Source organism: Carettochelys insculpta, chromosome 30, assembly GCF_033958435.1.
Source record: "Carettochelys insculpta isolate YL-2023 chromosome 30, ASM3395843v1, whole genome shotgun sequence".
Lineage (NCBI taxonomy): Eukaryota > Metazoa > Chordata > Testudines > Carettochelyidae > Carettochelys > Carettochelys insculpta.
Window position 1 is genome coordinate 12,870,931 of NC_134166.1, and position 66,255 is coordinate 12,937,185.

The 66,255-nt window shown below is 58.8% G+C and overlaps 6 protein-coding genes across 14 annotated transcripts; 4 read left to right on the top strand and 2 right to left on the bottom strand.

Moving 5' to 3' along the window:
- Positions 1–3,243: 3,243 nt before the first annotated feature.
- LOC142003550 (single-pass membrane and coiled-coil domain-containing protein 3-like) lies at positions 3,244–10,001 on the bottom strand. Of its 2 annotated transcripts, none has more exons than XM_074980596.1 (3): positions 9,955–10,001; positions 6,366–6,538; positions 3,244–4,005 (listed from the first exon to the last, which is right to left on the bottom strand). In XM_074980596.1, exon 3 carries the CDS (start codon positions 3,992–3,994, stop codon positions 3,329–3,331), a length of 666 nt encoding a protein of 221 aa, XP_074836697.1. In that variant the 5' UTR covers positions 3,995–4,005; positions 6,366–6,538; positions 9,955–10,001; the 3' UTR covers positions 3,244–3,328. The 2 variants fall into 2 exon arrangements, with proteins under 2 accessions (XP_074836697.1, XP_074836696.1); XM_074980595.1 differs by having other exon boundaries at positions 6,327–6,538.
- On the top strand, positions 9,316–14,346 carry LOC142003549 (uncharacterized protein C12orf60-like). Its single transcript, XM_074980593.1, has 2 exons — positions 9,316–9,362; positions 13,467–14,346. The coding sequence occupies exon 2, from the start codon at positions 13,473–13,475 to the stop codon at positions 14,331–14,333; it is 861 nt and encodes a 286-aa protein (XP_074836694.1). The 5' UTR covers positions 9,316–9,362; positions 13,467–13,472; the 3' UTR covers positions 14,334–14,346.
- A 96-nt stretch (positions 14,347–14,442) lies between these two features.
- CTU1 (cytosolic thiouridylase subunit 1) lies at positions 14,443–28,418 on the bottom strand. Of its 5 annotated transcripts, XM_074980589.1 has the most exons (4): positions 28,149–28,418; positions 26,691–27,195; positions 25,162–25,824; positions 14,443–14,573 (listed from the first exon to the last, which is right to left on the bottom strand). In XM_074980589.1, exons 1-3 carry the CDS (start codon positions 28,284–28,286, stop codon positions 25,166–25,168), a joined length of 1,302 nt encoding a protein of 433 aa, XP_074836690.1. In that variant the 5' UTR covers positions 28,287–28,418; the 3' UTR covers positions 14,443–14,573; positions 25,162–25,165. The 5 variants fall into 5 exon arrangements, with proteins under 5 accessions (XP_074836690.1, XP_074836689.1, XP_074836693.1 ...); XM_074980588.1 differs by lacking the exon at positions 14,443–14,573 and having other exon boundaries at positions 23,084–25,824; positions 28,149–28,412; XM_074980592.1 differs by lacking the exons at positions 14,443–14,573; positions 28,149–28,418 and adding an exon at positions 27,921–28,085 and having other exon boundaries at positions 23,084–25,824.
- Positions 15,034–22,940, top strand: LOC142003551 (single-pass membrane and coiled-coil domain-containing protein 3-like). The gene is made up of 2 exons (XM_074980597.1): positions 15,034–18,424; positions 20,236–22,940. Exon 2 carries the CDS (start codon positions 20,247–20,249, stop codon positions 20,910–20,912), a length of 666 nt encoding a protein of 221 aa, XP_074836698.1. The 5' UTR covers positions 15,034–18,424; positions 20,236–20,246; the 3' UTR covers positions 20,913–22,940.
- Positions 28,419–37,052: 8,634 nt separating the features above from the next.
- On the top strand, positions 37,053–46,002 carry LOC142003593 (beta-1,4-galactosyltransferase 3-like). Of its 3 annotated transcripts, XM_074980673.1 has the most exons (8): positions 37,104–37,125; positions 40,716–40,787; positions 42,697–43,045; positions 43,347–43,582; positions 44,069–44,256; positions 44,711–44,833; positions 45,110–45,214; positions 45,665–46,002. In XM_074980673.1, exons 3-8 carry the CDS (start codon positions 42,772–42,774, stop codon positions 45,813–45,815), a joined length of 1,077 nt encoding a protein of 358 aa, XP_074836774.1. In that variant the 5' UTR covers positions 37,104–37,125; positions 40,716–40,787; positions 42,697–42,771; the 3' UTR covers positions 45,816–46,002. The 3 variants fall into 3 exon arrangements, with proteins under 3 accessions (XP_074836773.1, XP_074836774.1, XP_074836775.1); XM_074980672.1 differs by lacking the exon at positions 40,716–40,787 and having other exon boundaries at positions 37,053–37,125; XM_074980674.1 differs by lacking the exons at positions 37,104–37,125; positions 40,716–40,787 and adding an exon at positions 41,446–41,504.
- A 1,595-nt stretch (positions 46,003–47,597) lies between these two features.
- TYROBP (transmembrane immune signaling adaptor TYROBP) lies at positions 47,598–52,661 on the top strand. Of its 2 annotated transcripts, none has more exons than XM_074981144.1 (5): positions 47,598–47,838; positions 50,176–50,196; positions 50,514–50,660; positions 50,999–51,042; positions 52,477–52,661. In XM_074981144.1, the coding sequence occupies exons 1-5, from the start codon at positions 47,778–47,780 to the stop codon at positions 52,501–52,503; spliced, it is 300 nt and encodes a 99-aa protein (XP_074837245.1). In that variant the 5' UTR covers positions 47,598–47,777; the 3' UTR covers positions 52,504–52,661. The 2 variants fall into 2 exon arrangements, with proteins under 2 accessions (XP_074837245.1, XP_074837244.1); XM_074981143.1 differs by lacking the exon at positions 52,477–52,661 and adding an exon at positions 51,589–52,041.
- The last annotated feature ends 13,594 nt before the right edge of the window (positions 52,662–66,255 follow it).

Here is a 66,255-nt window from a genome sequence, read left to right on the forward strand (position 1 = left end):
ACCTCTGCCCTGAACAAAGAGGAGGGAGGAGCTGAGCTGGGTTTGAATTGGAGGCAGCAGTTGGAAGCTGGGGGAAGAGGGAGCTGGAAGGCAGCCAGCCGGTTGAGGGGGAAGCTACACCCCAGAGGGGCCCCCCTCGGGCTGCTCTCCCCAGGACGGGTTGGAATGACTGTCTGTGACTGCTGCACTGACTCTTCTGTGAGAAACTGGGCCTCTGTCGCCTAATAAACTTCCTGTTCTACCTGCTGAGTGAGAGTCACTCCTGCCTGCGGCCGGGGTGCAGCGCACGGGGACCCCTGAACCCCATCACAGCCTCCCTTTTCAACAGAGCTGGCTTGGACTTGCTGCCTCTCCCCTTTCTCCCTCCTCTCCCCAGGTCTGTGATGGAAGAAGTCAGCACCCCGCCCCCTGCACGGCGGCTGGATGCCTCCACAGGGCTGGCCAGGGCTGTGGCAGGGACTCCCAGCCATTCCCAGCCAGGGGTCATTGTTTCTGTGAGTCTTTTGGCCCCTTCTGACTCAGGAGGAAACTGGGAATTAGAAACCAGAGGGACTCAGGTCACTTGAAACCATGCGGGGAACTGGAAACCACGAGTTCCTGCCCAACCCCCACCCCCAGCAGCTGGGGCACTGGCTTTTGCGAATCTTTCTGCCCGTCTTGATGAAGGACAAAGCCGGGACTTGGAAACCCCCCAGACTCCATATCCCAGCACCCGTCGGCATCACCCCCAGCCATCTGCAGCCTGGGTTTCCGCCGTTAGGTGCACCCACAGGCATCTTCGGCAACGTGAGGGGTCCCACGGCGGCTGCACTGCTGTGGAACGCCCGCCTGCCCGAGTGGCTGGAGGCAGCTCCATGGGAGGCGGAGGCTTCCCGGTTGCTGCACCTGCCCATGAAGGTCCTGCTCCAGAGCAGCGAGGAGATCTCCAGGGCCCCATCTGCTCCTCCCACCTGCAGGGGCCGAGCTGGGGAAACAGCTGCAGGGTCCCCTGAGAACAGCCCCTTCTCCAGCACCAGTGTGATGCAGCCTCCGCAGGGCGACCTGCCCAACGTCCTCGCGGAGCGTCACGTTGGGGATGCTCTGGCAGCAGCCACTGGGCAAGCAGAGGAGACGTGCCAGGTACCTGCTCTGGCCTGCAAATGTCTCCAGCTGGCAGCTGCCACGGTGGAGGTCCACAAGGCCCTGCTCGTTGTTGAAGCAAAAGACTTCTCTGAGTTTAGGCGGCTGACATTCAGCTTTATTGAATTCAATAAGGCAACAGATGAGTCAAACCAGACACCAGTAAAACCAGGTCCAGCAAGGCTGCCTGACTGAGCTAACTCTGGTATTTTATACCCTTCCACAAACAAGCCCGGCGTCAGAGGCAATTAGTTAAAGGTAAATCATTTTCAGAGAGAAAACCGTTATCAGCAAGGGGGAGCAGGTACCAGGGAGCACCAACTCCAAACAGTTTATTAACGCGTTCCGCTTACCTCACCCTCCCTGCCATTCCCAAACAGGCCAGGAAAAGTCCAAGCTCTTGTGTACGTGCAGAAATATGAAACAGCTTCTATATAAGATGGCTTCCACATCGTGGAGCAGTAGCCGCGAAGCTAGGCGAGAGCCCTGCCGGAGTTGCCGATTGAGGCGGGCCAGCAAAGCCATGGTAATGCGCTTGGTCACTGCAGTACACGCATGAGGAGGCTGGGCCCCGGGCTCTGCACTGGTTAAGGAGCCTGTCAGGGCCCAGCACCTAGGGCTGGCAGTCAGAGACTGCAGCTCATAAAGGGACTGAGTAAACCCCAGGCCCAAGTCTCATGGGTTTCTCTCAGCTGGTGTGTTGGCTCAACAGCCTTAGAACCAGACCCTCTCCAGGCTCATGGTGTAAATCAGCAGTAAATCCAAAGTGGGAGGGATGGGGCTGGTAAGAGACCCTGAATTTAAATACCTGCCCTCCCCAAGCAAAAGTTAGAAATGTATTGCACCTTTCAGATCTCCTCTAGCTCAACATCCAGATCTGGGCTGAAGGCAGAAAGCCCAGAGGTAGGTTCTCTGGCCTGGGCCATGCCCAACACTGGCTGGAAATCTTGGGATAACACAGTTTCCCATTGGAAAAGGCCGTTTTGTCAAAATCGAAATGTTTGGCTGTGACAGGGTTCAGGGGGTCCCCAAACTCTGCACCCCGTCTGCAGGCAGGAGTGACTCTCACTCAGCACAACAAGAAGTCCTGTGGCACCTTATAGACTAACAGATATTTTGGAGCATGAGCTTTCGTGGGCAAAGACCTGCTTCCTCAGATGCATGAGTGGTGAAGCGGCTCTTTGCCCATGAAAGCTCATGCTCCAAAATATCTGTTAGTCTATAAGGTGCCACAGGACTTCTTGTTGTTCTCGAAGATACAGACTAACACGGCTCCCTCTGTGATACTTCTCACTCAGCAGGAGAACAGCAGGTGTATTAGCCAACAGGACACAGCATCATACAGAGGAGTCAGTACAGCCGGCAGAGACAGTCATTCCACTCCATGTTGGGGAGAGGCCCTAGAGCCAGGGCCTTGCCCCCTCCTTTGTCTCTCTCTCTCTCTCCCAGCCCAGACTCACTGCTTTCCAACTCCCAGTTCCAATTCAAACCCCTCAGGCTCCACCTCCCCCTTTTCCTGCAGTACAGAGGTGTCACCTGGTCGCCTGGATTACCCTCAGCAGGAGCTGCACCCCATCTGTGAGCCACACGTACACACACCTATCCCCCACTCCAGCACATTGGCTGGGAATAGTCTAAATGAATGTTGACATTTTCAGTCCAGGCGCTGTTCCTGGCTCACTGGCTGAGGCCCTTGTGTGACTCAGTTTCCCCATGTACACAATCAGGGTATCGACACCGACCTTTCTGAGGCACACTGAGCGCTGCAGATGAAAATTACCTGCTAAAGGGGAAGGCTGCGAGCGCTTGTTAGGGTGCAGGTGTGTGACTTGGGAAAGTGAGGCAATTCTCTGCTACAATACAGACTTCCTGTACGTGTGGGAGGAAGTCACAGCAGGCACCCAGCTTCCCAGGAAAGCAGGTCTGTTGCCTGAGTCCGCAGAGAGTCTGAGCCCATTGCCCTGAAATCAGTGGAAGCGCTTCAATCCCTTGCAATTTCTGGGCCTCAGTTTTCCCATCTGGAGAATGGGGATGAAAGCCCTTCCCGTCCCCAGCCAGGTGGGAGGAAAAACACATTAATGAGACCTGATGAAAGCGCCATAGAAGAGCTAGATTGCGTTTATTGTGCTGGCTGTAGAGGTGCTGTGCTAAGTCACCCAGCAGGGGACCAGACCCCGAGGCCTTGGCTTTGGAAGTAGTTACTAGCAGATTATTCAAGCAGGAGCGTGACCTTCATGATGGCTTTGCTGTACTCCTTGGAGGCTGGCTTGAACTCGTCCACAATCTCCTGCAGCTCCCGGATCTTCTCCTCCAGGTCTTTTCTCTCGATGGCGCCCAGGATGGCACTGATGATTAAGTCGATACCTACTCCTGCTATTGCACCGAGCACAGCACCGCCCAGAGTGGTACCCACCCTGGCCACGATCATCATCACGTTGCTCAGGACTCTGCTGGCCACGGCCGATAAACCCACCTTGATGATGATCGCAGCAGCTGTGATCCCGATCGCTACGCTCGCCACTTGGGTCGCTGTTCTCAGAATCTTCATCTTGCTTTGGTCCATCTCCTGGAAGTCGTGGAGCTTCCTGTAGAGGTCTGGCTCCAGGCAGCTCCGCAGCTTTTCATCGATGGCTTTCAGCTCACCTTGGATGGAGGTCATCGCTGCCAGGAGTAGGTCGCAGTTCTCCCGGATGGTGTCGCTCGTCTTCATCTTAATGGGGCACAACCCGCAGTGCCAGTGTATGTTTAACATGCCAATCAGCTCGTTAGTGGCATCAAAATTGAGCTCCATGGAGTTCAACAGCTCCTGGTGCAACCGCACCACCTTCTCCCGCCTGGCTGGGTTGCCTGGGTATAGGATATCGCTCCAGGACATTCTGCAGAGAGCTGCAGGAGGGAAGAAGATGGAGGCATTAGCCAGCCTACCCCCACCCCCTGCCAATCAAGGGCTTAGCTTCCATTCACCCCAAATGTCTCCAGGGCCATGGTCCCCAAAGGTCTCCCCTCTCAAGCTGGGGGAGTTCTACACCTTTACTCCTTGAAGGTTCTAGGGCAGAAGCACTCAGCCAGGCCCCTGCCCTGCCAGGCAAACGACCAGGGCAGATTAAGACCAGGTGGGGCCCTGGGACAGTGCAGTCAGTGGGGGCCCCCGAATATATTAAAATATCCATGTCGCGCCATTATTGATGCTTTAAAATCATTCATGCTGCTAATGACTCGCTGCCCCATAGAATGACACTTAGTGAACTTTAAAATCAGAAGGACACAACTCGACATTTCTTTTGTTCCATTAAAGCAAATTCTTTTATCATTATGAAGCCTGGGGGGCCCTCCCCCGGGGTCCCCAAGCAACAGCCCCTTGTCTCCTTATGCTAATCAGCCCCTGCAAACCAGATGGCCTTAAAGCACAGGGAGGAGCTCACCAGAGCCTCCAGCTGGGAGCTGGTGAATGAGCTGGGGAATTCTGGGGAAACTGAGGCAGTTGGGCCTTGCCTGGCTGCTCCCTCAGCTGATTGGCTGTTTGCTTCCCCCTCCCTCTCCACTTCAGCCTCCCTCCATCCCAGCCCCCACACCACCCTGCCCAGCCCCCCCTTAGTTGCCCCTCCAACCCTGCGCCTTGGCACTAACACCGCTTGCTCCTATCTCTGCCATTGCTGCGTAGGTGTGTGCCAGTCCCCCGCCCTCCCTCTTGGCGGGCAGTGGGTCAGCCCCACCGCACTGGGGTCACCTGCTGCTCTGCCTGTGTGCAGGACCCGGCCTGGCTAGGCCCCAGGGAGCACCCTAATGAACTTGATTAATGACTGTCACACTTCCTGGGGGAACCTCAAACATGGGAACTCAGTGGGACTGGCGCAGCCAGGATGGCCGAGTGTGCAGAGAGAAGTCAGGTCCCTGCCTCCTCCAACCCAGCGTTCTCTGGGCTGGGCCCAGCTCCCAGAAACAGCCTAGGCTGCTGGAGTGGTGACCCAGCTGCCACGTGCCCCAGTTCAGCTCCCACACATCCCTCCCCCGATCCCGCCAGTCCTTGATGTGTACAGACCCACCCCCAGCACCTTCCAGCACCCCCCGAGCCATCCACCCCAGAAACACGTCAGCATCCCTCAGCAACCCCAGTGCCACATGGCCCAGCCAGGGAGCTGCCTAGTTCTCTGCCGTTGCCCGACTTCCTCCCTCCCCTCTGTGCCCTGGGGACGCAGGCGTCGGTTATAAGTTGGTTTCTGGCTTTTTGCAAATTGGCCAAGAAGTAATTTGCATAACATGCCAGGCCTGGAGCTGTGCACAGCTGGGCTGAGTCCTGGCTTCTCGGGGCACTGGGAAGAGTTTCGGTTTCTGCCTCCTCCCCAGAGCTGGGCGCAGTCTCCAAGCAGGGTCTCCCCTGTGTTGTAAGCAGAGGGGTTCCCACCTCCCGCCTCCTACTTGCTGATCACCAGTTTTCTCAGCTGAGGGTTCCTCACGCCCACTGAGCCACAGCATCCCTGGGGGGCTCACAGGCAGATGGCTCCCCTAGTACACCTGGATCCTTCCCAGAGTTGCAGCTCAACGGTCTGCCAGGGAAAGCAACATCTCCCCTCCGCCGGTTACAGTCAGGACAGCTGCTTGTGATGGAGTAGGGGGAGTGTGTGTGAGAGAGTCAGGCTGGATGTGTGTGTGTGACAGGCAGAGCAGGTCCCAGCAACTATGGATGACCCCTGGGGCTGTAACCTAAGCTGGCAGGTAACACCTCTGACCTCTGAACACAGAGCAGGGAGGAGCCGAGCGGGGTTTGAATCGGAGGCAGCAGTTAGGAGAGAGCTGGCAAGAGCCAGCCAGGTGAGGGGGGAAGCTACACCCCAGATGGGGCACCCCTTGGGCTCCTCTCCCCAGGATGGGTTGGAATGACTGTCTGCCAGCTGAATGGACAGCTCTGTGATGAGCTGGGCCTCTGTCGCCTAATAAACTCCCCGTTCTACCTGCTGAGTGAGAGTCACTCCTGCCTGCGGACGAGGTGCAGCGCTTGGGGGCCCCTGAGCCCCATCCCACTGCTCCCTTTCACTTCCCCAGACCCCCCAGCCTGGGAGTGGCTGATACTCTTTGTCCCTAGACATGCACTTTGCCAGGGGCTGCCTTATGGCCCCTGTTGTCAGATGGAGCCGGTTCCCCAGGCAATCCTGGAGGCGCTCAGTGCCGTACCCACGCTGTGCCTGGTGCCTTGTCCTGTGACGTGTTACCTGCTCGCTGGGCGTGTGGAAAGCGGAGGCGCCGCTCACCTGGGCAGAGGCCAACCCAGCTGCGTGGTCAGGCAGCGATGGCGAGAAGGGCGGATGGTCTCTGGAGAGGCTCCCTTTGCTGTGGCGCTCTGGCTGCCTGGGGCTCTGTGCAGGCTGGAGCAGGGGCTGTGCTGCCTTTATAGGTTCTCTGCTTTCACTTTCCAGGGGCTGAGCTGCAAGAAGAGGCTTTTGTCACATGGGAAGCCCAGCCCTGGGACACTCATCACCTCGGCACTACAGTGACTGTCACAGGACTACAGCTAACTTGAGGCCCTGGTCTCAACCAGGGGTTCATGTACCCCGGGAACAGGCAGAGCGCTTCTCCTTCAGCTTTGCTCAGCACGGGGTGGGGGTGGGGGTGGGGTGTTAGGGGTGTTGTGGCACGGCCGTAGGAGAGGATCTGGGGGCTCGGACCTGCAGGGCAGGTGCCGGTCAGGTGGTAGCAAGCAGGGCAATTCCCCAGGCCTTGAAGCACAGGATGCCCATGAAGCTGAGTGAGATGCTCTAGCCCTGATGGTGGGGCTCTTGGCTCAGACTCCTGGAAGGGGCACAGCCCTCAGGAACAGCCGAGAACCCCTGTCTTAGTGCCCCATGAACCTGCCAACGCTGCCCCCCGGCCACACCCAGTGCAAAGGGGCCTGTGGGATCTCCGGGCTGGCAGGAGGAGGCAGGCAGATGACAGGTTAAGGATTGCCAAGGTAACAAGAGCTGAGGGCTGGGGAGGATTCCTGGCTTCCCGCTCTCCATGTGATTTCAAGGAGAGAGAGGCTGGCTGGTTTCCAAGTTTCATCTCAGTCACAAGGGAAAGAAAGATCCCTGGATGTGATCCACCCCGGGGCAGTGAGCCCCCTCTGCAAACCCTGCAGCCGGGCCTGAGGGGGGCCAGTGCTCCACCCAGTGCCCTCCTCACCCACATCTGGCCTGCTGTCAGGGAGGCTCTGGGCAGCACAGGGCACGAGGCGGAAGGGGGATGACCAAGAGGGAGAGCTTCTGGGTTCTAGTCCCCCTCAGGGCTGCAGATGCCAGGGGGCAAAGCAGGCAGGAGCCCTGGGGCCCTGTAAGTCTGCCAGTGACTGCAGCCCCAGGTCCTTTATATCCCCCCTGGAGGTGCTGCTGAGGAGAAGCTTCCCCACCCTTTTCGCTGGAAGTCACGCCCCTTCTGGGAGTTCAGAGCTACCCCCACATACCTTGCCCACGGGCCTGGCAACTTTGTGGGCCCCACCGTCCCCAGTTCTGGCAGGGCAGTAGCATCAAGTAGTTAGCAAAAAGGACACAGGGAGTCAGGGCCCTGGGGTCAATTCCCAGGTTCTGGTGTGATGGAAGAGAAGTCACGTTCACCTCTGTGACTCAGTTTCCCTGCCTTCAGCCCAGAGCTGGGAGTGCACCTGGGGCATGTTGCACTCAGCCCCTTTCGTGAGGTGAAGCCTGTGACATGGTCTCTGAACTGTGGAGCCCCCGAGCCCTTCAAACCCACCGGCCAGCACCACCTCACTCTGCGGTACTTACGTCAAGCCCCGAACCTGTGGCAGTACGCTGCACGTGCGCAGCCCTCCACAGGCTGCACGACCGGTCTCTCAGCCCCTTTCCCACTGTGATAAAGGAAATGCGGCGTGCAGCTTCCTCTTACCCTAACTCAAACCAAGGTCAGGGTTGGTTGTGCCTGGAAAGTGGGAAGTGCCTTAAATCCTTGGACTTCCCAGAACATGGAAAGGGAGGGGCACCGCAGGAGGGTGAAATACTTCCGACCGGGGCTCGGCAGCCTGCAGCTCTGGAGTCACATGCAGCTCTTTAAGGAGCCACTTGCAGCTCCGGACACTGGCTCTGCCGACTTCTCCTCCAGCTCTCCGCCCTGCTGCACCAAAAGAGCAGAGCTCCGCTGAATTGGTTTAACGGCCGGCAGGAGGGATCCGGCTGTTCAGCCAATTAACTCGAGTCCCATTATTTCAGCATGGAGGTGCAGAGACCCGCATGTGCTGGACGTGGGGCAGGCGGTGGGAGCCGTGCAGCTGGGCTGAGGCGTAGACTAGTCTGGAGAAGGTGCAGCGGGGGTCACAGCACCAGGAGCTCCTGTGTGAGGTAAATTAGGCCTGGATTTGGGGTTGTGAGGGATTAAACCTGGGGAGGGGAGGGGCAAGTTTGGGGCTGAGAGGTGTTAAATCTGGGGATGGGAGAGAGGAGCGGGGAAGGCAGAGTTGCTGGCTAGAGGCTGATTGCAGATGGAAAGGGAAAGGACTGGTGAGGTAGCAAGAGCTGAGGGGTGGGGGGATTCCTGGCTTCCAGCTCTTCACATGATCTCAAAGAAAGCAAGACTGGCTGGTTGCCTAGTCCCTGTTTTCCTCTAAGCCCCAAGAGACAGAAAGATGTAAAAAATAGAATCATTGCATGAGCCAGGGAGCCCTGGCCAGGCCCCCGCTGCAGCTGTCTTGTGTGGGGAATTGCTTTCACCCGCACCCCGCTGAGTCCACCCCCCTGCCATGGAGGGAGACTCCAGTTCGGGTCGAGAACCGGGCAATGCAGAGGGGAAAGGGGCACGACTCAGAATCAGGGCCCAGAGGTTCCTTTGCCAGCTCTGGGAGGGGAGTGAGGCCTAGCGGTTAAAGCGGAGCAGCGTCTGGGAACCAGCAGGCCTGGGTTCTCTCTCCAGCTCTGGGAAGGGAGTGGGGCCTAGTGGTCGGAGCAGATAACCAAGCAACAATTCCAGAGCAGCAGCAATAGTGGGCTTCAGGTCCCCACATGGAGCACCCCCGTCAGGCTCACTCTGCACAATGGGCACAGCCGCCTCTGGGGCTCGCAGTCACTCCCGCCAACCCCCCCCAAGCTGCAGGCGGCTGCCTCGGGGGTTAACGTGGTCGGAGCCAGAGCAGTTTCCCCTCTCAGCCCTGCAGTGCCTGCAGCTGCTGCCAGCTTTCACTTTCCCTTCTAAGGGGAGCTTTAAAAGCAGAGCCAGAGAGCCGGGCTTCACCCGCGCCTCCGCCTGCCAGGACAGCCGACAGTGAGGTGAGAGCTCCCTTTCCCGGTCCCTCTGGGGTGCAGCCAGTACTGGCCACCAGCTGAGACCCCCCAGTCTGAGGTGGCTGCAGAGGGCCAGGACAACCCCCCCAAGTCACAGCTCTTTACAGAGGGCTGGGCTGGGCTCGGACCCCCCAGTCTGAGCTGGCTGCAGAGGGCTGGGCTGGGACCCCCCCCCCCCCAGTCTGAGCTGGCTGCAGAGGGCTGGGCTGGGACCCCCCCCCCCCAGTCTGAGCTGGCTGCAGAGGGCTGGGCTGGGACCCCCCCCCCAGTCTGAGCTGGCTGCAGAGGGCTGGGCTGGGACCCCCCCCCCCAGTCTGAGCTGGCTGCAGAGGGCTGGGCTGGGACCCCCCCCCCCAGTCTGAGCTGGCTGCAGAGGGCTGGGCTGGGACCCCCCCCCCAGTCTGAGCTGGCTGCAGAGGGCTGGGCTGGGACCCCCCCCCCCCCAGTCTGAGCTGGCTGCAGAGGGCTGGGCTGGGACCCCCCCCCCCCCAGTCTGAGCTGGCTGCAGAGGGCTAGGCTGGGACCCCGCCATCTGTGCTGGCTTCTGAGGGCTGGGCCACGTGGTTGGGAGACGCACTTTTGTCAGTCACTTTTGGGTGGATTCCTCTGTCAAGTTCTAGCAGTGGACGGGGCTCTGGGTCCTTTGGCTTCAGCTTCTGACAGCCGCCCAGCCGGCCGCTGCAGCCCCGCTCGGGGGCCACGGCCCAGCTGAGCACACGGCAGCAACGCGGTTCCAGCCTCAACGCCAGGAGCCACGTCCAATGGCAGGGGCTGGGTGCTTTGGGCTGGGCGCCCTGCAAAGCATTTCAGGCTGGGACGCCCCCCACCCCTGGTACCCTCCCAAAGCCACAGCCAATCGCTGTGCGCGCTCAGCCCAGGGCATGGAATGATGCAGGTCAGCGTTATCCCAGGGCTCCCCGGGGTTTCCCTAGGCTGCCCAGGCTAAAGAGCAGCTCCCTCACCCAGCACGACCGGGTGCTCCACCCCCCGGTTTTACCTGGTCACTTGGCTGTAGCTGAGAAGAACCTCCCTGGCCTCAGTTTCGTCCTCCCTCCCGCTGTCCTGGGATGCAAACTGGCCTCCCCTGTCCCTGCTCCACCCTCCTTCTGGCTAAGTGGCAATAAAAGTGGAACTAGGTAAACCGTATCCTTGCAATCCTGAGCGATGCCGGGGGCAGTGCAGGGGTGGGGGTGATGCCCGGCGTTGCAGAGCAGGGCCAGTCATGCTACTGACGGCCCTGATGCTGCCCAGGCCCCACGTCCCCCTGGAGTCTGGGACCCCCCCACGAAGTGCAGGGCCTGGTCCAACTGCCCTGGACCGTCCTGTGGACAGGAGAGCTCTGAGCATTTCTGCCCGGAGGTCTGTGCTGCTGCGGGTGGAGCCACGTGCCTTCAGAGCTGGGGAGCTGGAGAACTGCACCCCTCTTCCCTGGCTGTGTCCTCGAAAGATGCCCCCTCCCAGATCGCAGGCCCCCAATGGCGGCCCACCCTCTGCCTTTGCAGTTGGGACCCCCATTAGAGAAACGCCGATGTAGGAGAGGCCGAACACTCTGGTTCGGTGGCGCAGAACCCGTCCACCCGGTGATGCCCCTGTCCACGCCCGTGGCTCTGTCTTGCTGTGAGAAAGGGGGAGTACGATTAGGCAGAGCTGGTGGGTCTTGTGGGAACCCCAGGGCCTGTCTTGGTGCAGCCTGGCAGAAAGCTGTTACCCCCTCCAGCCTCTTGCCCTCCAGGCACAAGGTAAGCCAGGCTCTGGGTATATCTGCCCTGCAGTTCAACACCCGCAGCTGGCCTGCCCCGCTGCAAACAGGCCGTGGAGATGTGGGCTTGGACTGGGGCCAACATGCCGGGGGTCTGCCCCAGGGGATGGTCCCAGAAGCTGGACACCAGCCTGAGCCCAGATATCCCATGGCAACGTTTATCCCTAGCCTGCATGAGGCCAGATACAGCCACTCTGCAGGGCTTTTCTTTCAGTGTAGAAGTAGCCTTAGATGCCTCCAGAGCATTAACACGCCCCACCCACATACCCCACCCAGACCATGCACTGCCTCTGGTTCACAGCACCCAGCTACTAGCAAAGCAGTGCTCCTGCATATATCACCATGGCCGGGGGGGGGCGGGGAATCACCTGGCAGTGAGGCACTGGGGGGCAACCAGGGTCCCTCAACAGAACGCACAGTGTTAGCCCTGCCCCGGCTGGGATCGGGGCCCCATTGTGCCAGGAGCTGCACAAACACAGCCAGAGACAGGCCCTGCCCCGGCTGAGATCGGATCCCTGTTGTGTCAGGCGCTGCCCAGACCCAGAGCCTGTTCCTGAATCACTCACAGCCCAGACAACAGAGACCAAGACCAGGGGGGTCCACAGAGAAAGGACTTTCCCCAACCTCCATTTGCTAATATGAGGGGACTGTTGGCCCCTCACTAACAGGCAGGGGGAGGGTTGGCTGGCTAGCCCTAGTACCACAAGGACAGGGAAGGAGTGATGGGAAATTGGGCCCCTGAAACTGACAGTCCTGATGAGCAAGGGGGAGAGGCCAATGCTCCGGGTCAGTGTGGTGGGTGGATTAACAAGGGGCTCAGGAGGTGCTGGGGGTCCCATCCCGCCTGCAACAAGGAGTCCCCTGGGCCAGAGAGAGTGGGCCGAGGTAAGGGGATAGCAGGGGCCTGAGCTGAGCTGAGCTGGGGAGCAGAACCGGGCCTGCTGGAGAGGGCTAGAGACAACCCAGGGAGCAGGTCAGTGCAGGCAGCAGGGCCGGGGAGCAGCCGGGCGCTGGAGTCAGAGCACAGAGACACCCTCAGCCCAGACTTGCAGGGGGCACAGCCCCACCGGAGGGCTGACGCTGGGTGCACGGACCCCACCTGGTGCCTGCAGGCGTGTGGCCACTGCCAGAGCACGTGTCTGACTGCAGCATCTCTGCAGGATGTGTGAGGACGGGCCCACGCCCGGGGAGGGGGACAGGTTTCCTTTCACTGCCCTCGTTTCCTCCTTTGTATTTCGACCGGCTGCTGTTTAACAGATTGTATTTGCTTGGAACAGTCCATAATGAGCAGGGGGTCAGAGGAGCCCCAAGAGTGGGGACACCCCAGCCCCTGCCCTCAGTAACCACAACAAGGCGAGGGGGTCCGGCCCCCAGGAGCGCTGGGTCCGGCCTCGTTGGGGTTATGAGGACCTTGCTGCACTGGGTGTGGAAAGGGGGCCCTCGACAGCAGAGAATTCTCTGGGTAAAGGGAGCAGGAGTGGGGCTCAGCTCCTGTCACTGGCCTGTTTCACTAGGGAGTGGAGAAGCTGGGGCAGGTCCCCACAACAGCAGGACGGTTCCTCTGCTTTCAGTGGGGGTGGGGGGGCCGGAGCACATGACCTACAAGGAGAGGCTGAGGGATTTGGGCTTATTTAGTCTGCAGAAGAGGGAGGGGGATTTGACAGCAGCCTTCAGCTTCCTGAGGCGGGGTTAGGAAGAGGCTGGGGAGAGGCTGTTCTCAGAAGTGATGCGGACGGCAGAACAAGGAGCGATGGTCTCAAGGTACAGAGGGAGACGTCTAGGTTGGATATTAGGAAAAACCACTTCCCCAGGCAGGCGGTGAAGCACTGGGATGCGTTGCCTAGAGAGGTGGTGGATTCTCCATCCCTAGAGGTCTTTAAGTCCCGGCTCGACAAAGCCCTGGCTGGGCTGATTTAATTGGGCTTGGTCCTGTTTTCAGCAGGCAGGGTGTCCAACTTGATGACCTCCTGAGGTATCTTCCAACGCTATTATTCTGAGTCTAGGATGCCTTGATTAGAACTAGGAAGAGAACACGGCTGCTCTGGTTCCCGGCCTGGTGACAATTTCACTAGTATCTTTGCTATCCTGGGGCCTGCTCCAGCTTCTTCCCTTTTTCTGGGCAGCCCCTCGTTGCCTGTGGTTAGAGAGCGAGGTGGAGACAGGAGACTCAGGAGAGGATGGGGTAAACGGACCACTTTATTGCCAATACCTGTTCCACCTCCGACTCCCAACCCACCGTTTCTGAGTCTTGCTGGCCTCTGATCTCAGCAAGATCACGGGGCAGTGAGTTCCCCAGGCCTGCTGACTGGTGCTCTCTGCTTTGTTTCCAGCCCGCGATGCTATCTGTGTTCTCCGACAGAGAGAGCGAAAGGGAGAGGCTTCTGCGTGCCAGCCAGGCCCTGTACGACGCCCTGCAAGGATGTGTCTCAGCCACGCGCGTGCTGCTGCAGATCCTCGACCAGCACCTGAACACAAGCGTGTCCCTGGCACCGATGGAGGGCAGCAGCAGCAGTGTGAGGCAGACCCTGGAGCACCTGCTGGGGGCGGCGCGTGAGATCCGTTGCACGGCAGAGCAGACGGACAGGCACGTGCAGAAGAACACCAGCCGGAATCTGTATGCCCGCATGGCCTCCCCCAACACCTCGCTGAAGGAGAAGGTGGCCATCGTCCAGGACTTCCACCAGGCCACCATGGGGATCTTCGGCAGCGTGGGAGGCCCCATAGCGGCCGTGCTGCTGTGGAACGCCAGACTGCCGGAGCGCCTGGAGGCAGCTCTGCGGCAGGCAGTGGCCTCCCCGGTGCTGTGCCTGCCCATGGATGCTCTGCTCTGGAGCAGTGAGGACCTCGCCAAGGCCTTGCCCGCTCCTCCCACCTGCTGGGGCTTAGCTGGGGAAACGGCTGCAGGGCCCCCCGAGAACAGCCTCTCCTCCCACACCAGGGTGGTGCAGACCCTGCAGGACTGCCTGCCCGATGTCCTCACGGGGCGTCGTGCCAGGGATGCTCTGGCAGCAGCCGCCGAGCAAATGGAGGAGGCGCGCCAGGCGCTGGCTCCGGCCTGCAAGTGTCTCCAGCTGACGGCTGACACAGCCGAGGTCTACATGGCCCTGATCAGGGAGCAGCAGCCAGGAAGGGCCAGGGAGCCAGGCCAGAACCCTGTCGGCATCGCCCATTGGGCTGGGCCGGCAGAGCCCTGGTAATGCGCTCAGTCATACAAAATAAGGGGGACAAATTTAGCTATAACTACCCGAGAGAGAGATCTTGGTGTCATTCTGGATAGTTCTCTGAAAACACCCACTCAGTGTATAGTAGCTGTCAAATAAACATACAGGGTGTTCAGAATGATCATAGAAGGGATAAGCTGGAGAATATCTTATTGCTTCTATATAAATCCATGGTATTCCTGCTTCTTGAATGCTGCATACGGATGTGGTCGCCTCCTGTAAAAAAGAGATGCCTTGGCATTGGAAAAGGTTCAGAAAAGGGCACGTGGCCAGTTCCCCCTCAGGCTGGTGTAAATCAGAGGTAACGTGTAAAAAGCCATTTTCCAAAACGATTTTGGTGTTCGAATAAAACAAAATTATTCAAGCGTTTGGTTGAAAAGTGGGGACAGGAGCAGCAAATACTCACCTGCCCTGTTGATACAAACTGCCGCCTGCTGGTTTTGAACCAAAAAAACGAAGCCCACGAGTCACAAATGTTCGGGTTCGGGTGATTTTCCCTGCAATATTTTTCCCTGGATAATGACACAAAAGACATTTTAAAGTCCCCCTCCCCCCCACCCCCCGCCTATTTATCCTGAATTCCGTGCTGGTCTCTGCAACCACAAACAGCCTCTCACCCACCCCTTGTTACACCAGTAACAACCAGGGACACACGGTGCCACCCCCTCTGCATGCACCCCATGGAAATACATGGGGGTGTGGAGCTGCTGGTTGGACATCACGGGGGTGGGGGTGATGAAGCTTCCCTGCCAGGTTGTCAGGTAGTTTGCTTTTGCTCAAATCCATTGAGAATAAGGTCCAGGGGATTCTGGTCACTGAAAGCTCAGCGGTAACTTCAGTGTTCTTCAAGCCATCCAGATCGTCCCTTGTTCAGGATGGGCAGTTCCATCTCCTAGCCACAGATGTGAAGCTGCTGATGGAGCTGGGGATGAAGGCACCGCACCAAGCTCTGGGACCAGGCCAAGCCGCAGGGGCCAGACTGTGCCCCAAGGCTGAACCCTGAGGCTGCACCCGCCGCAGGCACTGTCATGCTGCCAATGTGCGGACGCTAACTCAGGGGCATAATGGAGAGCAGTGGTTCTCAAACTTTTTGGCATCACATTCCCCTTCTGATTTTTTGAGAAACCCTCATGCCCCCGCCACCTCTTCTTTACCATCATCCAGCCCCCTTTTAACAAAAAAATTCAATTCGCAATTTAAAACAAACACAAAAACTTGATATGAAACATTATTTATTTAAAATTGAAAATCACAGAATCATAGAACACTAGGACTGGAAGGGACCTCGAGAGGCCATCAAGTCCAGCCCCCTGCCCCAATGGCAGGACCAAGAACTGTCTAAATCATCCCTGACAGACATCTATCTAACCTGTTCTTAAATATCTCCAGCGATGGAGATTCCACAACCTCCCTTGGCAATTTATTCCACTGTTTGACCACCCTGACAGTTAGGTACTTTTTCCTGATGTCCAACCTAAACCTCCCTTGCCGCAGTTTAAGCCCATTGCCTCTTGTTCTATCCTCAGAGGCCAAAAAGAACAAGTTTTCTCCCTCCTCCTTATGACACCCTTTTAGATACCTGAAAACCACTACCATGTCCCCCCATCAATCTCTTTTCCAAACTAAACAAGCCCAATTCTTTCAGCCTTTCTTCATAGGTCACGTTCTCTAGACCTTTAATCATTCTTGTCGCTCTTTTCTGGACCCTCTCTAATTTCTCCACATCTTTCTTGAACTGCGGTGCCCAGAACTGGACACAATACTCCAGCTGAGGCCTAACCAGCGCAGAGTAGAGCAGAAGAATAGTCTTCCTTGGCCCCTTGCAGGAGCCTGGTGCAGCCCCAGCTGGTCAGCTACCCGAGCCCCATGCCAGAGCTGCCCACACCAGCCACTTGCCCGAGCTCCGTGCCTCTGGGGTCAGCTGCCTGCCTGCCACCTGAGCCCCGTGCTGCCAGGACCAGATGCTCTCCTACCAGCCACCTGCCCCAGCTGCAGGCCAGTCGCCTGCCTGAGCCCCATGCTGCCAGGGCCAGCAGCTCATTCACCATCCCGAGCCGCCCGAGCCCCATGCTACCAGGACCAGCCGCCCACCTGCCAGCCTGAGCCCCATGCTGTTGGGCCCAGCATTGAGTCACCCACATAAAATGGCAGGGACTGAGAGACAGAAGCAAAGGCCAGCTCTTGCTTTGGTTGGGGAGGGTGATGGGGGGGCTGGGTCACCTCGTGCACCCCCATGCAATTTCTTGGCACACCTCCCAGCTTGGGAAACCAGGAGGTAGATGATAACACCACACAGATCACATTACATCACGTCACGTCAAGCATTGAGCTAAATTAACTAGAAAGTCCAACTTCCACTGCTCCACAGTAAAATGCCTGAAGCAGCAGAGAAGAAATGGAACTGATATAGAATAATTGCTGGGTTTTGAAAGTTTATTGCACTTGTACAAAATTTATGGACCCCTAAACTTTTTTACAGACTGTACGTACACGTCCAATTTGTGGACTGTCTGTAAATTTACGGACTGTTGGCAACCCCGGCCTCGAGGTGGCTGCGCCTGCACCCGTCCTGCATGGCTGAGGATTTCACTTACACATGAGACAAATGCCCCTCCACCAGCATGGGATGAACCTGCAGCTGCATGGCACCCCGGCTGGCTGGGATCTGCTTGTGAACACACGCGAGTTGAGTTGTGGGAGTTCTCAGCCTCAGATGGGCTGCGTTTCCCCCTCCCTGCACTGCAGCTGCCAGAACAGAACCTGCCTCACAGCCCCCAGCCGCTGTCCTAATCTAGGGGCTGACCTGCCAGGAAGAATCCCAGAGAGGCCAGCAGGTGCCCTCCCAGGGTGACCCTGAAGGCTGCGTCACAGAGATGTGGCTCAGCTTGGTGTCTAGGGGGCTCTGCTTACAGGAGGGAGGTGGAGGCTGTGCCATGTATTGACTATGCCCCATGTCAGAGCAGCTCGCTGGCAATGCCAGAGGCGAGCCCAGGTGTCCTAACCCCCAGCCCTCGCCTCTCACCCTTTGCTGCCCAGCTCTGCGTTGGGAGGAGCCCACAGCCAACAGGATGTTGCTGGTTTCAGCAGTTTTCAGCCCCAGCTAACAAACAGGAAATCAGAAGCTGCAAACTGGTGAGACCAATTTCTTTGAAATCACGTGAAAAACAGACACCAGGCTCTCGCCCCGCCCCCTCCTGCCAGCCAGGAGATCCCACAGGCCCCCTTGCCCAGGGTGCAGTGGGGGCAGATTCATGGGGGTGCAAAGCCAGTGGTTCTCAGACATTCCCCACAGCTGGGCTCCTTCCAGGAGTCTGAACCCCGAGCCCTATGACCAGGCGCTGAAGAATCTCACTTGGCTTCCCAGGCCCCCTGTAGTGTGAGAGCCTGGGGAACTGTCCTGCTTGTCACCCCTCAATCAACACCTGCCCTGCACTTGTGACCCCCAAAACCCACTATGTGACCCCCTCCAGTGTCAGGACCCCCGAGGCTGAGCAATGCTGATGGTGATTGGAGAATTATATATCTCATAGAGCTAGAAAGGACCTGGAGAGGTCATCAAATCCAGCCCCCTGTCCTCATGGCAGGGCTGATCATCATCCGTGAGGTTACTTCCCCCTTCTAAGCAATTTGCCCCAAATCCCTAAACGCCCCCTCAAGAACTGAGCTCACCATGCTGGGCTTAGTAGGTCAATACTCAAAGCACTGAGCTGTTGGCATGACCACGGAAAAGCTCTATCTGCCCCCAGAGTGATGTATGCCCCAGGTTGGGAACTACTCAGTGGCAGCCCCTGTAGTGCCGAGATGACGTGCCACCCGCGGCTGGGCTCCCTGCCTGCAAAGTGTCTCTATCTGCAGCTCAGCCCCTGGAAAGTGAAAGCAGAGAGCCTATAAAGGCAGCACGGCCCCTGCTCCAGCCTGCACAGAGCGCCAGGCAGCCAGAGCGCCACAGCAAAGGGAGCCGCTCCAGAGACCATCCGCCCTTCTCGCCATCGCTGCCTGACCACGCAGCTGGGTTGGCCTCTGCCCAGGTGAGCGGCGCCTCCGCTTTCCACACGCCCAGCGAGCAGGTAACACGGCACGGGACAAGGCACCAGGCACAGCGTGGGTACGGCACTGAGCGCCTCCAGGATCGCCTGGGGAACCGGCTCCATCTGACAACAGGAGCCATAAGGCAGCCCCTGGCAAAGTGCATGTCTAGGGACAAAGAGTATCAGCCACTCCCAGGCTTGGGGGTCAGGGGAAGTGAGAGGGAGCAGCTGTCCTGACTGTAACCTGCGGAGGGGAGATGTTGCTTTCCCAGGCAGACCGTTGAGTTGCAACTCTGGGAAGGATCCAGGTGTCCTTGGGGAGCCATCTGCCTGTGAGCCCCCCAGGGATGCTGTGGCTCAGTGGGCATGAGGAACCCTTGGCTGAGAAAACCGATGATCAGCAAGTAGGAGGCGGGAGGCGGGACCCCCTCTGCTTACAACACAGGGGAGGCCCTGCTTGGAGACTGCGCCCAGCTCTGGGGAGGAGGCAGAAACCGAAACCCTTTCCAGTGCCCCGAGAAGCCAGGACTCAGCCCAGCTGTGCACAGCTCCAGGCCTGGCATGTTATGCAAATTACTTCTTGGCCAATTTGCAAAAAGCCAGAAACCAACTTATAACCGACGCCTGCGTCCCCAGGGCACAGAGGGGAGGGAGGAAATCAGGCAACGGCAGAGAACTAGGCAGCTCCGTGGCTGGGCCATGTGGCACTGGGGTTGCTGGGGGATGCTGACGTGCTTCTGGGGTGGATGGCTCGGGGGGTGCTGGAAGGTGCTGGGGGTGGGTCTGTACACATCAAGGACCGGTGGGATGGGGGGAGAGACATGTGGGAGCTGAACTGGGGCATGTGGCAGCTGGGTCACCACTCCAGCAGCCGACACTGTGTCTGGGAGCTGGGCTCAGTCCAGAGAACGCTGGGTTGGAGGAGGCAGGGACCTGGCTTCTCTCTGCACACTCGGCCATCCTGGCTGCACCGGTCCCACTGAGTTCCCATGTTTGAGGTTCCCCCAGGAAGTGTGACAGTCATTAATCAAGTTCATTAGGGTGCTCCCTGGGGCCTGGCCAGGCCGGGTGCTGCACACAGGCAGAGCAGCGGGTGACCCCAGAGATGGAAGCAAGCAGCGTTAGTGCCAAGGCACAGGGTTGGAGGGGCAACAAATGGGGGGCTGGGATGGAGGGAGGCTGAAGTGGAGAGGGAGGGGGAAGCAAACAGCCGATCAGTTGAGGGAGCAGACAGGCAAGGCTCAACTGCCTCAGTTTCCCCAGAATTCCCCAGCTAATTCGCCAGCTCCCAGCTCGAGGCTCTGGCCAGCTTCTCCCTGTGCTTTAAGGCCATCTGGTTTGCAGGGGCTGATTAGCATCAGGAGACAAGGGGCTGTTGCTTGGGGACCCTGGGGGGGAGGGCCCCCCCGGCTTCATAATGATAAAAGAATTCGCTTTAATGGAACAAAAGAAATGTCGAGTTGTGTCCTTCCGATTTTAAAGTTCACTGAAGTGTCATTCTATGGGGCAGCGAGTCATTAGCAGCATGAACAGATTTTAAAGCATCAATAATGGTGCAACATGGATATTTTAATATATTCAGGGGCCCCCACTGACTGCGCTGTCCCAGGGCCCCACCTGGTCTTAAACTGCCCTGGTCGTTTGCCTGGCAAGGCAGGGGGCTGGCTGAGTGCTTCTGCCCTAGAACCTTCAAGGAGTAAAGGTGTAGAACTCCCCTAGCTTGAGAGGGGAGACCTTTGGGGACCATGGCCCTGGAGATGTTTGGGGTGAATGGAAGCTAAGCCCTTGATTGGTGGGGGCTGGGCATGGGGGTAGGCTGGCTAACGCCTCCATCTTCTTCCCTCCTGCAGCTCTCTGCAGAATGTCCTGGAGCGATATCCTATACCCGGACAACCCAGCCAGGCGGGAGAAGGTGGTGCGGTTGCACCAGGAGCTGTTGAACTCCATGGAGCTCAATTTTGATGCCACCAACGAGCTGATTGGCATGTTAAACAAACACTGGCACTGCGGGTTGTGCCCCATTAAAATGAAGACGAGCGACACCATCCAGGAGAACTGCGACCTACTCCTGGCAGCGATGACCTCCATCCAAGGCGAGCTGAAAGCCATCGATGAAAAGCTGCGGAGCTGCCTGGAGCCAGACCTCTACAGGAAGCTCCACGACTTCCAGGAGATGGACCAAAGCAAGATGAAGATTCTGAGAACAGCGACCCAAGTGGCGAGAGGAGCGATCGGGATCACAGCTGCTGCGATCATCATCAAGGTGGGTTTATCGGCCTTGGCCAGCAGAGTCCTGAGCAATGTGATGATGATCGTGGCCAGGGTGGGTATCATTCTGGGCGGCATTGTGGTCAGTGCAATACTGGGCGTAGGTATTGACTTAATCATCAGTGCCATCCTGGGCGCCAAAGAGAGAAAAGACCTGGAGGAGAAGATCCGGGAGCTGCAGGAGATTGTGGACGAGTTCAAGCCAGCCTCCAAGGAGTACAGCAAAGCCATCATGAAGGTCATGCTCCTGCTTGAATAATCTGCTAGTAACTACTTCCAAAGCCAAGGCCTTGGGGTCTGGTCCCCTGCTGGGTGACTTAGCACAGCACCTCTACAGCCAGCACAATAAACGCAATCTAGCTCTTCTATGGCGCTTTCATCAGGTCTCATTAATGTGTTTTTCCTCCCACCTGGCTGGGGACGGGAAGGACTTTCATCCCCATTCTCCAGATGAGAAAACTGAGGCCCAGAAATTGCAAGGGATTTAAGCGCTTCCACTGATTTCAGGGCAATGGGCTCAGACTCTCTGCGGACTCAGACAACAGCACTGCTTTCGTGGGAAGCTAGTCAGCTGTCCAGCCCCAAACAAGAAGTCTGTATTGTAGCAGCAAGTTGCTTTGAGTTTCCCAAATCACAGACTAATGCTCTAATACTGGCGCATTCTTCTCTTCTAACTGCACCTCTCAAAGCAGCTACCAAAGGTCAGTATCTCTACTTGAATTGTACACTGGGGGGAAACAGGGTCACCAGACAGCTTCACCCAGCAACAGCCCCAGGACTGAGAAGTCACAACTTGTTTAGACTTTTCCCTGCCAAAATCAACATGTTCCCCACCAAACCTTCTGATTTTGACAAAATGGTTCTCCAATGGGAAAATGTTTTATCCAAAGCTTTGCAGCCAGTGCTGGGCCTGGCCCAGGCCAGAGAAGCTGCCTCTGGGCTTTCTGCCTTCAGCCCAGATCTAGGTGTTGAGCTAGAGCACTCAAAGGTGCAGGAAATTTCCAACCTTTGCTAGGGGTCAGCAGGTGTTTTGATTCAGGGCCCCTTATCTGAACCTGGAGGTGGGTGGGGAAGAATTCTGGGTAATGGTGAGGTCTAGTGTAGGAAAAAACAAGATGACCCTCCAGACAGGGGATCAGCTGAAGTACATCAGAGTCGTAAAGGGTGGGTGGAGCAGAGGTTCTCTCGCTTTCTGGCTGGGCCCCCTTGGAAGATATTTCGGGCTGACAACCCAGACCCCTAAAGGGAACAGCAGATCACTGTACTTACTCAGCAATGAACGAAGCGCATCAGCGTTATCCCACCAGCCTATGATGCTGAAGGCTTAGCGGCTTCCCTCTGCTGCTCAGGCCGGAGATCAGCTCACCCAGCCAGCGTGTCCACCCCAGAACCAACCTGGGCACTTGACCCGGGGCCTGCATTGAATGCAGCGATGTCCTCCCCTTCCTCTGGTCTCGTGGGCAAACTCTCCTTCTGCGCTGCATTCACAGCTGGGCAGCAAGAGATTGTCACCGCAGAACAACGTGGTTTTTCTGTAACCGCATGGAACAGCCTACAGCCTTCCTCTGGGGCCAAGACGAAGAGCAGCCGCCCTTAGCTGTAAAGCTAAGAGTTACACGCTCACACGCCATCCACATTTCATTACAGCAGAGCCACGCAAGGGAAGCAGACCCTGCCCCAGCAACCTCCATTGTTGCCAGATAAAGAAACGTCTCAAGATGGGTAGAGAAAAGTTCAGGAACCAATTTTCTTCTGGCAAGAAACGACTTCTCAACAGCTGAGATGGTGGAATCCTCATGCTGCGATGATTGGGCCTCGCTCTCCTCGTCTGTAGCATCAGCCTGGTTTGCAATTCTCTCTGCTGTGTAATTAATTTTGCGAAGTGTAAATCAGCTAAGGTGGGGGGCTAGGACTGGTTAGGGTAATTCTGTGACAGTACATTAGGATTGGTGAGTAAAATTATACTGAATTATAGCTGAGCAAGACTCAAGTTTTACTACATAAACTGGGGTCCCAGAAGGAAAACAGCAGGAAGGGAAAGGAACAGCAAGAAGAAGAAAAGGAAAAGACCTGGAAGATCTCACTTTCAAGACACAGTCTAAGACTACAGCTGCCAGGACTCCTCTGCATGACGGTGATGGGCAGCAACCAGCATCCAGAGAGACTGACTTTGTCCGCCCAGCAGGGGAAATCTGCCTGCCTTCAGCCAGGCCGATGAGCACGACTCCGAGTGCTTAGCATGTATTCTGCTTGCTTGGTGATTGTTAATAAACAGCGAATAAGAATATTCCTTTGTAAGGCTTTTTCAATGGAAAAGATCCTGCACACTCGCCAGGTTGCCCCTGGATTGGGTAAAGGTGCGTGTGCGGAGGAGAGGAAGGAATTTGTGTGGGTAATGAGGGGCACCCTTCTCCCCACAGCAGCATCCTTGAAACAGGGCATCTCTCAATCTCACAACCCCCTTGCGAGGCACCCTCTCTGGGACCAGAATCCCGTTTGCAAAAACATTGTTCAAGAGAATAAACAGCAGAGAAAGGTTCCTACTCACACTACGGTTGCACAGGATGAATTTACTGTCAATCATTTCTAGAAAATGCCTCCCATTCTGATCCGTGGGGCTTGAACCAAGTCCTCTGGGACCCAGCAGAACCTATGGCTCTGGACTCAGTCCAGAAACACAGGTTCCTCTGCCCCGGGACTTCTGAAGAAACAAGTTCCAGTCCCTACACACTCCTGCATTTACATGAGCCAAAATTTTTCTTCAGGTCCAATCCCTCAAGCCATTTCCCTTCCAGCGTTTTGAAACATTTCATCTCTGGTTTGCACCTTTACCCCATCGACACGTGAATTTGCTCCACTGTGTTCAACGCGTTACCATGTGCAGGGAGTTGGGTGTTTCCAACTTCTGGTTTCCATGTGTCTTGGTGGAACCTCTCCCATACATTTTGTTCCAAATTTCCCACGCAGCTCTGCCCCACGGGTAACATTTACCAACCAGTTGTTCTCTCTAGAGCAGCAGTTCCCAACCTTTCTGAGATGGGGACCCATTCTGACAATTCAGAAAGACCTTGTGACCCCTGGCGATTCAAAACCAGAGAGGGTAAAGGAGGTTCTTCCCCTGGGAAAAGTACACCCCTCCCCCCCCAAGCTTAAACCCCTCTCCAGTAGGGTTGCCAGATTCTTGGAAAACTTATGTGATACAGGCAGCCCCACCTGTGGGATGCCCAGCCAAGGCTTCCTGTCCATCATAAGATTTCCCAGAGACTGGGGTAGGGACCCTGGCAGCCCTGCAGCAGGGGTGGTGAGACCTGACTGGCAGAACCAGCCATGGGATCCCTGGCCACGGTGGGAGGGAACCCCTGCAGCCTGCGTCTTGAAGTCAGCTGGGGCACAGAGCCCTGGCCAGCAGGAGCCAACCACAGGATCTCTGGCTGGGGTGCAGGGCACCCCGCAGCAGCGCAGTAAAAGCCCTGACTGGCTGTCAGTCCCCCCTGCCCCACTGTCCACAGGCTCAAACCTGTCTTGGCCCCCCCCAGCCGAGTTCCAGGCTGCCACTGCTGACCCCTGCTGCTCCTTCATTGGGTCAGCTCCTTCTCTGCCCAGATCCCCCCAGCCCTCCTACTTCCTTCCCCCACCTGCAGTGGGACAGGTCCCTGCTCTGCGGGCTAACATGGGACTCAGTTTGATTGGTTTCAGGGAGGGATTCCTCCACCTGGCTGTTAAACCAATGAAATTGAGTTCCGTTTCAGCACCGCAGGGCAGGGCCTGGGAGCCGAGGGGGAGCTGAGTGGCTGCAAATGGCACCTTAAGGCCCCACCAGGGACCCTCAGAAAATCTAATTGCGACCCATATATGGGTCCCGAGCCCTAGGCTGGGAATCCCTTCGCTGGGGGCTTTTGTTACATGACAGCCAAAGGTGTGAGATGGAGTGGACTGAGTGAGTTCTTCTTCAAATGGTTTATTTTTACCAGCTCTTTCCTATCTCTTTGTAACGTCCTGGGGCAGAAGAGATCCATCAGCCGTCGGGTCAGACAAAGCACTCGCCAGCCACAGCTTGCAAAGTGGTTTATAAAATATAAAGCAGCAGCATCTCAATGAGGGAAACAAGTTGGGGAGGTTAGGAATGATGTTTGGAGTCCTGGCTCCTCACCACCCTCCGCCAGCTCTCACTGCGCTGCTGAGGGGTGCCCTGCACCCTGGTCAGGGAGCCTGTGGTTGGCTCCTGCAGACCAGGGATCCACGCCCCAGCCGACTTAAAGACATGGGGCTGCAGGGGTTCCACCCCAACCCCGGCCAGGGCTCTCAGGTCTCACTGCCCCAGCTGGCTCCTAGCTGCAGGGCTGCCAGGGTCCCCGCCCTGGTTTCTGGGAAATCTTATCATGGACAGGAAGCCCTGGCAGGTGGAGTTGCCTGTCCGGCATAAGAATCAATCCCAGGGGCCCCACCTGCTTCCCACACCAGGAGCCATAGGCAGGCAGCATGGCCATGCTCAGAAGCACACCCCTCACCCCTTCAGAAGTCCAGGTCCCGGAAGCCCCTCAAGCTTGGTCTGTTCCTCTGTTCCTCATCTGTCCCCAGCGCCTCGCCCTGCGCCTCTGACTCTCCTCCGGGCTCTTGGGGCTCCAGCAGCTCCCCCTCGGCCTCACCCGGGGCCCCCAGGCGCCTGCGCTCCTCCTGGGTGAGGGGCTGCCCATCCCGCAGCTTGTCCCGCAGGCGCTGGTGTTTGCCAATGCCCAGCTTGGGCAGGCCGCGGTTCAGCCCCTCCAGCAGGACGCAGGCCTTGCACAGAGGCTGGCTGGCCACGTAGCCGCAGCGCTGACAGGCCCCCCGGGCTGGCAGGCGGAGGTCGGAGCGCAGCGAGAGCCGCTCGCCTGAGTGGCAGAGGTCGGCCACAGCGCTGGGCCGAGCGGCCTCCAGCTCTTTGAGCAGGGCGCGGGCGTGGCCACGGTAGGCCTGGGGGGCGTAGACGCACTCAGTGCTGAAGTAGTCCAGGCCCTGGAAGTAGGCGTAGAGAACGATCTCTTTCTCATAGGCGTGGCGCAGGGGCTTGCAGCGAGGCACGGCCCCCTCTCCCCCCGCCGGCCCGGTTCCTGCCCCTCGGCGCAGCCGGCCCACGTCCCCCCGCAGGAAGTTCATCAGCACCGTCTCAGCCACATCGTCCGCGTTGTGCCCTGCGGGGGGAGGGCAGGAGAGAGTGGAGATGTCAGGCCAGAAGGGAGCTCCTGGGGTCGGACCCTGCAATGACCTCACCCCCACAGTACAGCGTCCCCAGAATCAAAAGCTCTGTGCCCCCCCGCTCCTTCAGCCCCTGCTCCTCTAGCAAATCCCCCAAAGCAAACCCCACCAGCCCCCCTTTCAGAATAGAGGCCCCTCACCAAGGAGACCCGATTCCCCTCTCTCGCCAGCTGAGCCCTCCACCCAGAGCCTGTCCCGAACCAGACCCTACCCTGGCTCCCAGCCACCCACATCAAACCCTGCAGCTGCCCCCTGGCAATTCAGAATCTACGCACCCCCCCACCCCCCGCCTCCACTCCACAGGCACCTGAGCAACAACCCTAGCCCACCACCCACTCCCTCCACCCTCAGGGGTCCTGCTCCCCCATGGGCTCTCCTGCTCCTCTGGCCATCTTGTCTCCGCCTCTGCAGAAGCAGGACCCGTGCTGGCTTCAACCCCTATAGCATCCTGCCCATCCCCCCAAGTTGCAGGACCCCGATGACTTCCCCTAACTGTGGCATCCTGCCCCTTTCCAAGTTGCAGGACCCCTGGCAGCTCTCCCCACCCGTGGCACCCAGACCCTCCCTCTCCACAGTTACAGCTTCCCCACCTGTGGTATCCCATCCCCCAAGCTGCCGGACCCCCAGCAGCCCCCCGAACGCCGAGTTGCTGGAGTCACCCCCCCCCCCACTCCCAAGTTGCACGACCCCCCACGGTGCCCCCCCACCTGTTGCAACCTGACTCCTCCAGCAACAGAACCACCTGTGGCTCCCGCAACCTGTGGCATCCTGCCCCCTCCCCACTCCACGCTGCAGGCCCCACCTGTGGCGATCTTGTCGGCTCCCAGCAGCAGGGCGCCGCGGTCGAGAGCCTGGCGCCGGAAGACGCCGCAGAAGGTGCAGTTGTTGCGGGGGCCGAGGTGGCGGGCGATGCGGTCCATGCTCCAGCCGTAGAGCTGGCGGTAGGAGACCACGTGCATGGGCAGGCCGGAGCGGAGGTGGTGGCGGCGCACGGCAGCCAGGGAGGCGTCGCGGTAACCGGCGATGCCCTCATCGACAGAGAGCAGCAGCAGGCGCAGGCCGTAGCCATGGCGCCGGTCCAGCAGCTGCAGCAGGTGGGCCAGCACCGTGGAGTCCTTGCCGCCCGAGGCGCCGATGGCCACCGTCTCGCCAGGCTGGAAGAGCCGCCCGGCCACGATGGCTTGGTGCGTCTCCTCCTCAAAGGCTGCCAGGAAACAGGCACGACACAGGGCGTGGCCCGTCTTGGGGCGCCGCAAGGCGGCCGGGCTGGTGCCACAAGCAGAGCAGGGGGCCGGCATGGCGGGGAGCTGGGAGAGATGGAGCAGCAGTGAGTGGGGGGGGCGGTGAAAGAGATGGAGCAGCTGCAGAGTGGGTACAGCCCCCCCCCCCGCTACCTCACCCCAGCCCCCCAACCCACTCTAGCTCCCCACCCCCAGCTCAGCCAGGCCCCTTCCAGCCCTCTCGCCAACCCTGCCTGGGCTCCCCCTTACCTAGCCCAGTCCGCCCCCCACCTCACTCGGCCCCCCTTTGTCCCCACCCAGCCCCGCAGCTCGGTCAGGCCTCCTCCTGCCCTCCCCCCAGAGGCCCCCACCTCCTCCTGCCATCCCAACCCCAGCCCGCCCCACCCGGCGGGGTGCAGGAGCCGGGGGCGGGGAGCATGGAGGGGCGGGGTCTGACTCACTCACTGTGGGAGCAGCGATTCCTGCAGCGGCTCCCCACGCTGCAGACCCAGCACTGGCCAATTCCCGGCGTGCGCCGGGTCAGAGACTGCAACTCCCAGCGTGCACCTGGCCTACAACTCCCAGAGTGCATTTAACTACATCTCCCAGCATTCAGCTGGCCTACAACTCCCAGAGTGCATTTAACTACATCTCCCAGCATTCAGCTGGCCTACAACTCCCAGCATGCACTATGCCAAGACCGCAATTCCCAGTGTGCAGCTACCTAGCCACTGCGCCCGTAGGCACCTACTCTAAGACTACAACTCCCAGCATGCACCTATGCAAGACTGCCGTTCCCCCCGTGCAGATACCTCGACACTGCATCAGCAGGCGGGTATTCCGAGACTATCGCTCGCAGCATCCATCATCATCATCCTCATCAACCGTGAGCTCAGCGCCCGTTGGTGTCCAATGCTGCCCTCGCTATTTCCTTCCCACACTCCCTGGCCAGCGCAGAGGGCTACGTTTCCATTGACCAGCTCTGCATCACTCCCTGTGACCCTTCCTCTCCCAGTCGAACTGTCCATTATGCCGCATACCAGGGTCTTGATTTTCCATTCGTCCTTCGTGCCGCAGATAAGTCCGAACAGCTGTAACTTGCATTGTGCCACACTCTGCAGTAGGGTCTCCTCCGGCTGTATCTGCCTGTCTGATTCCGTGGTGGTGACCTTCTGCATCGTCCCTGTCCCCAGGTTCTATAACAACTCCTCTCCAACGCCAATATTCTCCCCTCGGAATCTTTCGTTAGCTGCCGTCTCGCATCCCTACCTGCCTCCAACTCCCAGGATGCACCTACGCAAACAGTGTACATCCCTGCGTGCAGCTACCCACACACTGCATCCGTATGCGCCTAGTCTGAGACTGTATCTCCCAGCAGGCACCTGCCTACAACTGCCAGCGTGCATAGTAGCCAGAGACTACATCTCCCTCCATGCACCTGCCTGCAACCCCAGCCTGCACCCATCCCACAGGTTATGTGGCTGACCAGCGGGTCTTTGCCCAGGAAAGCTTATGCACTAGTAAATCTGTTAGTGTTGAAGGTGCCATGGGACTTTTTGTTGTGCTTGGGGATACAGACTAGCATGGCTACCCTTTGGATGCTTATTCCAGAGACTGCGACTCACAGCATGCACCTGCCTATAAATTCATTAACTCTCCAAGTGCTACAGGACCGTTGGCTATTGTCAGCTACAGACTATCAGGTCTACCCTTCCGAGTGCATCCAGAGCAGTGGTTCCCAAACTTTTTGGCATCATGCCCCACTTTTGATTCACAGACACCCTCACGCCCCACCCCCCACCTCTTTGTTACCATCATCCAACCCCCTTTCAAGAAAAAATTCAATTTGTAATTTAAATAAACACAAAAACTTGATATAAAAATGTTATTTAAAATTAAAAATAAGCATAAATAGTTTATGTTGCCCCCTTGCAGATGCCTGGTGCAGCGCCAGTTGGCCAGCTCCTGAACCCTGGGCCAGTTGCCAGAGCTGCCCACAGCAGCCACCCACGCACCTCAGACCTGAACTGCCAGAGCTGCCTGCCCGAGCCCTCACTGCTGACACCAGCTACCCATCTGCCTGCCAGCAGCTGGGGCCAGCCATTCACCCCAGCCGCGGGCCAGCTGCCCAAGCCGCCTACTGCCCAGGCCAGCCACCCACCTGCCAGTCTGAGCCACCTGAGCCCCACATTGCTGTGGCCAGCCCCCGACTTGCCCACCCAAGCCCTGCACTGCGGTGGCCAACCCTCCACCCACCAGCCTGAAATGCTTGACCCCTGCGATGGCAGGGTCAGCCACCCAAGCCCCATGAGTCCTGCAAGCAGGCCAGCCGCCTGAGCCCCCACGAGCTGCCCAGTCAAGCCCCTCCCCTCCCACAAAGCCAGGCACCACCAGCCCCCAGGTCTTACTCTGTCCCCATCTCCTTTACCTGAGACAGGCATCCCCAGCCTCCCATCTAACTCCATCCTTCTCCCCCCACCCAACCCACACTCACTCCCCTTAACACATGGGTCTTTGCTGTCGGCCTGCTTTTTATAGCAGTTACGCTGGTGCACCCATGTAAAAGGGCAGGGGCTGAGAGCCAGAAGCAAAGGGTGGGGGGGGGAATAATGTGGGGCTGGGTTGCCTTGTGCCCCCTCGCCCCGGAATTTCTTCATGCACGCCCACCAGTTTGGGAAACCACAATCCAGAGGCAACAAGTTCCAGCACGCACCATCCAGATACACAAAAAAGCAAACTCGTGGCACTTTACAGACCAAGAAATGTATTAGGTCATGAGCTTTCGTGAGTCAAAACCACTTCCTCAGATGAATGACTCCCAGTAGGGACCTGCCTACAATTCCCAGCATACACCTACATGGACACCACGGCTACGTCTACACGCGCACCCAACTTCGAAATAGCTTATTTCGACGTTGCGACATCGAAATAGGCTATTTCGATGAATAACGTCTACACGTCCTCCAGGGCTGGCAACGTCGATGTTCAACTTCGACGTTGCTCAGCCCAACATCGAAATAGGCACAGCGAGGGAACGTCTACACGCCAAAGTAGCACACATCGAAATAAGGGAGCCAGGCACAGCTGCAGACAGGGTCACGGGGCGGACTCAACAGCAAGTCGCTCCCTTAAAGGGCCCCTCCCAGACACACTTTCATTAAACAGTGCAAGATACACAGAGCCAACAACTAGTTGCAGACCCTGTATATGCAGCACGGACCCCCAGCTGCAGCAGCAGCAGCCAGAAGCCCTGGGCTAAGGGCTGCTGCCCACGGTGACCACAGAGCCCCGCAAGGGCTGGAGAGAGAGTATCTCTCAACCCCCCAGCTGATGGCTGCCATGGAGGACCCCGCTATTTCGATGTTGCGGGACGCGGATCGTCTACACGTCCCTACTTCGATGTTGAACGTCGAAGTAGGGCGCTATTCCCATCCCCTCACGGGGTTAGCGACTTCGACATCTCGCCGCCTAACGTCGATTTCAACTTCGAAATAGCGCCCAACACGTGTAGATGTGACGGGCGCTATTTCGAAGTTACTGCCGCTACTTCGAAGTAGCGTGCACGTGTAGACGCAGCTCACAAGTCCCAGCACTCAGCTGCCTACGACTCCCAACATGCACTTGTTCAGAGACTGCATCTCTCATCAGCCCCCAGGAAGCAGCAACCCAGCAACTCATTTTTCCATCATCAGAGAGGTAGTAGAGTTAGTCTGTGTCTTCAAGAACGAAAGAAGTCCTGTGGCACCTTATAGAATAACAGATATTTTGGAGCAATGTTCCATTATGTTCCCTGTAAGCCACTGAGTCTCAAACCTTAGCCTGATCCCTACCCCCTACCAGACTCTTCATCTTTTTTTTTTCCTCTGTGTGGTTGCCAGATTTTTGGAAAACTTACGCAGGACAGGCAAGTCCAGCCGGAGGATCACCAGCGTGGCTGCCTGTCCTGCATGAGTTCCAAAAATGGGGAGGAGCAGGAGTGTCCATGATTGGGCCCTGTCAGCTTGCAGCTGGGAACCGGGCTCCCTCGCCAGGGGTGCAGAGGGACACTGCAACCTCATGGGATCCCTGGCTTGGAGCAGGGAAACTGGGGACCCCATGACAGCCCCAGCTGTGGGATCCCCGGTTGCTGGGACAGAGGGATCCTACAGGATCCCTGGCTGAGAGCAGGGGACCCCGCAGCCCTGCAGCCGGGAGCTGGATGGGGCCCGAGCCCCTGCCGGCAACCCCAGCTGCAGTATGGAATTTCTCTGACAAATTCCACAACCCTCATTTACGCAAAAATATCCAGTGGCGCATCTGGCAACCCTACACACCTTCCCCTGCCCCCAGTACTCTGCACCCTCCCTTGCTCCTGCACCTTCCCCCCAAAGGGTCAGTCCTAGGCAAATCAGAAAACAATGATCAAGGTGAACAAATCTGAGAGTAGAGGGGTAGAGCTTTAGAGTTTGTGTGTTACTGAAGAAAAATTTTCACACCACTCTTGAAAGGGAGACTGCCAAACTGCCTTTTCTATTCAAATTCGGCACATTAACACATGGTTTGAACCAGGATGGGCATTTTCTGAGTCATTATAGGGGCTCATTTGCATACTTGGCTTAATCTAATTCTTCGCACACAGCCCTTCTACCCCTCTACTCTCTGATTTGCTCACCCTGATCACTTTTTTCTGACTTGTCCTCCTTGCTTACTGTTTTTGGTTCTCTGTGCCTTAAATATTGAGTCTGTTCTGGTCTGGATATGGTCTGAAGAAGTGGGTCTGTCCCATGAAAGCTAAATAAAAATAAATAAATTATTTTGTTAGTCTTTAAAGTGCTACTTGACTGCTTTTTGTTTTGATAGTGTATAGACTAGCACGGCTTCCTCTCTGTTTCTATTCAACATGCAGGGTTTTACAAAGAGCTAGATAAATTCGTGGAGGTTAGGGCCACTAATGACTATTAGCCAGAATGGGTCAGGAATGTTGTCCCCAGGCGCTGTTTGTCAGAAGCTGGAGATGGATGGCAGGAGAGAGATCGCTTGTTACCTCTTTGGTTCACTCCCTCTGGGGCACTGGCATTGGCCATGGCTGGAAGACAGGACACTGGGCTAGATGGACCTTTAGTCTGACCCAGGGTGGCCGTTCTCATGTTCTTCTGGCCAGACAGCCCATCCCCAGCCCTCTGCTGCACCTTCCCTCCTTTCCAGACCCCCAGCCCTCTCCTACGCCCTACCTCCCACCCAGACCCCCACCCTCATCTCTATCCCACTCCCTGACAGCCTCCCCCTGCACACTGAACCCCACCTTTTTGCCCTCACCCCAGAGCTGGCGGGGGGACATTCCCAAAAGTCTCTTAACCTCAGGACTTCGTGGCTATGTCTACACGTGCACGCTACATCGAAATAGTCTATTTCGATGAATAGCGTCTACATGTCCTCCAGGGCTGGCAACGTTGACATTCAACGTCGACGTTGGGCAGCACCACATCGAAATAGGCACTGTGAGGGAACGTCTACACGCCAAAGTAGCACACATCGAAATAAGGGTGCCAGGAACAGCTGCAGACAGGGTCACAGGGCGGACTCAACAGCAAGCCGCTCCCTTAAAGGGCCCCTCCCAGACACACTTGCACTAAACAGCACAAGATCCTCAGAGCCAACAACTAGTTGCAGACCCTGTGCATGCAGCATGGATCCCCAGCTGCAGCAGCAGCAGCCAGAAGCCCTGGGCTAAGGGCTGCTGCACACGGTGACCATAGAGCCCCGCAGGGGCTGGAGAGAGAGTGTCTCTCAACCCCTCAGCTGATGGCTGCCATGGAGGACCCCACTATTTCGATGTTGCGGGACGCGGATCATCTACACATTCCCTACTTCGATGTTGAACGTCGAAGTAGGGCGCTATCCCCATCCCTTCATGGGGTTAGCGACTTCGACGTCTCGCCGCCTAACATCGAAGTTAACTTCGAAATAGCGCCCAACACGTGTAGCCGTGATGGGCACTATTTCGAAATTGGCGCCGCTACTTTGAAGTAGCGTGCACGTGTAGACGTGGCTCAAGAGTCAATTTGGCTCACGGAAAGCCCTGAACCTTGCTCCTCTATGCCAGAGCACCCAGGAGTGAGTTATCTCAGTTGGAGGCCACCCCAGTGAGGGGTAGAGGATGGGCTGCCTCTCACTTGGGTGGCCCCAACTGATTTTTCCGCTGCTCAGTGGCCCCTGATTCAAAAACGTTCCTCACCCCAGCCACAAAGAAAGACCTTGAAACATTGAGTTTGAGACATAAATTACTATTTTACTTTATTTAAAACAAAGTTGGTAAACAAACACAATCAAGTTAACGCACTTAATTGGTTTAATTATGTTGATAAATAATATTTCCTTTCTTACCAGTTGTATACGCCCCCTTACGTTATAGCGCCGGGAGCCTAGTAGGAATAATGGAATATTTAAGGTATTTAGAGATAAGTGAGGGCCTTCTGTCTTCATGGGAGGTTGACGGTCGGTCCACAGATAGGTGTGCACTGAGTGTGAGAAGTATGGTTGTAAGCTGAGTGCTTGGGTGGCTGCCCCTGAGAGATTCAGTCGCTGCCCAGCAGACTAACAGAGCACCCACAGCCGCGCACAATGGGCAGCGTGTGTTTCTACTGGTGGTGCGCATCCACTCATGCCTAAGCACACTGAACAAAATTTATTCCACTCATGGATGATAAAAATGAGAGGGAACACTGAGCTTCCCCAGCTATTGCAGTCATGGGCTCTGTTCTAGCCAGGCCTCTCAGCCCCTGACCTTGAGATTCAGCTGGTGCCAAGGGGTTACTTGGGACTAGCAGGGAGACCTGTTCCAGGCAGGATTTAGCAGTGCCTCTGTCCTGTGCCAACCCCAGCACTGCAGTTCCCCCTTCCTTAGTTAACATTTTCCCCCACTCCAATCACTGCTGGCTCCAATAAGCCCCAGAGGTCCCACGTTCGAGTCTGCCTGTGGGCAGTTACAAGTGGGGCAGAGGAGGCTCAGCTGGGATTTTAACTGGGTCTCTGATGCATTTCCTCAGCTGGAGGAGTATGTAACTCACACACCTCCTGGGGGTGGGTCACTGTTTCATGTAGCGGCGCTTAGACCATTTGCAGAAAGGACGAATGAGTCGCCTTAGCCGATCACCCGCTGGCTTTTGGCTCATGCACTAAGCTCTAGAAATGCAGCATCCAATACGGTCTCGGCAAACGGGGCAGCACAATGTGGTGAAGCGCGGCTCTGAGCCACACACGTGGGACGCCCCTCTGGCCGCTCCACACACGCCCCAACCCATGGTGGGACAAGTGTGTGGCAGCAGCTGCAGAGGCAGCCTGGCAGACTCGGGCGGTTTGGGGATGCAGCAGCTGGGGCTCAGGGTGCATGGCTTGGGGCTGGCAGCTCCAGTGATTCACTGTGGGGCAGGAGGATAGGGGGCCTGGCTGTGGAGGGGTGGCAAGTGGGTGTCTTGCTTTTGGACACCACTGCTCTGGAGGTCTCAGGTTCAGGTCTGCTTATCGGCAGTTACACAGTGTTGCTGTGCAGATGTCAAACAGCTGCTCCTCCCCAGAAGCAGCTGCATTTCAGCACAGAGCAATTTCTGTTGCTCTATTCACAACAATGCTACCTGGCGCTCAGGTACTGGGGCTAGCCCTGACTGTCAAGCAAGATCTGCCCTGCTTCCTGCAGCACAGTACACCCCCCTCCCCCAAAGCCATGTTGGCGCTGGCCCTGACCTCCCAGAAAGAGCCCTCTTCCCCTCTGATCCAGCACAAACCAATCCTAAACTAACACGGTGTCTGGCCGCATTCAAGCTCTGGAAGAAGCCAGCCTGGTGGGGGATGCGGGATGAGTCTCCTGCCAACTGTTTATAAGAAGCACATGTTGGACAGAGCTGCAGGGAATGGCATTTTCCATGTCCCGTGGAGGGCAGGGACCCCTGCATCTCTGGGGTGGGAGGGAGCACGGACCATGCAGAGCAGAGCTGAGATGTGGAGAGCTGCAGGGCAGGATTTCTTCCATCTGGGGAAGGAACAGAACCACCAGCTCCTCCACTCCCACATGCGGCCTTGCTTGGGATGGTGTGCTTCAGGGGCAGGGATTTGGAGACGTGGCTCAGATCAGAACAGCCTCTGAGCTTCCCCCAGCCTGCACAGGCATGAGATGCATGCAGCCAGCTCTGGGGTGGGGCATCTGGGGAAGAGCCACGTGGCAACAAGGCACAGTGAAGAACAAGAAGTGGAGATGATGTGAAACTCCCTGCAGCACAGCAGCCCCAACCAAGCCTCCCCCGTTCCCTGAAGCACATGCCCCCACCCCGAGCCCACTGCCCTGCTCCCCGCAGTACAGTGCCACCCCCACAGAGACCCCACCCTTCCCTCTGCAACCTGGAACCCCCTGCCGAGCCCCTCCACTGTACTGAGACACTGGGGTTATTAATGCTGAGTGTAGGAGAGAGCTGCTCTGTCCCCAGCCAGCTGGCATGCATTCTTGCTGCCTTGTGATCCAACCCCCCAGCCAGCCCTGGAGGGTCTGGGGCCCAGCTGCTCAGCAGCTGTTTCCTGTTGTTCCTCCATCTCTTTTCCCTGGGCCAGGCCCTGGCCTCTCATTTCCACCCCTCTCTCCCTCAAGCTGGGGGAAGGGGGGAGCTGAGGGTCTGACTGACAGGTCTCGAGGGTGGGAGGAGGTCTCCCTGGCTAGTAATGGCTGCGGGGAGGGGGAGGACACGTAGTCCACATCTTCACAGCAGTCAAGATGCCAGTTTGGAGGTTGCTGGGCCCATGGGGCTCGGAGATAGAAACTTGGCTACCCTGGCTGGGCAGGACCAACTACGAACTGGATCCCCCGGCCTGAGAACTGCCCCCCAAATTGGCCATTGAGCAGATGTTTGAACTGCACCCCCAAGGGATTTAAAACCCTCCAGTGACAGGCAGTCCCCTGCAACCCCTGGGAAGTTATCCCTGGGGGAATTACTCCCACTCTGCTAAAAGTTTCCCTGGTATCCCAGCTTGTGTTTGTCCAGCTTCACTTCCCAGCAGCTGGCAGAGGTGTGATTGGTGACCCTGCTGGATCTAACAGCCTGGTAGTAAGAGGTGGCACGTGCTTCAGGGACAGGGTGGAGGCTGGGCTGGGGGTGCTGCACTGCAGGGAGTGTCACATAATCCCCACTTCTTGTGCAGCATTGCCAGGCGGCTATTCCCCAGATGCCTCACCCCAGAGCTGGTTGCATTCAGCATTGGTAGATACTCACAGACGAGGATCAGGTCCCCCCTTAACCTTCCCTGTGTCGGGCTCGATAGATGGAGCTGCCTGAGTCTCCTGCTCCAAGGCAGGTTTCCAACCTTGCAACCCTGCCCCCCACCCTGTTATCTTCTCTGACCCGCTTCCCCATTCGGGGGCACAAGCTTGCCCCCCCCCCCCCGCCGCACCCAGAGGGGGAATAACCTCTCTGCTCCCACTTGCATGTCACCACTTTCTGCCCCTCGAAGCTCGTGTGCAGCGGGACCCCTCCCTCCGCTCCTCCCCGCCACGTGTCTCGTTGGCGCGGCTCCACCAGCCCCTGGCCCCGGCCGACGCACTTTCCGGCAGCGTTTTGGGCCAGGCCGCTGCGTGCCTCAGTTTCCCCATGTTTGCCACAGCACCCGCCGGGGGCTGAGGGAGGTGGGAATGGAGAGAATGGGGCGAGCGAAAGCTCTGAGCCTAACGGGGTGAAAACCCCGCCCCCAGCCGTGACGAACAACCCCCCTTGTCCCCCTCCCTCCTCTTAGGACGGTCTCCCCTCGCTTGGTTTCTCCACACTCCCCCCCATCTGGTTAGTTTCTTCCCCCAGTGCTCCCCTCGCTCGGTTGGTATCTCCCGCCAATGACCCTCCGGCTGAGGCCCTCTCCTCCCCCGCCCCCCGTCTCCCGGCCAATGGGAGCCCGGTTCCCCGGTGACGCGAAAAGAACCCCCCCCCCCCCCCGCGGGGTGGTGGTAGTGGGAGCGCGCTGCGGGCTCGTGCCCGGCCGGGCCGCGCGGAGACACGGCGCGAGAGGGTGAGAGAGCCGGGGCCGCGCCCAGCCCCCCGCCCGTGCAGCCGGGAACCCCCCCCCGCGTCCCCAGGGAGCCCCGCCTCCCGCGTGGGGCGCCCCTCCCCTGTGCACTCCCCGGTGTCCCCCGGGCGCCGGGTCCCCCGACGGGGCTCCATCCCCCCGCCCCCAGGGAGCGTCCCCGTCCTCTGCTCCCCCGGGCACAGCAGGGTGCCGCCCTGCCCCTTCCCTCTTGCACCCCGGGCTACTGCCCCGCCCCCTACTCCCCCCCAGGCACCCTCCCTCATGCACCCCCGGGGGACCCCCGTCCCTTGTTCCCCCTCCCCTGTGCACGCCGGAGTACCACCCCTGCCCTCTGCTCTCGCTGCCCCCGGGCAGGAAGGGTACTGCTTCCCGGAGAACCGCCGCTTGCTCCCGCTGCCTTGTGCCCCCGGGGGAGCCTCTGTCCCTTGCTCCCCCCATGCACCTCTGGTACCTCGGGGAGCCCCTTTCCATCCTGCACCCCCCAGGGAGAGCCCCTCTCTCTGTTCCTCCTCATGCATATGTGGGGTACTGACACGCCCCCTGCTCTCCCCATCCTGCCTCTGCTCCCCTGCAAAGCCACTTTCCCCTGCGCATCCCTGAGCTATCTCACCCTGTGCCCTCCCCGTTCTCCTGCCTCCCTCATCTCAGGGGCACTCCCTGCTCTCGCCAGCCCACTCCCCATGGCGAGTGTTCCCTCTCCCGTTGGGGATACGCGGGGGCACGTGCTGCCCTCACTAGGGGAGGGGTAATGAGCGGGGAAGTTCATCTAACTCTGTGCCTCTCTAGCTGTTTTCTCCCCCTGCTTTCTGCTCCACCCCCCATTGCTCAGACCCAGGGTCCCTTCAGCATCCCTCCTCTCAGGCTGGGCAGGAGGTGCAGGTCCGGGAAACAAGGCTGCGTCTGGCTGTCTGCACAGGGGGTCACCCCACAGCCATGGAGACGCTCCCCCAGCCATTCATGCATCTCATGCTGGGAGCTGGGCCTGACTGGGCTGAGTTGCACCAGGCAGTCCCTGCAGCCCCTGGCACCGTTCCCTGTGACCTGGGTGTTTATGCTGTTGCTCGGGGGAGATGCCAGCCCCCTGCAGCTGAGTCTCAGAGTATCCGTAGCTAGGTTTTGTTTCTACTGGTGGTGCACGTGAACGGAAAAATATTATTCTGCACATGCGTTAGCGGGAAGCATTGGCTGCTGGGCAACTGGAGTTGCAGCTGTGTCACTCCTGCACTGCCCCACTAGGCCCAACTTGTCCCCAGGAGTCCTGGCTTCCACCCCCACTCCTTTAACCCACTGGAGCCCACTCTCCTTCCAGGGCTGTACCCATCTAGGTCCCAATCTCACCCAGCAGGATACAGCACTGGTGGTTCCAGAAGCTGCCAAGCACCAGCCTGTGGTACTCACTGCCAGTGGAAGTTGGATGGCACCTGTGCGCAGGGGGGTTTATTCCTTCTGGTTTCATCCACAGGCACTGCTGGGCGCCGCCGCTTCTGGTGTCCGGCCGGCCAGGTGGATTCTCTCCCCAGCTCTGGGAGGGAAGTGGGACGCAGTGGTTAGGGTAAAGCAGTTGGAATTAGGACTTTTTGCCTGAAGTGGCAGAGGGCTGGGCTCTAATGGCCAGAGTGGGGGTCAGAACACCTGGGTTCCATCCCTATCTCAGGGGGAGAGTGGGTTCTGGTGGTTAGAGGGGCAAGGGCTGAAGCTGTCAGACTCAATGGGGCAGTTCTTTGGCCTGGCTGCTTGGTTCCAGTGCCAGGTTTGTGCAGCTCGGTTTCCACTGGGCTCTGCTCTTTGCCAGAGTGTTCTGCATGACTTTTCCCTCGCGTGCCATGGGGTGTGGCTGGCGCTGCATTTGGCTGGGTCGGGGTGTGCGGGGCAGTGAGGCTGTAATGACCACGGAGCTGGAGAAGGAGCCTGGTAGTGAAAGGTGCTGTGGGGGCTCATGGATCTGGCTGGGAGCCAGCAGCTGGTGGCTAACGTGAGCCGAAATCCAGCTCAGACACGGGGTGGAATTGCGGGGCTGTCCCCAGGCTGGGTCAGGAGCTGGTGGGACCCTGCTGTTGCCTTTATGAAGCAGCCAGAGAGCACAGCACATTATGCAAGTGGGGAAAGTTATCGCTGGGTGGGGAAACTGAGGCATTGAGTGGGGGAGTGATGGTCTTCCCCCCCCCTCCACCCCGCTCCTGGCCACCCATCGCTCCTCATTCCATCCCGGGTCAGCACTGCTCTCCACCACCTTGTCTGCCCCCCGGCTTAGTGCATCAGCACCACTAGCCTGCCCCGGCGAAGTTCCTGACCCCCTCCCTCCCTCCCCACTCCAGGCAGGTGCCCCTGAGCAGTCCGGGTGGCATGTCTGGGCGTGGGCCAGGCTCTGTTTCCAAAATTGCTGGTCAGGTTGGTCTGAGCCTGGCTCGGTGCCTGTTTCCTGGCTGGCTGAGCGCCTGTCCTGGGCACAGTCCCCACGCAGTGCCCAGCTGTCAGGGCCCTGCTGCCTGTCAATGAGTTACGGTCCCACTACACAGTTGCCTGGCACAGTCTGTGGAGTGGAGCCCATCCCCGCCCCAACCAGCTTCCCTGCCCTGGGGGTGGATCAGGGCGGGGGCCCTGTTCCCTTTTCCATCCCCAAGAAAGCCAACCCCCCTCCGGAAAGGCCCAATCCAGCCCCCCATCCTCCAGCCGCCCCAACCCCAGCTGGAGCGGAGCACCTGCTCCCTGAAGGGGAAAGCCCACCTGCCCCATTCCCCACCCACCCAAGCCAGGGGAAGGGTCAGGGTGCAGGCGCAGGCACAGCTGGGGTCCTGACTGGCCTCGCTGTGCAGAATGGTGCCAAGGGCCACGTTGTTGCTGGCGCACGTCCATGCCACTGACGTCAGGTCCACGCACGGCCGGCGCTTGTGTAAATGCCACGGGAGTGCCAGTGCAAGGGATTGTCTTCCGAGCTGGCTGGAATGCCTGGAGAGGTCACCTGTAGGACAGGGCGGGGCTGAGGAGGGAGGCCAGGAGTCAGGATTCCTGGGCTCTCTTCCTGGCTCTGGGAGGGTTGTGGGGCTTAGTGGTTAGAGCCATGCAGGCCGGGAGTCAGGACTCGGGGTTCTGTCCCCATCTCGCCCACCCATTCCTTCCCTGCCGGCTTGCAGTCCTTGCTGGGGTGGGACGGGTTGGGCAGGGGCCTGGGAGGATTGAGGGCTCATGTGAGCTACGTTTTGAGCATGAGCTTTCGTGAGCACAGACTCACTTCATCAGATGAAGTGAGTCTGTGCTCACGAAAGCTCACACTCAAATCTTTTCTGTTAGTTTATATGGTGCCGCAGGACCCTTCGTTGCTGTTACAGATCCAGACTAACACGGCTCCCCATCCGATACATGAGCTAAGTGTTAGCACAGTTCACCTTGTGGTTTCATTGGTGTTTGGCTGTGAAGTAACATGAGGCCAGTTCCCTAACCAGACAAAGGTAGATCAAACTTGGCCTTCCAGCTTTCTTGTGTTTCCCTTCTGGGCGTGTTGCTGACTGGAAATGGCAGTGTAGAGTAAATACATTCCCCTCTCTGTGGGGTAAAGGGCTCCCCTTTAATTCCAGTCCTCACTGGCTGGTTCGAGGTGGCTGTTCCCCGGCTGCCCTGCCCCAGAAGCGGCTGCACCTCAGCATCAGGTGAGCATTCTTTATGCAGTGTTATGTGTAACCGTTCCCAAGCTGCCCCACCCCAGTGACAATTGCCTTCCAAGTGCCAGGCACGCGGCGCCCAAGTTACACTTTTAATCTGCTAGATCCTGCTTCCTTCCTCTAGCTGCAGGGGTGGGGTGGGGAAGGCCCTTAGCGTGTGCCTCATGTCCAGGGCATGCTCTGTGATGGGGTTTGCTGCTTTAAGATGGGTGGGGAATGGCTGCCTGGCAAACCCTAGTCGTCTAAGCAACTGGAGGTTGGGGTGCTAAATACCTGGGGCTCTGTGGCCTCTAGGATGCAGACAGGGTCTCTGGGGTCCTGATATGTCCTGTGCTGGCCTTGGGATGAGATCCCAGGCACCCTGGCATCTCACCCTGTGCATGAGCTCTGCAGGGAATGGGGCAGCTGGGGGCCTCATTTCCTGTCCTGTAGCGACACCGATGTCCCCCGTTTCCACTTGGTTGTTTTTCTCCTGGCTCAGCCTGCTGGCCAGCTGCTGCGCTCTCCCCCAGAGGTGGCCGCATATCCAGGCTGAGTAGCATTGGGATGGAAAAGGGGTGGGTATTTTGTGTCTGTCCCTATTCCGCTCCCCCCTTGTGTCCTTCCTGCTTCCTCTCACCTTCTGTTCCTGTGCGTCCCCCCCCAGGGACAGAGCTCTGAGGCAGCTGCAGTGAGGGAGAGCCACCCCTCAGTGCCTGTCTGGAGGTAGGTACCCCAGGTTCCTTGCCTTGGGCCGAGCCTGGGGATCCCAGGCTGGAGTGAACTGGGGAGTTGGCACCTGCAGCAGGTGTTGGTTCTGATCCTGCCCCATGGAGGTGGGCTGGGGAGTCCCTGGACAACTGACCTGGTGCAGGCAGAGCCTGGGAGTTGTGCAAGGCTGGTCAATCTGGAGAAACCAGTTCCCAGATCACAGAGGCAGGGAACACCTTGCTGGGTGGGGCTGGGCAGCAGGACGCCTGGGTTCTGTCTCTGGAGGGGGGCACTGGGAGCCAGGTTGTGTGGGTTCTGTGCTGGAGAGGGAAGTGCTGTCCGGTGCTTACAGTGGGGGAGAGGCATTCTGGGCGCCAGGATGCCGGGGTTCCCTCACTGCTTGCATGATCCCCCTCCCCCCACAGTGGGAGCCCAGGAACAAAGAATGTCTGTAAAGTATGTAAAACATCCCGCCACCTGGATACAAAAGCAGCCACAGCCCCAGGTCAGGACTGACCATGGGGCGAGGCAGAGCCAGTCCCAGCAGGGACACCGGCCACAGCCAGGACCCCCTAGGCCAGCTGCAGCAATAACCAGTGCGCCTCACTCCCCTCCCAGAGCTGTGACCACCCCAGGAGTCCTGGCCGCCTGACCGACCGTCAGACCCTGCTCCCCTCCCACAGCTGAGAGTGGAACCCGGGAGTCCTAACTCCCCAACCACCAGAACCCCCTCCCGTCCTGGAGCCAGGGATAGAACCCAGGAGTCCTGGCCCCAGGTTGGCAGGTGGGAGTGGCGTGGAACCTGTCCTTCGGGCGGGGTCTGGTCCTGTTGATTTGGCTTTTGTCTCCCGATTGCCCCATTCCTACGTCAGGCACCTCCTGCAGTGCCTGGTTCACAGCTCCAGCCAGTGAGCTGCAGAAGCTGCCTGCACCAGGAGGTGAGCAGGGATGGGGGTTAGAGCGCTGGGGGGCTGGGAGCCTGGACTCCTGGGTTCTATCCCTGTCTTTGAGGGGGCGTGATTGAGGTCCAGTGGGGAGGGGGACTGGGAGCCAGGACTCCTGGGTTCTAGGCCCCGCTCTGGGAAGGGGAGTGGTGGCTAGTGGTTGGAACAGCAGGGGCCAGGCCAGCTGTATTGTCTCCCTAGTTCTTTGCAGCTAGTTAGGCTGATTCACACACACACCTCCCCCCGGCCTTTTTGTTCTGCAGGACGCTGTGTCTGTCCATCCCTGCCCAGGCTCTGCCCACTCACCGGCCATGGCTAGATGATCCCGGCCCCCTGCCATGCTGCAGTCTCGCGGCAGGTACCTGCTGCTCCTGCTGGGGGTGCAGCTGGTGGTGATGGCGCTGCTGTACCGCGAGGGCTACCGCCGGCGGGTTGCCTATTTCCTGGGCATCCTCTACAAAGGGGGGACCCCAGCTGGGCTGGGGGGGCCGCGCGGCACCACCCAGAATGCCTCACAGCCCGGGGACGTCTATGCCAACCTGAGCCTCATCGCCCGATCCCCGCTGCGCCCGGAGGAGTTGCCTTATTGCCCTGAGACCTCCCCGTTCCTCGGTAAGGGGCGCCCGGATGCTTGGGTTCTAGCTCTGGCTGGGAGGGGAAGCAGGGCTGGGGAGAGAGCAGGGGGGGCTGGGCTGGGAACCAAGACAGCTGGGTTCTGTCCCAGCTCAGGGAGGGGAGTGGGGTCTAGTGGTTAGAACAGCTGGGCGCCAGGACTCCTGGGTTCAGCCCCTGGCTGTGGGGCAGAGATCTCGGGGGGCTGGTGTGGATTTGAAGCTGGGGGGTTGGCCCCCCAGCACTGGGAAGCTCCATTTGGCCAGGGCTGAGACATTTGCCTGGACCCTGTTCCCTACAGCGGGCCCCATCCGGGTGAGCTTCCCCCCAGGGCTGACTCTGGAGCAGATTCTGCACAAGAACCCCTACGTGACGGCGGGGGGCAGGTACCAGCCACCTGACTGCGACGCCCTGCACCACACGGCCGTCATCATCCCCCACCGCAACCGGGAGCAGCACCTGCGTTACCTGCTCTACTTCCTGCACCCCTTCCTGCAGCGTCAGCAGCTCAGCTACGGCATCTACATCATCCACCAGGTGCCCGGACACCAGCTCTTTTCGGTGGTGGGGGGGGCCGCGGGGCAGATTCCTGGGTTCTCTCCCCAGCTCTGGAAGGGAAACGTGGGCTAGTGGTTAGAGCTTGGAGTGCTGGGAGGCAGGTGGGGGTGCTATCCTGGTGCTATCCTGAATTTGGGAGGGGGGTAGGGGCTAGTAGTTGGGTTGGGGTGCTGGTTCCCTCTCTAGTTGTGGGAGGAGCTTGGGGGCAAGGGTTAGACCAAGGGTTAGGAGGGAGGACTACCGGGTCCCCTCCCCAGCTCTGGAAGGGGTATGGGGGCTAGTGGTTAGAGCAGAACATGGGGAGCCAGGATTCCTGGTTTCTGTGTTGAATCTGAGAGGGGAGTAGGGGCTAGTGGCTAGAGCACAGGGGAGACGCTGGGACTCCCGGATTTTCTCTGGAAGGGCCGTGGGGGCTAGTGGTTAGAGCAGAGGCTGGCAGTAACCCTGCCCCGTTCCCCACATCAGGCTGGGAACTACACCTTTAACCGGGCCAAGCTGCTGAACGTGGGGTTCAAGGAGGCGATGAAGGACGAGGACTGGGACTGTATGTTCTTCCACGATGTCGACCTCATCCCCGAGGACGACCGCAACCTGTACACCTGCGACCGCTTCCCCAAGCACGCCTCCATCGCCATGGACAAGTTTGGCTACAAGTGCGTCCCCATGCCCCACCCCAGAGGTGGCTGCATCCCTATGCTGGTCTAGGGGCCTTCAGATAATCAGCCCCTGTGCTCCATCCCCCAGGTGGTCACATCCCTGTGCTGGTTGAGGGGGCCCCCAGATAACCTGCCCACCTCTCACACTGGGCAAAGGGTGCCCAGATGACCAGGCCCGTGCTCCACCCCAGAGATGGTCGTATCTCCATGCTGGATGAGGGCTCCTGGATAATCAGCTCCCATGCCAAAGGTGGCTGCTTCTCTGCATTGAGCAAGGAGTCCCCAGATAACCAGTCCACCATGTTATTTCACTGGGCAAGTGGGTTTATGGATAACCAGCACCCAGGCCTCACCCCAGAGGTGGCCGCATCTCTGGCCAGTGTGATCGACAGCCTGGTTTCCCTTCCCCTGTGGTCACAGCCCATCTGACCCTGCACCCTCATCCCGGCAGGTTGCCCTACAAGACCTACTTTGGGGGCGTGTCGGCGTTGACCCCGGAGCAGTACATGAAGATGAACGGCTTCCCCAACAACTACTGGGGCTGGGGGGGAGAAGATGATGACATCGCTGTGAGGTATGGGGCAGAGCAGTGGGCAGTCTCGCGGCTCAGCGCCCATTGGGGGGCTGCGGGGGGGTGCTCCATGTGACCCACCAGCTGGGCCAGCCCAGGTTTATGGGAGGAACCACACGATCTGATACAGGGAAACTGAGGCACACGTGCAGTGCAGCTGGGGAGAGAGCCCAGGAGTCCTGGCTCCCAGCCCCTCTGCTGCGGGTGGGGGGCACAGCAGGATACCAGGACTAGAAGGACCCCTTGCTTTTAATCTCCTGACCCTGCCCACTCCCCCAGGGTGGCACTGAGCGGTATGCTGATCTCCCGGCCCTCCATCCAGCACGGCCGCTACCGCATGATCAAGCATGGGCACGACAAGGGCAACGAGCAGAACCCCAAGAGGTGAGGGGGGGTTTGGGGGGGCAGGCCAGTGGGAGGGGGCAGGCTATGGGGGGAGGGGAGCAGCGTGGAGGGATCCGGGTGGTGGTGGGGAATCCTGGTAGCGGGAGGTGGGGGGCAGGGATGAGGGGGTCCTTATGCAGAGGGGAGATCGGGGCAGGTGTTGGACAGCACCAGGGTTCCCTGTAAGCTGAGCGCTTGGGGCAGCCCTCTCCACCGCCCCCCAAGAAGAGATTCAGGCGCCCCCTGGCTCATGAGCAGCGCCCCCAGCCGGCAGCCTGTGTTTCTATTGGTGGTGCACGTAGGCATGTGTCTCGGTGCACTTAATAAAATGCCTTCCACACACGGATTGGGGGAAAAACAGAACATTGGCTAGCAGCCAGAATGGGGGGAAGGGACCTCGTCCAGCTAACACCCCCCCCTTCCCCCCTCCCCAACGAACCACCCCTCCAGGTTTAACCTGCTGGCCAAGACGCGGCGGACCTGGCGCCAGGATGGCATGAACACGCTGGAGTACGAGCTCCTGGCCAAGGAGCGCCTGCCCCTCTACACCAACATCACCGTGGCCATCGGCACCGAGAAGGACCTGCGCCGCTCCACGTGACCTCCCACCCCCGCCGTGGGGTGGGGACTTGGGGGGCTGCGCCTGGCTCCTGGACTGAACTCCCCACCCCCCATGCCACCCTGGACTGAGCAACCAAAGACGCCCAGCTGGAGGGGGCAGGGCCTTGGGTTGGCCCTGCGGGGGAGGGGGGATAGAGCCCCTGAGGGGGCGAGGTGCGGTGTGGAGTGGGGCCCCAACGTGAGGGGATGGGGGCCCTCACCCTGGTGCTGGGAGGGGGGGGATTGGGCCTCGGGTGGGGCTCCTGAGCCCGGGCCCCTGCTGCTGGGGGTGGGGGGGAAGGGCAGAATCAGGGCCCAACTGGTCCCAGAACCTTTTGTCAGGGCTGTTTTTTATACAGAGGTCTGCGGGGGGCGGGGCTAGTTTCGGGGGGCGGGGCTTGCTGTCCTACTCACAGAGGGGGCTGCCCCCCCTCGCACAGACCCCCTCTTTCTTATTAAAGTGCAATTTATTTTACGGCACCGCCCCCCACCTCCCTTCCAGCCTGGTTTGTTGCTGGGCGCTGTGCGTCGGGGGGCTGTTCTGGGCTGGAGGGCTGTGCGTTGCGAAGCTGCAGCTTGGGGGTTGGGGGGGGGGGGGTTAGCTGTGTCCAGGGACCTGCTGGTGCCAGCCCTGACAGCCATTTTCTCTGCCCCCAGAATTGAGGCCCAGCACACGCCCCCCAAGGTGCTGGACTAGAGGGAGACTCTTCCCGTCCCCAGGGCAGCACATGGGTGCTGTGGCTGGCAACCCCAGTGCAGCTGGCTCCTGGCCGTGCAGTGTGTGTGTGGGGCGGGGGAGCTGTGGGGCAGAGGTGGGGGTTGCAGGTGGGCTTGGGGGGTAGGGCCAGGGCTGGGGTGGGGAAATGAGGGGTGTTGGCAGAGCTGGGGGTCTCCACAATGCTGACCTGCCCCTGAGGGGTGTTTGGGGGCATGGGACAGCCTCGGGCAGCACCGCATTCCTGCCTTTCAGTTACAGAGAGTTCTGCTGCGAGGGGGGAAGAGTGAAACCCCAAAGTCTGCTGAGAGCCAGAGCCAGGTGCAAGGAGCTGCCTTGGCTGTGAGCAGCACAGCCAGGCTGCATGCGTATGCCCCCAGCTGGCAAAGTGGGACCTCCGTCGTGGCGCTCTCAGCCAGCAGCAGGGTCCCTGCCGTTCCAGGCCAGCAGCTTTTCAGGGGTGCTGGGTGCAGGCAGCCCATCTAGGCCCCTGATTACCTCTGTTGCCATTGATGTTCCACAGACCCTGTGCATCTTCCTGACCTGGGTGGACCATGAGCAGCCCAGGGTCCCCCAGCTGGTCGGAGGGCAGCGGGTGGGGGGCCGGGGGTATCATCCAAGGCCTCCACATGTAGTACAGGAGCAGAGGGCAGCAGGAGACACCCCCAGGCTTCTGGCCTCCAGCCCCGTAACTGACCACTGGACGCTGCTTCCCTTCTAAAGCGCAGGAGCAAACCCAGGTGCCCTGGCCCCCAGGGCTGGGGCCTTAGCCCTCCCTCACACCCAGGCTGGGGGGATCCCCCATCGTTCACTCTGCTGTCAGGCCAGGTGTGGGGCAGGGGTGTTCATCTGCAGTGGGGAAAGGGGATTTGAATGGCCCCTGGGTTAGCTAACCCTGTGATCAGCCCTACCCAACTTTTCAGGCTTTTGCCTCTTGACCTGTGGGCTTGGCCCCAGCTGAGAGGGGAGTGGGGCCTAGCAGTTAGAGCTTGGGGAGGGGCTGGGAGCCAGGATGCCTGGGTCCTTCCAGCTGTGGGAGGGGAGAGGGGTCTAGTAGTTAGAGCAGGGAGGCGGGCAGTGCCCTGCAGTTTCTAGCATCTCCCTCCCCCTCTCCCCACATCCCTTCCGCTTTTTGAGGGTTTCCTGTCCAAGCTGTCACACAGCTCCGTCCCCGGCAGCCGGCCCCTCCTGCGGGGATCCCAGCACCCGGCCGACACCCTCAGCCAGCCTCCGCTGCCCCGTGGCACCATGGGCCCCCCGGCACCTCCGATCCTCTGTGCCCTGGTGGCCTTGGCCTGGGCACTGCTGGGTGAGTCTGACCCCTCTGGGGGGGAAGTGTCTCCCCTGCAGCTCCCCAAATTGCAGCCTCCCCAGATCTCTCCCCTCACCTGTAGCCCCCCGCCCCCAAAGCCTCACCCCACCGGCCCCATCTGTCCCCTTCCCAACATGTTCACCTGGATCTGTCCCCCATGCTGGGTGAGATCAGCACCTGGCCCATTCACACCCTCCAGGACCGGCCTTCCCCCACCTTCACAGGAGCCCCCCAGGTCCCCCCATACCTTCCCAACCGACCTGGGCAGAAAGCCAGCTGCTGAGTCCATCTCCCCACCCAGCTGTGCAGATGGGCATTAGTGGGAGGCTATGGGGCTGGCAGGTGGGGGTCCCAGACCTGTTTCCTTCTCCATCTACCCACCGCTCCCCGCAGCTCGGGACTTCCCAACCCCTCTGTCCCCCTCTGCACCTGCTGGGCTTCTCCCTTCGCAGGAGAGACTCACCAAAGAGCAACACTCTAGGGGGATGGGCAAGGCCAGGACTCCTGGGTTCTCTCCCTGGCTCCTGGAGGGTTGTGGGGCCCACTGGTTAGAGCAAGGAGGGGTGTGAGAGCCCAGACTCCTGAGTTCTATCCCTGGCTCCCGGGAAGTCGGTGCAGTGAGAAGTGGGGCTGGGAGCAACAACTGTGGGGTTCCACTCGTGTGGCCTTGATCAAATCCCTGACCCTGCTCCCTGCCTCAGTTTCCCCTGATGGATGGGGTCAATGGGACAGCACAGGTGGACCAAGGGCGGGGACTGGGGACACAAGCTGTCTGGCTGCCCCGGGGAACTGAGACGCCTTGTTATGTGTCTCCCCTCCCCCTGCACTGTTTGATGTATCCTTCCTCATTCTGGCTCCAGCCTTTGTGTGTTTAAAAATACCCAACCGCAGGACTCGAGCTTCCACCCTGCTCAGCCCTGGCACATGCTGGGCATGTTAATCTAATGGAACCCAGGCGTCCTGGCTCCTAGCCACCACCCCCCCGACCACTAGACCCCACTCCTCTCTTAGGGCTGGGGGGATACCCAGCAGCCTTGGGTCCCAGCCCCACCCCCCCCACTCTAACCAGTGGGCCCAGCTCCCCTCCTACAGTCAGAGTGAACCCGCAACTCCTGGCTCCCGCTTGCTGTAACCACTAGGCTCCACACCCCGCACAGTCAAGGCTAGAACCTAGACGTCCTGGCTCCCAGCACCCCCCCCGCTCTAACCACTAGACACAACTGCCCTCCTAGACATAGGGAAAGACCCCAGGGGGTTATGGCAGGTGGCGGGGGTGTCAATGGTACAGCGCTGTCATGGCATGGTGTGCTCAGGGTGTTCGATACAGGGAGCTAAGGGCCAGAGGGTGGCAGATGTGGGCGGGGGTGGATCTGTCTCCACCTCCCCGCCCTGGGGGCCCAGCACAGGATCCAGTCAGGCACCAAACAGAGAAACCAGGCCTGAGAAATTGCCCAGGGGCCTTGCAGCTTTGGGGGATCTGAACCTGGCGCTTGCAGCTCTGGGAAGGGAGGGGGGCTGGTGTCAGTGTGTGAGGGGGAAGAAGTGGGGAGTCACAGTCAGCATATGGGTGCTACAGTCAGGGTGACTCCAGGGAGCTGAGATCAGCACCCCCACCCTGCCCCCCAGGTCAGCCCCTGGGCATGCACACAGCAAAGTGCCCTGTGGGGCCCAGGCCACTGGCGTGAGGGGGTGGGGTGACTGGATTGGGGGGTGTAAGGGAAGGAGGGGCAGGGCAGAGGGAGCTGTGCACACCTGCAGCCTGGCCTGGGGTGCCCCAATCCTCGGCCGGGCCCAGCCCAGCAACGGTTAAGCCCAGCAGAGCAATTCCTTCACCCACTGCCTTGCTGTGATCAGCCAAATAGGGCCTGGACCCCCTCTGCTCTAACCACTAGGCATCACTTCCCTCGCAGAACCCAGGCATTTCCTCACACCCCCAGGGCCTCCAGCTGGGAGGCCCAGCCAGTGTTCCCTGTAAGCTGAGTGCCTGGGTGGCTGCCCAGGAGAGCGCCAGGTGCCACCCAGCCGAATAGCAGAGCCCCCCGGCTGGTGTCTACTGGTGGTGCGTGGCCACACACACCTCAGCGCATGTAACAACATTGATTCTGCCCCCGGATGGAAAAAATTAGAGGAACCCCCCCCCCACCTTCCCCAGCTCCCCTCCCAGAGCCAGACATAGCACCCAGGAGTCCTGCCCACCCGCCCCCAGCCCCTCGGTGCTAACCATTAGTCCCTGCTCCCCTGCCAGAGCCAAGGAGAGAACCCAGCAGTCCTGACTCCCACGTGCCCCTCCCCCAGGTTCTCTCCATTAGACTGAGCCCTGTTTTTGTCTTGCAGGTTGTGTTAACGCGCAGAGAGGTGAGGAGCCCCTGCATCCCTGCCCGCACCCCCCCAGTTCACCTCCCTGCCCCCGCCCCTGCTCCCCCACTGCCTCAGCTCCCCCTGACCCTGCACCCCCACTGCCTCAGCTCCCCTCCCTGCTCCCTCACATCTTTTCTCTGCCCCCCCACTGCCCTCTCACCCTCCTGTGCCCCACACCCCGTTGCCTTGCCCTCCCTCACTGCAGCCACCCCCTCCGTGCTCTTGGCCCTGGGCTCCCCCTGTTCTCCCTGCCCCCCCCAACACCCCACAGCTGCATCGCTCGATGCCCATGTGTCTCTCTCCCCTCCCCCCAGATTGCACTGGCTGCCCCCAGCTGAGCGGGGGCCTTATCGCGGGGCTGGTCCTGGGGGACCTACTGCTGACTCTGCTTATCGCCCTGGCTGTCTACTGCCTGGCCAGCAAGATCCACCACCGCCGGAGGGCGCTGGAGACCTCTCAGGGTATGGGGCGCACATGGGCTGGGGCAGGAGCCAGGGGTTGGGGAACACGTGAGCTGGAGCAGAGCCCAGGGGATGGTTCTGGGGGGCATAGAGGGTCAGGTATAGGGCAGGGGAGGAATTGGGGGGGGCAGGGTATGGGGTTGGAGGGGTGCCAGGGCTGCAGATGTGGGGGAGGGAGCCAGGGACACCAGAGCACAAGGGGATCGCAGGGAGAAGGGGGCACCTTGGTGGAGTGAGACTGTCCTGGAGCAGGCGTCTCTGCTCTGCCTGTGTCTGTCTGTCCCTGATCCCCACCAGCATGGACAGACAGACATTTCTTTCTTTCCCTCACCCATCAGGGGAGGCCAAGCCCCAACCTCTAGAGATGGAGTCACCGTACCAGGTGAGCATGACCTGCTGTCTCTGCTGGCCCCAGCCCCTCACCTCCGCAGTGTACAGTGTTGGGTTGTCTCAGCCATACGTCAGTGTCCCTGCGCTGACCACAGTGTGTGGGGATTTGCCTTCAGCTGCAGCCACTGGCTGGCAGGGGGGTCTCAGCTCCCTTCTGACACTAACGGTCCTTATCACTGTCATTTTAACCTCCATCCTGCCAGATCCTGCACAGATCCCACTCCCGGGATAAAACCCAGAAATCCTGACTCCCATCCCAGCCCCTACACTAACCACTAGACCCTACTCCCCTTCCACAGCTGTCCTAGAACCCAAGAATCCTGACTCCCAGCCCTTCCCCTGTTCTGCTAACCCCTAGACCCCACACTTCTCTTAGAGCTGGGGGCAGAAGCCAGGAATCATGGTTTGCCACCCTCCCCTCCAACCCCCTCCCCCCACTCAAACCACTAGACTTTACTGCCCTCCCCAGCTAAAACTGAGCTAAAACCCAGGAGGCCTGGCCCCCATGACCCCTCTCTGACACGTTCTCTGTTCGTAGGAACTCCAGGGTCAGAGACTGGATATTTACAGTGACCTGAAGAAAGCAGGAGCCAATTATTAAAGCCCCATCTCAGTCCTGCGCCCAAGCGGCCCGTGCCAGGGTGTTCAATCCATGTGGCCTTTCCTGCTGGTCTCCGTGCCATCTGCTCTGAACTTGTGCTATGCAAACTGGCCATCCCCAAATCGCCAGAGCTGATACTGCCGTGGGCTCAGGCGCAAGATTCTCCCCAGCTCTGCAGAGGTGCATTTCCACTCTGCTGTATTCATGTCAGCCCAGTTCAAGGGCTGGGCTCGTCTCAGCGGAGGGGGTGACAAAGCCCCCGACCCTGGGTGTATTTTTATTATCTTAACCAAGGTTTTGCACTGGGAATTTCCATCTTTGTTCTTTTCCTTGTTGACATTGATACAGTTTCAGCTTTAACAAAAGATTTTTTGCTTGGAAATGTCCTTACCTGCTGCTGTTTCCTTTAAAGTTACTGGGTTGATGTTAACAAAGTTACTGGGTTGGAAATTGCCAAGGTCGCTTTTTGCTGTATTGAAATTCATTGTCCAGTTTCTATTTTAACACACTTTTAAAGTTGAGAATTTATCAGCATTTTCCTCTTTTCCTTTCTTGTTGCTGTAACTGGTCCTAGGACAGTGTTAACATTTTGTTCGCTGGGAGATTCCTTGGTATCCAGGTTTTCCTGGTTAAAGCCATTGGTACAATTTCCTGGTTAACAAAGATCTTGGGCTAGGAATTTCCCAAATTATTTTGTTGGTGTTGAAGTGCTGGGTACGATTTCAAGTTTATTTTCTGCAGCTTTCCTCAGAGGCACCCCTGAGCACCAGGCAAGCCATTGCTATCAGGTGTTATATGCAGCTGTTACCCCACTGTCTCCCCCAGGAGTGGCTGCATCTTGCCACCAACTGAGCCATCCCAGCAGATAAGACCTCTGAAGAGCTGGTGTCCCCTAGAAGGCAAAGGCCCCGTGTCCCATTTCCTGTGTCACCCAAGTCAGCCAGTCCCTGTCCTGGGGCTGGATCAGAGCTGGATCCCACCTAGAGAGACACCGTGGAAGTCACAGTAAAGCGCCACTCCAGTCAAAATAAACAGGCCCCACTTGTTTTAATGGGAAAGAGGAAGAGAAGCAGTCAAACCATTTATAGCCCCAGATCCTTTGATGCTTAGCTGCACTGATGGGGGTCTAGTGGGGGGAGAAGAGGGTGTCTTCTATTTCCTCCTCATACTTGGGGTGACAGGGGAGCACCCCGAATGTTTCATTCCTTGGCATTAGCTCAGGAGTGGACCAGCTCCTTTCATTGCCCCTTGATGTGGGGCTCTCCCAGCTCCCCCCAGATCTGGGGTGTCTCCCCCCTGATCCAGCCCTTCTCCTGCTCCAAATGGTGCTGTGCCAGATCTGAATTTGGTACCCCCCCAAACTGGCCCCAGAGTCCATGCCCTCCAGGGCCCAACACACCCGAGGGGAAAGTGAGCCCCAACAAGAACTGCCTTGACATTCACCCCCGCAAACTGGGGAAAGCCTCTGGGATGGACCATGAAACTGGGATCCTCAGGTTACCTCCTAACTCAGGACAGGGGTGTGATTCTGGCACAAACCATCGGGGCAGTAGGAGATCCAAGATTCCACCTGACTGCTCCCCAAATCCATGATGACAACAGCCCCCTAAGTAGACACCTTCCAGAGAGGAAAGGGGGTGTGTCCCATTCTCTGCCCCCCTGATCTAGCCAGTCCCCCAACCTGGGGTTGGAATGGAGCCAGTACTGCCTCAAAGGGAAAGAACTTGTGTCTAATGCTCCATGCTCTCCACCCCTTGGGCCCCCCCCAGGCCCCCCAGTCTGAGCCAACACCCCACAGAGGGGAAAGGCCCCATGTGCCATGTACTGGGGCAAGACGTTAGTATCTGCTGAGAATGTCTATCTGCTGGTGGCGAGGATGGTGTCAGCGGTGGGATCAGCTAGGTGCTGGAGAGGGAGGGGGTCAGTTGACTCTTCCAGGCATGTTCATATAAACCTTCTGCTCTTCTACAGAGATACAAGCAAAGGGCATCTGTTAGCAAACAGCCCCTCTCAGGCAGGGGAGAGGGGAATTCTGGCACTGGGGCAGGAGGTGGCACAGGATTGGGGGGTCTCAACAACAGGAGAAAGGACCACGTGGGAGTATCCAGTGGGAGAGGGGTGATATGGGGCACATAGGCTGCGGGGGGGAAGTATCCCAAGAAGGAAGAAGGGGGTGGCTCAGGGTAATCCCAGCAGCGGGGTAGGGGCAGTGGGGGGAGGGGGGGAGGGCTCCACTCACCACCTCGGCCTGTGGGTTTGCTGTAGCGTTTGGTGCAGTAATAGACCCCGGTGATGATGAGCAGGGTGCAGATGAGGTCTCCCACCACCACACCGACGATGACGGGCATATCGATCCGGTAGCAATCCCCACAGGGCCCTGCAAGAGGGCGGCTGTCAGCACCAGAACCCCACCTGGCCTTTGTGGCTCTGGGTTGCATGGACCAGGGCAGGGGCCACTGAACAGCACGGAGTGGGGCAGGGGACCAGAAGGGGGCAGTGTGCTGCAGGGAGCGGGGCAGGCGCTCAGTGGGGGCGCTGTGGGACAGGAAGCGGGAGGGGGTGCTGTGGTGCAGGGAGCAAGGAGGAACAGCAGGGGGCGCTGTGGTGCAAGGAGTGGGGCAGGGGTTCAGCAGGGGGCACTGTGGTGCAGGGAGCGGGGCAGGCGCTCAGTGGGGGCGCTGTGGGACAGGAAGCGGGAGGGGGCGCTGTGGTGCAGGGAGCAAGGAGGGGCAGCAGGGGGCGCTGTGGTGCAGGGAGCAGGGCAGGGCTCAGCAGGGGGCGCTGTGGTGCAGGGAGTGGGGCAGGCGCTCAGCAGGGGTGCTGTGGGGCAGGCGCTCAGCGGGGCACTGTGGGGCAGGAAGTGGGATGGGGCAGCAGGGGGCGCTGTGGGGCAGGGAGTGGGACAAGGGCTTGGCAGGGGCGCTGTGGGGCAGGGAGCAGGGCAGGCGCTCAGCGAGGGCGCTGTGAGGCAGGGAGCAGGGTGGGGCAGCAGGGGGCGCTGTGGGGCAGGGAGCAGGGTGGGGCAGCAGGGGGCGCTGTGGGGCAGGGAGCAGGCGAGTGGGTATTTTTGCTGCCCCCTGCTGGAGAGGCTAAGCCTTATGCTGTGACTGTGGGAAGTCCTGCCCGCTGCCCCATCCCACTCTCCCCAGCAGGGCTCTGTCCGGCTCTCACTCACCCCCTCCCTGGGCAGAAACCGCGTGCACTGTGGAGAGAACAGAAAGAGCATCAGTTCAGCGCCAGACCCATCTGCAGGTATCTGCCCCCGCAGACCCCTTGTCCTTCTCCCCACAAACCGACTCTCGTCCCCACCCCCCTTGGCCACACGCCATCTTGCCAAGCCAATCTCGCAGCCCTTCCCCGCTGGGTTAGTCAGTGACGGTCAAAACACCAAGGAAATTCCCTCCCCCAAAACTGCCTCCCCCTTCTGCCCTGCCCCCCTCCCGCACTGTCCTCCCTGGGTTCCCCCACAGCCACAGCTCCTCACGCCCGATCCACACGCCCGATCCACACAGTGCCCCTCACGCCCGAGCCACAGCTCCTTCTCCCCAGCTCTGACCCACAGCTGCCTTGCTGTGGGGGGGCTCAAGCTGCAAATATCAGGCGGGGCTGAGCGATGGGGAATGACCCCCACCCCCGTGGCAGCCTCTTCAGGGTTTCAGCTGCAAAGAGGAAGGGAAAGTGAGACACTTCCCTGGCCGCAGACCCAGTCTGGGGTTTGCGTAAGGGGATGTGGCAGCCACAGGAGCTCATCCAAACCTGAGGTGATTGGCCAGACATCCTCATTCCCACCTCCCTGGCAGGGGCCAGCCTCTCCCCCCTGCCTCCCACTCCCCGGCTTACAACCAGCCATGCCCATGGCTACCCACATCTGTCACTTGATGGGGATAGTCTCTTGGGCCTGAGACCCTGGACTCTTGGGTCCCTCCCAGTGCTGCCAGCAGAGTGCGGGGGCTGGGATCCAGAACTCCTGGGATCTGTTCCCGGGTCTAATGGAGGAAGGAAGCAGGGTCTAGTGGTTAGAGTCCAGGGGAGGCAGGACTCCTGGGTTCTATCCCCAGTTGCCAGGCAGACACTCACCAATAAGGAACCAGAGGAAGGGCAGAGCAGGGCCCCACATGGTGAGCTGGCTGCAGGCAGGCCTGCAGGCAGCACCCCCAGCCCTGGGTCACTCTCCTGTCCTGCAGCAGCAGGGCAACTGCAGCCCAGTCATGAGGTTGGCCCAGGGGACCAGCACCAGCCCCCCACATCCGGGGCTGGGTCTACAGCCTAGGCAGGCCCATGGCAAAGAGACACAGGAAGTGTGGGCGGGGAGTGCGCAGGACTGACTCACATTTGCCAGCTGGTGGCCGCTGCGACTATCCCCCCACACTAGACCTCACTCCCCTCCCAGAGCTGGGGAGAGAACCCAGGAGACCTGGCTCCCCTCCCGCTTCTGTAGCCATAAAGAGGGGCTGGCCCCACTGACTGCCATGGGGCTGATTGCCCTGTTCTTTGCAGAGTGGCCACCGTTCCCTCCCCTCAGCCCCTTCGCTGTGGCGCAGACAGATGCTGCTGTTTCTGACCCGTGGCACAAAAAACCACTGCCCCACGGCGGACACAACCCAACCCAGACAGCGCTCCCGTCAGACATACCATCGCCCTCAATGTACAGTGACCTCCTTTCCTCTGGTCCCACACCCAGGGTGTGTGTGGGTGTGAAGAGCAGCTCACAGCCACCCCGCCTGGGAGAGCAGAGGCCCCCAATCACCCCATGCCCCAATCACAGCTCTGCCCGAGCTGCTCCAACTAACCCCGCCCCTCCAAGGGGAAGGTGGCTAGACACAAGTGGGAAATATCAAGACACTTTTGTTCAGGTGGTGGGGAGAGACGCACATATAGGACAAAGCCCCAACTATTGGGAGGATCATTTGGTCACCCTGGCCAGGGGCAGAGTTAAGGGTGTCTGTAAATTACGAGGGAAATCAATTCACTCAGTGACACCCCCCCACACATTCTGGTGTCCCTGGCTGGATTCTCCCTCCCTGGGAATGTTTCAAGTCAGGAGAGTTATGTGGGGCGCGTCTCTGACCTGCCGCATGCAGGACACAGCAGATGAGTTGTCCGTTTAGTGGACGGACACATGACATTAACGGGTAGCCTTAGCTGGCTGTCTGGTGTTGGGTTTTCTGCATGGCTATGTGCGAGAGGGCCCTGCCAGCCGTAGCTGGTGAGAGGGGCTTGCTGGGAAACTGGGACCAGCCCCGACTTGGAAGCATCTTCCCATTTTAGTCTCCTTCCCCCAGGACCACAGCAGTGGGGTGTAATGTTTTGAGGCTCAAATCCTGCAAACATGTTTGCCTGGCAACAGATGTGATCGCCCAGGGAGTGAATGTTCATCTGGGGGTCACCTGGGCAGGGGTGTGATCAGCTAGAATCATAGACTCCTAGGGCTGGAAGGGACCTCAGGAGGTCATTGAGTGCAGCCTCCTGCCCAAAGCAGGACCAACCCCAACTAAATCATCCCAGCCAGGACTATGTCAAGCCAGGACTTAAAAACCTCCAGGGATGGAGATTCGACCACCTCTCTCAGTAACGCACTCCAGTGCTTCACCACCCTCCGGGGGAAATAATTTTTCCTAATATCCAACCTACTGCTCTTCCCCCGTAACTTCAGACCATTGCTCCTTGTTCTGCCCCCGGTCGCTACTGATGAGAACAGCCTCTCTCCATCCTCCTTAGAACCTCTCTTCATCCCCTCCAGGAAGCTGAAGGCTGCTATTAAATCACCCCTCACTCTTCTCTTCTGTCAACTAAATGAGCCCAGATCCCTCCGCCTCTCCTTGTAGGTCACATGCTCCAGCCCCTCATCATTTTTGTTGCTTTCCACTGGACCCTCTCCAATGCACCCACATCCTTTCTATACTGGGGGCCCACAACAGGACGTAATACTCCAGATGTGGCCTGAGCAGGGGTGTGATCACCATGGCAGGGGTGTGATTGTTTCCTGCCCCGCCCCCACGCACTGTCACAATTAAAATTATTTCAAATTGAAAGAAAAAGGCCAGAAAACGTAATGAGCCCTTGACCGCAGCAGTTCAATCAGCCGGGGTGGTATGGGAGGGGTCGGGGGAGGATAGCGCAGTTGAGGTGAATCGACAACCACATGGAGAAGAGCGAGGTCTTCCAGAAGGGAAACTGCAGAGAAGCTGTTACCTCCTCTAACCACTAGACCACACTCCCCTCCCAGTGTTGGGGTAGAATCCAGGCAGCCTGGTTCCCACCCACCAGCTCCAACTCATCAGCCCCTGCCAAAAGGCAGGTGAAATAGCTCCCAGATGGATTTGTCGTGTCTGCTGTCGTGCAAAGGACATCACATTTCCATGGGCAGCAGCTAGATCCAGGCAACCACTGCCCACCTGGCTGGGTGGGGTTCTCTTTGGTTATGGTGTTGGGGGCAGAGGGGACCACAGTCCCGAGTCAAAGGTCCCACCGCTTCTTTGTTTTGAGCCCTGAGAACACCCCTCCCCAACTGCCAAGCAGTGCAGGGCCCCACCCGAGGGGGATTTGCCGCAGAGACGCTGCCACTTCCCCCGAGCATTGAGCAAACCTGCGTGAGGGACCCCGGAGAGCGGCTGCGGGGTGTGAAAACCAGCACGGCGTGTTCCTGCCCTGGCCCTGCAGCACAGCGCCCCCTAGTGTCCCACCCGTCACCCCGCAGCACAATGCATGTCGTGCACCCACCCGCTCCCTGCAGCACAGCACTGCCTAGTGCCCCGGCCCCTGCTGCACATTGCCCCTAGCGCTTCCACCCCGTAGAGCAGCGCCCCCTAGTGCCTCCCTCCCTGCAGCACAGCGCCCCCAGTCCCCCTTCCCCTGCAGCACAGGGCATGTAGCACGCTCACCCTTCCCCGTGCAGCACAGCGCCCCCTAGTGTTCCACCTGTCACCCCACAGCACAATGCATGTAGCACGCTCACCCTTCCCCGTGCAGCACAGCGCCCCCTAGTGTTCCACCTGTCACCCCACAGCACAATGCATGTAGCACGCTCACCCTTCCCCGTGCAGCACAGCGCCCCCTAGTGTTCCACCTGTCACCCCACAGCACAATGCATGTAGCACGCTCACCCTTCCCCGTGCACCACAGCGCCCCCTAGTGTTCCACCTGTCACCCCACAGCACAATGCATGTAGCACGCTCACCCTTCCCCGTGCAGCACAGCGCCCCCTAGTGCCCCTGCAGCACAGCACTTCCTACTGCCCCGGCCCCGGCTGCACTTTGCCCCCTAGTGCCCCCACCCCGCAGAACGGCGCCCCCTAGTGCCTCCCTCCCTAGAGCACAGTGCCCCAAGCACCTCCACCCCATTCCCCGCACCACAGCGCCCTCTAATGCCCCACCCCATTCCCTGCAGCCTGTGCCCTCGCGGGGAGCATGGGGTCGGCACAGGAAATCGGGGACTCATCCTTCCACAGCCAAACTGGAGCCCCTCCCCAGGGTTGTCCCCTCTCAGTCCCTCAGACCCTTCCCTCTCCTGGTCCCCACCTCCCCGCCCAGGCCTGCCCCCCCCCCAGGCTCAGCAGATGTTCTGGGACAGAGGGAGATGCAGGGCAGGAAACCTGGATGGGATGTTCATAGCACCAGTTGCCAGACACCCCTGGGGAATGGGGCCAGAGAAATGGGATCAGAATAAGGTCCCTGCACTAACCAGTGACTCCCTTCCCAACACGGGGAATGGAACAAGGGAGGCCCCAGTGTTATTCCTACCTTACTCCCCTCCCTGGGCCAGGGATGGAGCCCAGGAGTCCTAGCTCCTTGCCCCGCACCCTGCTCTAACCACTACACCTGACTCCTCTCCCTGTACCAAGGTGGAACCCTGAAGTTGTGGCTCCCAACCCACATTCTCTATCCCACTAGTCTCCTGGTGGGAGACTTCACTTCTCTTATTACCAGGGAGGGAAGCCAAGAGTCCTGCCTCTCGGCTCTTCCCCCACCTCAATACACCTCCTTGTTGTCCCAGATCTGGAGCTAGAACCAGGGAGTGCTGACCTCCTGTCCCCTGATCTAACCACTCACCCTCACTGCTGCTGATAGCTGCAATGCACGATAGCTGGTCGTTGCATTGTGCCTTTTGCAGGGCAAGTCTGCACTCCAGCAGAAGGTCGAACTAAGGTGTGTAATCCTGGCTATGTTAATTACATGGCTGGAGTTGACATACCTTGATCTCCACTGCAGGAGACCCCCAGGGAGCATTCCCTCCTGTCCACTTACCTTGCTGCTCAGGATGGGCAAGGAGTGCTGGCGTGGACACAGGCACCCTGTAAGTTTGATGCAGCACCTGGTAGGGATTCATTAACTTGCACTCCAGAAGGTCCACTCAGGGCCAATCTTCCCTGTAGTTAAGATGCGCCCTGAGTCCCAGCAGGAAATTGTGCACTCCGGGATATCACAGCCCCTTCTATGCTGGTTGTGACTGTTGTAACAGCTCAAGGGACCATTCAAACTGAGCCCAGCCGAGGTCCAGCAATCTGTGCTCCCCTCTGCACTGCCCAGAATGCCTGAGACTGCCCGCACCGCCGTGGCCCGCGGTCACCCTCCTCCAGGACTGGGAGACCTGTAACCAAGCTCCCACACTGGGCTCTTCCCCCAGCTGTCTGCAATCTCGGTTGCAGCCCAGACCCCGGGTAGGGCTAGAAACTGCTGTTGTCAAACACCAGGTTCTCCCAATTTTGACTTGGAATTTCCTTCCTGGCTCCTCTGGGGGCTGTGAGCTCTCCCTTGTTCTGCGCTGCTGGCCTTCACGCCCACCTCGGAGTCCCAATTAACACAAGCTTCTTGTCTAGGGATTGTCACTGTTTTTAATAAAGTTGACATGGAAAAAAAAATAACCAAACAGTCACATTTTGGAGCTATTTACACCCACCTGAGTTCTCCAGTGGAGTGAGGCCATTGTCCCAGCTGGGATCTGGCCCTATTGATTCCAGTAGACCTACAACGCATTGACCCCACTGGCTATTGACATCAATGGAGCTAGGGCTGATCGACCCCAGCAGATGGCCTGGCCCCATCGAATCCAGTGGAGCTACAGTCCATTGACCCCAGCAGGGGGTCTGGCCCCACTGAGTGGTGACTCCATTTCCTGGTTAAGGTCCTGGTGGTGTGGAGTGGCTCCCAGCTGGTCAGGATTTCGGCAGAGCTCTGTGGGAAACCCCTGGGGGAGAGTCTAACTGGCTGTAAATATCTTTGCTCTGTCCTTGGAGTTCCTGTAGGCCAAAGAAAGCCAGTGGGATCCCTGCTCAAGGAGCACCAGTGCTGGGGGGCACACAGGTCTGCCAGAAACAGATGCTCTGTGGCTGGGGAGCTCTCCATGGAGCCAGGAGCAAGACAGGGACACACACACACACACACACACACACACAGAGTGCAGGGCCAGGGGTTTGCGCTGCAGGGGTTGTGGAAATGGCAGAAACACAAACCCGCAGAGCCAGCTGAGCAGTGGGGTCTGGACGGGGGTGGGGACAGACCCTGCACTCACCTCGTAGGCTGACTCCATCCCTGGCCTGCAGGAAAGCTCAGCACCTCGTGGGAAAGGGAAATTCGGTTCTGTTCTTAGGTCTGGGTCCCTCAAACCGCCAGTCCCTCAATCCCCCCATGTGTCTCCATCCAGGTCCCCACAACCGCCAGCCCCCCATGTTACCCCAGTGTCTCTCCCAACCCTCCAATCACCCCAAAGCACCCACCCCCAGGCCCTGAATCCCCCCAAGTGTCACCCACCTACTCCTCCCCCCAAATCATCAACCCCTGCAGCCCCAGCTTGGCTCTTACCCGCTGCCGTCCTCTCAGCTCCTGCCTGGCGCTGGCCTCTCCAGCGCAGGTAACAAGCACCCACAATGAGGACGATGAGGACCAGGCTGGGAACCCCGATGCTGGCCACCAGGCCAGGGCTCAGACACCGGTACCCGCTGTCCCCTGTGGGAAGACGGGGGCTGGTGTCAGCGGCGTGAGATGCTGACAGCCCCTAGCCAGCCTGGCCTGCTAGGGCCAAACAGCGCCGGGGGGTGGGCGGGGGGGCTTTACCCCACTAGCAGGCAGTGAGCAGTGTTCCATGTCAGCTGAGTGCCCAGGAGAGATTCAAACGCTGCCCAGACGATTAGCAGAGCGCCCACAGACAGCAGCAGCGTGTCTCCACATCTGTACATGCCTCGGTGTACATAAAATTTATCCCACACATGGATGGAAAATATATCGGGACCCCGGGTGCAGAGGCCCTGGGGTGCTCAGCGTGTTGCATGCTTTATAACGGGGCTGTGGGTGCAGGTAGCTCAGCCTGGCGTTTGTGTGTCGTTAACAGACACTTACCTGTGGCCCCGTGGGCTTGTGGGGCCCCTCGGCTGCTTAGCAAATGATGCTTGAAGGAGAGGATGGCGCCTGGGGGGTGAGGGGCACTTTGGGGAAATTAGAGAGAGCCAAAATCTTCCAGTGTGAAGCCCAAGGAGCCCAGCACCCAAGATTTGCTCCACAGGTAGGGGAGTGAGTCACACCCGAACGCTCTCAGCACAGACTGGCCATGCAGGAGGCTCCCGCTAAGGCAGGTTGTCCAGTCCCCTCCTCTGACCTCTCTCCTACTGGGCCCAACCCACCAGGAAGTGGGGACCCCAGAATGGGCCCCAGATCGCAGCAGTGCCCACATCAGGGCCAAATCCACAGACCAAGTGTTCTCTCGACTACTACTCGGGATGCCTGCGCTTCTCCGTCGAGGAGGAAGTGGGAAGGCTTGGTCACATGACTGCCATGCCTCAGTTTCCTGCTGCACTTTGCCAAAGGGTTAAGCCCGCTCATGACAGCAGGTGCAGGTGTGGGCTGTCTTCAATTTCCTAAGGGGGTGAGCCTCCTTTCAGAGCTTTGCAGGGTCACTGAACGATCAAAGGCACAAACCCCGAGACAGGAGCTAGGCCCAGGATCAATGTTCTGTTCTGACCCTCCACACAGAGCTTGTGTCTGGGGCCAGCTTAAGAAAGCAGCTGTGGGGTTGCAGCCCAAGGACCTGAGCTAAGGGGGATCCCACAAAGAGATCTCCAGGGAGTCCAAACCACAGATCTTCTGACATTCCCTTCGCCCAGGGCCCCGGGTGCAGCCACTAAACCCAGCCCTTCCCCTTCCCCTTCCCCTTCCCCTTCCCAGTGATATACCCCAGCATGCTCCACTCTGACATTCGTCAACTCCATTTCTGCTCGGAGCCCTGCAGGGTCTGGTTGTCCCTGTACCAGTTGCAGGAGGAGGGGGTGGGGAGGCTACTCGTGTAACTGCACATCAGTGTCACCGAGTCCCCTTCCCACAGGGTGGTACCCGGCACAGGTGTAACACAGACACCTCTGGCGGTGTCTGGTGCAGGGGACGGAGACACAGGATGTGAATGTAGAGAGACAGCAGGGGAGCTGGGCCCAGAGGGTGGAAGGGATCCAGGGCTGGGGGCAGGGTCTGGCCCAGGGGGCTCCAGGGGGCCAGAACTAGTGGGGTGGGGATAAGGGGCAGGGGGCCCCCAGGAAGGTCTTGGGGCACAAGGCGGATGGAGGAGCAGGGCCAGGCCCAGAGGCAGTTGGATACCCAGGGTCAGGGGACAGGTCCTGCCCCAGAAGGGGCTGTGGGCACAGGGCAGGTGCATGTGGGGCAGAGTTTGGAGTACCCCTGCTGGACCCCACCATGGGAGCTCTGGGGTGAACCAAATGTGCTTGGGGAGTGTGAAATGAGGCTAGAATTAACGAGGTGGGTGGGGCAAAGCAGAGATAGGAGGGGGGGCTGATGAGGTAGGCGGGGCAAAGCAGGGATAGGAGGTGGGTGGGGTGACACAAGGATAGGAGGTGGGGCAGAAAGGGAACTGACATCCAATTTCCAGGGCAAAGGCTGAGTCTTGGGAGCTGTAGCTTTGCCATCCATCCCATATTTGGGACAGGGAGATATGGTCACCCTGCCCACACTGCATCAACACCAGCCAGTTCCACTGCTTTGCTACAGGAGCAACTCTAGCAGGATTTGAACTCATGACTTTAGGGGCACCAGACCTCAGGCTTGGTTATGAAGCCCTGCCCCTGTCAGCTTGGACTCTGGATGTTTACCCCAGATGGTGCCAGAAGGTGAGCAACTTACCTGGGAGGGTGATATTGATGAAGGGTGAGAAAACCATCCCCACCTCATTCTGAACCTGACACCGATATGCCCCACTTTCGCTTTCTGTGAATTTCTCAAACACCAGCTGCGGCTGGGACACCGGCAAGCGGGTATTATTCCTATACCAGGTATAGTTGACATCAGCGGGGACGCTGCTGTTGAAATAGCATGTTAAATTCACTGTGCTCCCTTTCTCCGGGGCAGACCCGGGCACAACCGTGATGTTCACACCCTTAGGGGCATCTAGAAACAGAGAAAAATGATCCATAAAAGGATGACTAAAAATTTAGATCCGCGCTGTGTTCTACAGTTGTGTCCTGGGGTGGTGTTGCTTTAAACATGCTGTGAGCCGGCCAGGACGCTCGCAGCGTTGTACGGTTTAGGCAGCAGGCAGAACAGCCGCATGCCTGTGCAGCTCAGTCTAGCATGTTGTGTGTGGCTAATAAATGCACTTATCTGAGCCCTGCCGGACGATCATTGTATGAGAGGCAAAAGACATCACAGTGGAAATCGCTGGGGGCTTTTTCTGCTTTTTCTTGTGAAAAAGTTTGATTTGGGGGCAAAAATCCAAAAAACCAAAATTTTAATTGCAGAATGGTGCTGTGGTGCATTATGGGACATGTAATTTCATTGCCTCTCGTCATTGTGTACATCTATGAACTAGTCTCCCTGGTCAAACTACATCTCCCACGGTACACCACCATCTCCCTGTGTCAATCACGGTGCGTCGTTGTTTCGAATTGAAGTTGTAAATCTGCTGCCTCTTGTTCTCCTCTATAAGCTCTGCTGTCCAGCTTGATTACACACCCCACAATGCACCAGTATCTCCCCTCCTGGTGATGGCAAGGGTACCTCATAGTAATTCGTAGCCAGGGCGCATCATGGGAGATGTAGTACCAGAGCCGTAGATCCTCATTTTCCACTACAGGCAAAGGCAGGGGTGGGTGAAATCATGCCCATGGGCTGGATCCAGCCTGCCAAGTATTTCTCTATGGCCACACAGATGATGACCAGAGCGTGCAGACTTACAGCCAGCAGCTTACGTTCCACTGGCCCTCCGCCACCTCCTTGTTCCATATGCAGCTGAGCTGCTCCGAGGATTCTCCTGCGAGCTGAGCAGACGGGGAGGCAGTGGAGGCAAGAGGATACTGCTGATGTCAGGGTGTTCTCCTGTTGCTGCACCCAGTCTCTGCAGAGCAGGGATCCAGGAGAGGAAGAAGCCCAGTGGAGCTGCTCCAGCCTGAAGCATGGAGGGTAAGTGACTCACTCAGGAGTGCAGAGCAGGGGAGGGGAAGACAACAGAGCAGGATGGATTTCCCTTAAAGAGACAGAGGTGGCATCTCTCAGAAACTGACCCAGCAGCAGCCTGCGCTCACACCCTCTGTCACTGTCACACACACTCAGTCTGTGCCACACACACACACGGTCACTGTCATACACACGCCGTAGCTCACATTCAGTCTGTGTCAGTCTGTCTCCCATGCAGAAAGTGTTTCTCTTTTACACTCACACACGTGGCGCCCAGACCCACCTCTTCCGCCTGAGGATCCGCCCCTTTTGACAGCCCAGGACAGGACCAAAACTACTGTGTGAAACTTACTGCACCTGGACTACATCTCCCATGATGCACCACCAGCTCTGCTCTTGGAGAGGGGAGGGCATTCATCATAGCAATCCTAAGCCAAGGTCAAGATCATCCAGCTAGAGATCCTGCCCCACAGAAGAAAATGGGAGCATGTGGCACCCAAACTACATCTCCCACAAGGCCATTTTCAATAGACTGGCTTGACATGTCTATGAAAAGTAGAACTTTGCACTGGGGATAAAGCCCCTTTTCTGGCCAGCTGTACTTGAAACTATTTTTTTAATGAAAACCAGGTTCTCACAAAATCCCATGATTCCAAGGGTGTCATAGGACTCCTTCAGTGTGGTGCATCATGGGACTTGCTGCTCCTGTGTCAGTCTTGCCTTTGCTGGCCCAGCTGAACTACATCTCCCACGACACATCATCTGCTCCCCTCTGAGGGTGAGAAGGGGAACATCATGGAAGGCCATGGCTGTGGTGCATTGTGGGACATGTAGTCCAAACTATTTCTGTTTGGTTTAAGGGCTAGCCTAGAGGAATCACAGCCAACCACCCCTGGCAAAGCCAGGACTGGGAATAGTAGTAGCATCTTTCAGTCTACGTAGACTATGGATCGCGCCCTTCATAGTTCCATTTGGGATCATCATTTGCAGCGTTGACTGTGACTGTGAAGGCCCACACGAGAGTGACAGTCCTTACTGCATCTGTTGCATGTGTAATGGGTGTCTGGCAGGTCCTTACTGTGCTTTCTGTGCGCTTGCTTCTCCTCTGCTAGCTGTCTGATCCTCATCTCACCCTTCTGAAGGCCCTTGTGTAGTTCCTACCTCCATCTGCTGCAATCGTCTACCAGCTCCTCCCAGCTGTGCGGCTCGATGTCTACCT

What these genes read in the sequence shown, in the direction of transcription:
- LOC142003550 (XM_074980596.1), bottom strand. Translation starts at nt 3,994, where the DNA reads ATGTCCTGGAGCGATATCCTATACCCAGGCAACCCAGCCAGGCGGGAG.
- LOC142003549 (XM_074980593.1), top strand. Translation starts at nt 13,473, where the DNA reads ATGCTATCTGTGTTCTCCGACAGAGAGAGCGAAAGGGAGAGGCTTCTG.
- LOC142003551 (XM_074980597.1), top strand. Translation starts at nt 20,247, where the DNA reads ATGTCCTGGAGCGATATCCTATACCCGGACAACCCAGCCAGGCGGGAG.
- CTU1 (XM_074980589.1), bottom strand. Translation starts at nt 28,286, where the DNA reads ATGCAGAAGGTCACCACCACGGAATCAGACAGGCAGATACAGCCGGAG. An exon ending in AATGGAAAATCAAGACCCTG is followed by an intron (nt 27,196 to 28,148) that starts GTATGCGGCATA and finishes CATCTCTCCCAG; the next exon opens with CTCCCCGCCATGCCGGCCCC. An exon ending in AGCCGACAAGATCGCCACAG is followed by an intron (nt 25,825 to 26,690) that starts GTGGGGCCTGCA and finishes CTCCCCCCGCAG; the next exon opens with GGCACAACGCGGACGATGTG.
- LOC142003593 (XM_074980672.1), top strand. Translation starts at nt 42,772, where the DNA reads ATGCTGCAGTCTCGCGGCAGGTACCTGCTGCTCCTGCTGGGGGTGCAG. An exon ending in GCATCTACATCATCCACCAG is followed by an intron (nt 43,583 to 44,068) that starts GTGCCCGGACAC and finishes TCCCCACATCAG; the next exon opens with GCTGGGAACTACACCTTTAA. An exon ending in GATGATGACATCGCTGTGAG is followed by an intron (nt 44,834 to 45,109) that starts GTATGGGGCAGA and finishes CCACTCCCCCAG; the next exon opens with GGTGGCACTGAGCGGTATGC.
- TYROBP (XM_074981143.1), top strand. Translation starts at nt 47,778, where the DNA reads ATGGGCCCCCCGGCACCTCCGATCCTCTGTGCCCTGGTGGCCTTGGCC. An exon ending in CTTGGCCTGGGCACTGCTGG is followed by an intron (nt 47,839 to 50,175) that starts GTGAGTCTGACC and finishes TTTGTCTTGCAG; the next exon opens with GTTGTGTTAACGCGCAGAGA. An exon ending in GGCGCTGGAGACCTCTCAGG is followed by an intron (nt 50,661 to 50,998) that starts GTATGGGGCGCA and finishes CTCACCCATCAG; the next exon opens with GGGAGGCCAAGCCCCAACCT.